We start from the raw sequence: 72,089 nt of genomic DNA, 5'->3' as shown, positions 1-72,089 counted from the left end.
AAAAAAACGAATAAACCACGTATGCAAATGGCGGCGGCTATGGCCGCTGCCATTTGCGTTCCTTATTTTTCGCTGTCTTAGTCTACGTAAATATTTACGTAGACTAAGACGAAGAAAAGAAAGGGGAACACAAATAGCGTACTGGGTGCTATTTGTGTTCCTCTTTCTTGTCTTTGTCTTAGTCTATGTAAATATTTACGTAGACTAAGATGGCGAAAAATAAGGAACGCAAAGGGCAGCGGCTGTAGCCGCCGCCTTTTGCGTACGCATTTTTTTTTTTACCCAGACGTGATAGGCTACGTAAGTCTTTATGTAGCCTATCATGTCTATGGGGGAAAAAAAAAACACAGACTGCAAATGGTGGCGGTGGCAGCCGGTCGGAAGACCAGCCGCCGCCGCTGCTGGCACCGCCGCCGTCTGAAACATCCGCCCCAGGTAAGTCTCATCCTGGGGGGGGGGGGAATCTGCGGGGGTGGCGGGGGGGTGGCAGGCCGTTCCACGATGGATTTCGGGGGGTCGAATGCACTGGCATTCAGCCTCACCGAGATCCGTCGCGGAATTCTCTGCCATCCCTAACAGATTGAGGACAAGGTGCTTGGATGGGTTCGAGCACCTACTTCCACATTGCCCTTCTTGGCTTATAAAAACTGGCAGGAAAGGAACAGCTAGTTGGGCCAGTGAGCTGATCAATACCTCCTTGCGAGAGGGAGTAGTCTTGACCCTCCTGAAAGAGGCAGCAGTGAGACCACTCCTGAAGAGATCCTCCCTCGACCCGGAAGACCTTGACAACTTTAGGCTAGTGGCAAATGTTCCTTTCCTCATCAAGGTCCTTGAGTGTGTGGTGGCCAGCCAGCTCCAGACACTCTTGGATGAGACTCATTATCTGGATCCATTTCAGTCAGAGTTCAGGCTGGGCTTTGGCATGGAAACAGCCTTGGTTGCCTGTATGATGACCTATGTCAGGTGAGAGACAGGGTGTGTGTGACCCTGTTGATACTCCTGGATCTCAGCAGATTTCACTTCTATCGACCATGTTATCCTTCTGGGGTGACTGTCTGAGCTTGGAGTGAAGGGCACTGCATTGTAGTGGTTCCACTCCTACTTGGATGGATGCCTCCAGAAGGTGGTGCTTGGGGAATATTGCCTGGCACCATGGATTCTCCAGCATGGGCTTCCTCAGAGGTTGGTTTTTGTCCCCCATGCTTAGCATCTCTATGAAATCACTGAATGGGATCATCCGGAGTTTTGGAGTGTGTTGCCATCAGTACGCTGATGACATATAACTCAACTTCTCCTTTTCATCTTCATCAGGTGAGGCTGTAGATGTGCTGAATCAGTGCCTGGCTGCGATGATGGACTAGATGAGGGCTAATAAACTGAAGCTCAATCCAGACAAGTTGAGATGCTTTTAGTGGGTGGTTCTTCTGACCAGATAGATGGTGTTCATCCTGTTTGGGATGGGGTTGCACTCCCCCTGAAGGAGCAGGTCCATAGCTTGGAGGTTCTGCTGGGCCCATCTCTGTCACTTGAGGCTCAGGTGGCCAGGTGCCTTGGCCGCCTGTATGTTTCTGAGCCTGATTCATGGTGATGGTTTTAAAATATAAAGCCTCACAGGGCTTGGGACTGCAATACTGCCTGTCCTGACATGAACCTACCCAGGTACTATGATTAATATCTGAGGCCTTCCTCCAAGTGCCGTCTCTGAGAGAGGCTTGGAAGGTGGCAACAAGGGAGACGTCCTTCTTGGCGGTAGCCCCATGATTATGGAATGCTCTCCCCACTGAGGTCTGCCTGGCACCAACACTGTCATCTTTTTGGTGCTAGGTTAAGACTGTTTTCTACTCCCAGGTATTTGATGGCATATGCTGGGGCATTTATGTCAGGGTTTTTTTTATGAGGTTGAGTATCTTATTGTAACTGTTTTAGCTATATAAGGGCACAATCCTATGGAGATAGTAAACAGCAATGGAGGCTAATGGCTATCCAATGCAGGGTGGCTGGAGCATGGAGGCAATCCTCACCTCTGTGCTCTGGCAGCCCTGCATCTTTGGCTAGACAGGTGATTTTGTCTATCTAGCTGAGGAACTTCAGAGCAGGAGGGGGTGGAGTCTATGTGGTGCATAGGAACCTGTGTAATGGAGTTTCCCCAGTCTCCTCCCACCCCTGGGATTGCCCCCTTTTCCCCATCTCCATGATCTGTTTCCAAGTGCGTAAACATATCCACCGTGGAGAGAACTGCACCATATACGAGGGGGTGGAGGTAGACAGTGCATTTTCTGGGATCCAAAGTCAGAATCCTGGTTCTGACCTCAGAACCCAGAAACTGAAAAATCCTATGTCCCCCAGACACTGTTTAGCAGACATAGGATTGCTCCCTCCATTGTTTTAAATTTGTATGTTACAGATTTTATATTATGTTTTTATTATATTGTATTTGTGGTTTGAAATTTTTGTGAACTCCCCGGGGAGCTTTGGCTATTTGGAGATATAGAAATGAAAATAATAACAATAACAATTACAATTACAATAATAATAATAATCGCCACCACCACCACCACCACCACAATCACCACCATCACAAGAACACATTTTCTTAAATATATTTTTAAGAGTTTAATCTCTAACATTCCCAGGGATCTCCATTTGAAACTTCCCCTCTTGTTAATAAAATCACTTTCACCACCCTCATAACGAGAAATGGGACTGCCCATCACATATACAGTTTACAACCCTGAGTTTGTTCAGCGAGTCTGTTGTTGCAGTTACTTTATGAAATAATAATTGGTCAGACACTTCCTAAGTAAGGTAAGCACAAGAAACCCAAGCCATGAGAATTTATCCAAATTTTTCTTCACCATTTTATGCAGCTTTTCAAACAAGGGTTATAGAATCAAAGAATCATAGAATAGTAGGGTTGGAAGGGGCCTAGAAGACCATCGAGTCCAACCCCCGCTCAATGCAGGAATCTAAATCAAAGCATCCCTGACAGATGGCTGTCCAGTTTCATCTTGGGAGCCTCCAGTGTGGGAAAGCCCACTACCTCCCTAGGTCATTGGTTCCATTGTTCCATGGTCTCCACTACCCATTCCACCCAAGCACCACACACACACACACACACACACACACTCACTATATCAGGCGGCAGAATCTCTTTCAGCCCAAGGGCTGAATTCCATTTCAGAGAAGCTCTCAGGGGCCACATTCCAGGGGTAGGCAGGGAAAAGGTGAAAGGGCGGAGCCACAGGCAAAAACATCAGGGCCAAAGATACCCACACATTGTAGCTTAAAGCTCCTATTGCCAGTAACTCAGCCTTAGGGGAGGCATTTCAATCTTTCAGAATGTGGACAAAACTGCACAAAAGCTGGGAAATCACATAATAATTGGTGGTTAGGGGGAAAGGGGGTGGGCCAGATTTGGCTTGCAGGCCAAGGTTCTGTATCCCTGCACTACAGTCAGGGCCAGAAATATTGGAACAAGGATAACTGTTTGGGCAGTTGGCCTCTGTACACCACCACATTGAAGTTGAGAGGAAACACACCCAGATGGGAGCGAAGTCAGGACTTTCAGCTGTAATTCAAGGGGTTTGACAAAAGTGGGGCACGAACCATTCAGGAAGTACAGTCAGTGGCATACACCCCCCCCCCATTGTTGGTGGCTCATAAGTAATGGAACAAACCAACATCATTTCAAACTGAAGGATCGCCTTTAACACCTGGATGAAAATCCTTTGCAGTCAATGACTGCCTGAAGTCTGGAACCCATGGACATGACCCAATGCTGAGTTTCCTCCCTTGAGATGCTTTGCCAGGCCTTTACTGCAGCTGTCTTCAGCTGCTGCCTGTTTGTGGGTCTTTCTGCCTTCAGTCTTGTCTTCAGTAAGTGAAAAGCATGCTCTATTGGGTTGAGATCAGGTGACTGACATGGCCATTGAAGAACATCCCACTTCTTTGCCTGGAGAAACTCTTGGGTAGCTTTTGATGAATGTTTTGGGTCACTATCCATCTGCAGTAGGAAGCAGCATCCTATCAGTTTGGCAGCATTCAGCTGAATCTGAGCAGAAAGTATAGCCCAATACACTTCAAAATTCATCCTGCTGCTTTTATCAGCAGTCAGGTCATCAATAAACACCAGTGACCCGGTTCCATTGGCAACCATACATGCTCATGCCATAACACTGCCTCCACCATGTTTGACAGATGATGTGGCATGCTTTGGATCATGAGCTGTTCCTTTCCTTCTCCATACTTTTCTCTTTCCATCATTCTGGCACAAATTAATCTTGGTTTCATCAGTCCAAAGAATCTTATTCCAGAACTGGGCAGGCTTTTTTAGGTGTTTGCTGGCAAAGGCTAATCTGGCCTGTCTGTTCTTGAGCATTACCAGTGGTTTGCACCTTGTTGTGAAGCCTCTGTATTTACATTCATAAAGCCGTCTCTTGACTGTAGATGTTGACAATGACATGCCTACCTCTGCAAGAGTGTTCTTGACCTGGCTAGATGTTGTGAAAGGGTTCCTCTTCATGAGCAGAATTCTGCAGTCATCCACTTTAGTTGTCTTCTGTGGTCTTCCAGGCCTTTTGCTGATGCTGAGCTTGCCAGTTAATTCTTTCTTTTTCAGGATGTTCCAAACTGTTGTGTTGGCCACTCCCACTGTTTTTGCGATCTCTCTGATGGGTTTATTTTGTTTCCTCAGCCTAATGATGGCCTCCTTCACTTGCATGGACACCTCTTTGGACCTCATGTTGGGGGTTCCAGTGAACAGCTACCAAATGCAAATGTAACGCCCAGAACCACATCCAGGCCTTTCATCTGCTTGATTGGTCATGGGGTACCCAGGAAACAGGCCACACCTGGCCATGCAGCTGCTTATCAGCCATTCCTTCCATTACTTATGAGCCACCAATGATGGGTGTGTGTGTATGCCACTGGCAGTCCTTCCTGAATGGTTCGTGCCCCACTTTTGTCAAACCCCTTGAATTACAGCTGAAAGTCCTGCCTTCGCTCTCATCTGGGTGTGTTTCCTTTCAACTTCAATGTGGTGGTGTACAGAGGCCAATTGCCAAAACAGTTACCCTTGTTCCAATATTTCTGGCCCTGACTGTAATGCAATGACATAATAATGCATTCCATGCCTTCCTAGCATAAATACCTAGGAAATAAATGGGAGTTGAGCAGAAACAGTACTTAGTGGAGTGGGTAATCCCATATTCTTAGGCACATACCAGACTGATCCTAATGATATGCTTATTAACAAATTTTATATCATTTCTCTATAGCAAAGTCTCAGTTAAGTACAGTGCAGAATGCTTCATTGACCAAGCACAGCTTGCTTTTTACAGTGTGTGTTCATTAATTCTTTCACATACTTCTGAAAGGATCCATTGTCTGGAGTAGTAAAACACACACACACTCATCACCAATATGTAAGTATTTGTGAAGATCTTTACTAGCATATCCTGAGGTCTGAGATTCCCATTATGCTGCTCCTGAGATATTACTTCAACAATTATCTCCACAACATATTTAGAGGGAAATTTTACAATGGCTGTTATTTCATCTGTGCTGTTCAAAGACAAGTGCTGTTCATCTGAGTCTTTCTCTTTAATTTGTATCATAGCAGGCATTCCAGCCAAGCAAAACCTGCCAATTGGTTAGGATGGCTAGCTGTCCAACTTTACAGAGGCTAGTCCTCTCTTTGAAGGGCTGTCAGAGAACAGTTCTGTGTTGAAGCCAGGCATCCTCTCCTTGAAAGGCTGTTGGAGAACAGTTCTCTATCTGAAGGCATCCTCTCTTTGAAGGGCTGACAGAGAACATTTCTCTGTCTGAAGGCATCTTCTCTTTGAAGGGCTGTTGGAGAACAGTCCTCTGTCTGAAAGCATTGTCTCTTTGAGGGGCTGTTGGAAAACAGTCCTCTGTCTGAAAGCATCCTCTCTTTGAAGGTCTGTCATATAACAGTTCTCTGTCTGAAGGCATCCTTTCTTTGAAGGGCCATGTAGTCCAAGTCCAGTTGAAAGATAAAGAACTAGTGCTGTGCTGAAAATGTCAAGTCTTCCATTTTCGGCATTTCATGGGGGTGGGTGGGGAGGAGATGAAAACTCTGGAGAAAGAGGCTGGGCGGGATGAGAATGTTGGAGACTTTTCTCTTGGGGAGGGGGACAGGGTTTCCACATACATTTTTAAATGCAGGCAATTCTTGAGGGGCCTTCTTTCTATGTTTTCATTTAAAAAACACACACCCTGCACTTGCAGGAGCCCAGGCCTCTTCTCCAGCCTGCCAGCTCTTTCTGAACTCCCAGGAGAACTTGTGACCTCACCCTCTCCAATAGGCATTCAGGAAGAACTCCTGGCTGGAGAAAAGGCCTCAGCTCCTGGAAGTGCAGGGGTGTTTTAAAAAATAAATAGAAAGAAAGAAGGCCCCTCAAGAATTGCCTTTAAAAAAGGTATGAAACCCTCTCCCCAACCCCAAGGAGAAAAGTCTCCAAAATGCTCTCCCTTCTTGTGAAAGAGGCAGAAAAAGCAATGCCTCTTTCCCAGGGAGAGAAAAAAGTTCCCCAAAATAGGGGGCTGGGTTCAGCACAGCATATAAAGAACCGTAAGGAGGGAGAGCAAACAGGTGCCTTGAAGTTGCCTGTCAACAGTGAGCACCTGGATGACAGACTGAGGGAGGCACACAGGTCACCTCATCACAAGCTTCCCCCCAACCAACACATGGTAGGTGTATTGTGTTTCTATTTAAATTATAGTAATTACATCTAAATTTGCATCTATACATATAAATTAGCACAGGCACATTTTATGCAAATTGGTGTCTTCTTTTGTCAATTTTTTTTGGCTACCTTACAATTGGTGGTGATGGTGGGTGTTTTTTAGTCTTCCTGAAACACCAGAGGTTATATGGCCACCACCCTTAAACTTTGTTTTTCTTCTCTTCCATTTCTATCTAAAAGCATTGGGCATGATCCAGTCCACTGTGGGGGTAGCAGCCATATGAGTAGTGATCTAGTGGCCAATTCTGAAGTACAGGAGCTTGTCATGGGAGCTCCTAGAGCCATGGTCACAACCAAGGACAGTCCAAAACTGTGGGCAGCTGTTTTGATCCAATATAGATATATGAACAAAGGGCAGTGATACATAAGACAATAACACATTTATTGGATCAGCTATAAACAGTGCCAGAGTTTCACTCCCTTGCATTCCTTCTCTAATATACCACAGCACATGAGAGAATCCCAACAGGGCTCAAGACCCTACCTGCCCAGCAGCCTACCCACATGAATGAGTGCACATCAAGGGAGAGGAAGGGGGCATTAGGAAGCCTGGAAACTCTCTTCTCCTTTCTCCTTGATAAAAGTTACTCATATGTCAGAACCCAACTATTTTGTGCTTAAAAGAGAGGGAGATCTTGATGGGAAATTAGAGGCATACTTGAATTTGCCCTACCCACCCCTTGTGCTGCCTGCCAATATGCTCGAAGGAAGGGTAGGGATGGGTTTAGGAGCACTGCTAGGGCTGGACCATGGGGTACAGATCTGTGGTCATATGGTCCCCAAGATAACCCCGTGATATACATCAAAGGCTGTATCCCCACAGTGTGGCATTTAAAACTAGGGTAGTATTTTCCTTTCCTAAGACTGAGTAGCAGCAATCTGAACCACTCCGATACTGCCTTTGGCGGAACATAACCAATGAGGGCACTGGAGCAGTGAGAAGAATCCCCCCACCCCCACTCCAGTTCCCTCTTGGCAGCAGCGTCTGATTGATTCAGGTTGCTGCTACTCAAACCAAGCGAGGGTGGGGGTCCCTTTCTTTCTTTCTTTCTTTCTTTCTTTCTTTCTTTCTTTCAAGGTGATTTTTGTTGTTGAAATTTCACAATAAAAATGATTTTTAAAAAAAAAGAAAAAGAAAAGAAAAATACTCTAATTTAAAGCGGTGTGTGGTGGGCCTGCAGCCTTTGACCAGCTGGCCACTGCCATGCTGTCTTTCTTCCAGCAGTGGGAGAAGGAGATGGAGGCAGAGCTGCCACTGCCAGAGCTTCTGCCACTGCTACTAGATTAACAAACAACATAAAAAGCAGTGTGGCATGGAGAGAGGGGAGGTGCAGGGAGAAAGCCCACGGAGGCTGGTGGTTCTGATTTTGGTCAGGCTGTGAATCCATTCTGTATCTCAGCACCATCCAGAACTCTAAAGGAGCTATCCTAGGTGCTGAACCCTAACCCCCAAATAGATTCAGCACCTTGGATAGTTCTTTTAGAGTTCTGACAGGTTCTGACTGAAACCCAGAAGAGATTTACAGCCCCACCACAATTGGAGCCACCAGTCTCCACTGAGTGGCATACAGGATTCTGCTGACCTCTGCATAGATCCTCTGCGCATGACATTATACCCACAATGCATTGGACCATGTCCATTCTATGCCCCCTCTCATGTAGGCTTATGGAAGAAACATTAGGCTAGAGCTAAAGTTAAGTATTTTAAAGTTCCATTCACTTGAATGGTCCATTTAAGCACACACTTAAATATTTTCTCTTGAAATAAATTGGGCTCAAAAGTGCTTAAGATTGGCAGCACTGCACGCATTATGCTTATGATATGCACTAGAGGTGATGGGAAACTAGAGCAGGCATCGCTGAGAGATTTAGCGGAGAGAAGAAAAGAAAAGCCTTCTGTGCCATGAATATTGATTTTTCGTTTTTAAATAGAGAACCAAGATGAGGCGAGATTAGAAAGTGCACTTTTAATAATGAGGAAGTGACTCAGTCAGTACACCAGCAGATGCGCAAACTTCATAAATTTCATGTGGGGTTAAACAGAAGGTGTTCTGTGAAGCCGCTGAGTTATTGGGAGTCATCATTCCGGGGATGGCAGTAATCAGTTTCATCTGACCCACCACTTCAGAGGGCTGGGAATTGAGATCCTCAGTAAACAGAGCCTGTCAGTACATTTCTTGGAGGTAATTCACAAGAGAATGGCAATTCACAAACTTTTCCCCCATGGTGGAAACAACAGCCTCATAAAAGATGTTGAATCAAGAGACATCTGTCAGATACACCTGATTGCAGCCATTTGACCTCCACCCACACATGCCGATCCTCCAGTTCTACGTTCACCACCACCACTACCACCACCACCACCATCACTACCACAGTTGCCCCAGTAATACAGAAAGTACTACATCCCTTTCTGGTCCTCCACCTGTGATTGTTTCAGCCTGCTGCTTCTTCTCTTACGCTGCTGTCAGGGCTTTCGGAAACCTAAGTACCAGTAGCATTTCTGGCGTGATTTACAGCAACGATAGGACATCTTTTGGACATTTTTCATAGCAGTCACGTCACTGATATGATATGGCTTCCTCCTGCTGCTAAAGGCACAAACGATATTTCTCCAGTGGTGGTGCACATAGATCTGCTCCAGTATTGCAATGCGCAGACATGCTCTGCTGGGATGGGGATGTGTAAATAAAAAATAAATAATTCTTGTCTTGCCCCTGGATGTCATCTTCATTTCACCAAGGCCTATGGTTTGAAGAGTCTTTTTAAGAGTGCTGATGTAATTGTGGGAGAGAATGATTCTTCTCTTCTGTAAAAAAAAGGAACTGTAGAGCTGTTTTTTTCTCAGCTCTCTAAATTCTGCCACACACACAGAAATCTAAGGCAGTTGGTGTGGAATATGTCAATACATCAGAATCTGATCCCTTTCTCTTCTCACTATAAAGAAATACTTATTTCAGAAGGGAGGGGAACATCTCACATATGTCAGTGGTATAATCTTCAATACCAACACATATGACATATTTCAGTGTAAAACATATTGTTATGTCTCACTTAAATGACAGTATTTGAAACTTAAGAACTAAGATGTAAGCCATGCTAAAAAAAAGTACCCTACACGTCTTCATGGGAAAATAATATACAAAGCCTTCATATAATGGGCAAATATTGAGTCAGTTTGCAAGTCACACTAAGCCACCATGAGCTAATTAACCTGAGGGGCTTTGAGGTGTGCGCCAGCCACCATTCTGAATATGCAAGCCACAGTGGGCGTGCACCGTGGCTTGTGTCATGTGAACCTGGGCAGCATGGGTTATGTGAGGGTTAAACAACCCTCGCATAACACTAGAACAACCCATGCATAAACTGGCCCATTGTAACAGTGCAATCCTATGCATCTCTACTCAGAAGCAGTAAATCCCACTGAAGTAACTGAATTCAATGGGACTTATTCCCAGAAAAGTGGGTATAGAGTTGCACAGTTTAAAGAACATCAGGAATTTTCTGTTGAGTAGTCTCTGCTTTTATTCCCTTCGAACAAATTAGTCCATGAATACTATTCAAGAACTCTGATCTGGGGCCAACTGTAGCACAAGATAATCAATGCTTATTAAGAGACACATTGCTTGCTATACGCTGCAACTTCAACATAGCTTTTTTTTTTTTAAGTGTTTAACTAGGGCTGCAAGCTTTAATCAGTTTAATTAGCAGATTAATCAACCCATTTGAATTGGTGAGGGCAGATTCTAATTTTAGATTTGTTTATTGTAGGCTTGAACACCCAGTGGCCCATCAAACTGGACACAGTCTGTGAGTCATGCATGTTGGCTTTCTGGGATTCTGTGAAGCTCCTGTTTTAGTTGCCTACTTTGGATTTCAAAAACTAAGGGATTGTCAAGCTCTTAGTATGGATTGCTATATATGTTTGTTGGATCGCTTTTTACAGGCCTAGTTTATTCAGTGACCTAACACTTCTTTCTGTATCTCCAAAAGCACCTCTACTGAGTTTTAGTAAATATAGCGCAACTTAATCAATTCTTAATTGATTTACTTGTTAATAGAAAGAACAATTTAAGAACGGAACATTCTTAAATTAGTTGGCAGCTCAACTCTTGAATGTTTCTCCTAAACTGGTTCTTGAAGAAATCAGATCAGCACAGAAAATAACTACATTGCTCCTCTTCTGCCTGATGTGAGACTCCCCCTGCGCCCTACTTTGGAGAGAGGGTTTGTTTGCCAAATTTACAGTCTGTTCTGTTGACTGAAAAATGTGCATCCATTTTTATTATCACTAAATTAAGAAGCTATTTTGAAAGTCAGCCTATGTTGTTTTTCTGTATTAAGTAATTAACAGTGCAATCCTATAAGGTCTACAGAGAAGTAAGCACCACTGAACACAATGGGACTTACTTCTGAGTAGACCTGTATAATATTGCAGTCCCCCAGATATTGCATAGTGCAGGGATGGGGAATGTTGTTATTGGACTGCAATTCCCATTATCCCTCAGTATTGGCCATCCTGGCTAGGGCTGATGGGACTTGCAGTCCAACAACATCTGGAGTGCCACACATTCCCCCCCTGCCACTGACACAGTGCTAAGTATGAGCAAATGTGTGCATGTCAATAGTCATGGTGTTGTTTTTTTCTGCAAATTTTTCTAAGAGTTTTATTAATTGCCATTCCATATAAGTTTACTACTACCCTGTGTTAAAGATCAGCTGTGGTTTTCCAGATCAATGGAAAAACAGACTGCCACTCTCAACGTTAGGTTAGGCAGTTAGTAATTTAAGGCTTCATTAGATTGGGTGTCAAATAACTTGGGTAGTGTTACTTTGCTAGCTGGCATGCTATCTGATCTGAACTGCATGGAAGCTTTACAGCAAAGCGAGGCAGCAAAAAGTTTCCCTTATAGAACTTGGCAGATGATGATATAAAAGCTGCTGAAGAAAGACAGGGAAGAATGACTTCACTGATGCAAATTTTTATTCATTTCAGAAAATTGCGACCCCACCTTTCAGCCTCCTGAATAAGCCCTCAAGGCGGATTCTAGATTAAAAAATACAAATTTAAAATTTAATACAATATAAAAACTGAAATGAATCCTCATCTAGTATAAATGCCTTCAGTTTCCCCATCCCTGTCTACGGAGAGGTACAATATTGATGACCATCCTATAAAATGCCAGTCTTTTGCTCTTCTGTGAAATTAGAAAACAAGACACATCTAATTTAATTTAATTTCTAGCTTAAAGAAAATTGCATTGAAATGGAATTCAAACAATTATCTACTTGCACTACTGAATTCATCACCCTCTAATCTACTACAGGTTGAAGCTAGATTTAAATCAAGCTGGGTTGGATATTCACCCACACACATTTTCATGGCATCATTCATCCCCTGCAAAAGTATGTGTGGAAATACTGGCAACTTTCATGGGTGGGCAAAAGTGAAGAACTATTGGGTGGATTGGGCTTACCCTTAAATAATTGTTCAAAGTGTTTGTTGTTGTTGTTGTTGTTGTTGTTCTTCTTCTTCTTCTTCTTCTTCTTCTTCTTCTTCTTCTTCTTCTTCTTCCAGAAAAGAACATCACTTCAAATGGCAGCTTGGCTGCCTTTAGCAACCTGATGAAGTTCTCTTTGTACGTAGGGACAGAATGGGAGTGCTACTATGTCAAAATGTACATCAATGGCAGGGTAGGGATGTCCATTGCTGGGAAATCTTTTCCATTCAAACTGACTGATTTCTGCAGTGTGTCCAATCTGGTAAGTGCTGGAGGACCAAATTGGATTTTTTTTCAGACTCTGGGAAAATTTTGCACACTCCTCTCCCCCTCAGTTCTGCCATTTGTGCATTTTTTGTGTGTGCGTCTTGAAATGTCCACAAATATTGTTGTTGATGTGTGTTTTTTAATACCACTTTTGCGCTACTGCACAGCATTACAAGTTCACCAATGCCTGCTATTTAGCCAGGTAGGCATGTTCCCCTTCTCTCAATATTCTTGTCAGTTTCATCCTCTCCACATTACTTTGTTGAGCCAAGCAGAGCCATATTCCATTCTTGTCAAACAACTTGTCAATTTCCCCACATATCCCACCCCTTGCTCAGGATGTGATTTGACAGCATTCAGTGTGGAGAGTGCACAAATTACCAACAGCTCAGGGAAGGGGGAGCATATCACCCCCTTAACAAACTGAGCCTCAGGGTTTGAAGTGTTGAACTGACACTTAGGGGTGCCCTGTTTCCATTGCACACTTGATTGTCACAAGTCACAAGCACGTGCTTTTAACATAGATCTAGGGTCCACCCCCTTTTTGCGGCTCCCATTTGCAGTAACAAATGAAAGTGGAATAAAAATAAAATCCAGGGGGGCGAATCAGAAAAAATCCTTGAGCTTCACCCCCCAAATGGAATCCTCCAACATCCCTATGCCAGGGGTATTCTTCAGGGCAAAATATGGCTGCCCCCGTAGCCCCACCTACTCCCCAAATGCCTAAGTAGAATATTTCAGTCCAGCACTCATTCTGAGCATATATAGCTGAACTTTCAAAGAAACTCCCATTTGGATTGTTCACAAAAGGTGAATCCCTCCCTCCTATGTGTGAATAGCCCTCCATGCACTCAGCTTTTTGCATGTGGAGGAGATCCCAATAAGCATAACACTGAGTTCTCTCTGCTGCCACTGATATCCCCTAGTTGGGTGTGCTGCCAGCATCCTGAGTTCACCTCAATGCACTCAGCCAATGCCAGTATCATTGGGCCTTCAAGCACCTGGCACATGCAGTTATCCATCAGGAAGTGACATAGGAAGGAGCCATACTGCAATGCTACTATGCTGCAAATATGATGTAAGAAAGGTGATCATACTGAAAAAGTAATGTATGAATCAGTCCTTCATCAGACTTCCCCAGCCTAGGGTCCCCCAAAAGTTGTGTGGCTACATTTCCCATCATCCCAAGCCAACATGGCCAGTGCTCAAGGATGATGGGAGTTGAGTCTGGGGACCCCATATTAGGTAAGGCTGCACAACAGATTAAGCAAGACATGCAATTTTGTGTACATTTGTGTCCCTGACTGTTTTATCAATGGAACCGTTTGTGTACATACTTTTATGAGTTCACTTTTAATATAATGCAGACTAAGATCCTGTCAGCATTAGGGATGTCCATGATGTGGGAATCTGGCCCTTTTAGGGATTCCAGTGATGTCCCTGACTTGCCTTGTCCTTGCAAGCTGAGCCGGGGGTCCACCCCTGAAATCCAGGAAATTGCCTGAGTTTTCTCCCCCGCGCAACCAGTAATGGGCACACATGGGCATAACCCACATTTTGAGTTATGGGGAACCTCCTGAAGTTCCCACTGCTGCGGCCACCATTGCAGGACAATGTTCCCTCTGTCCCTGCCAGTGGCAGGGGATGGAGGGAACATTGCACCGCAGCAGCAACAGCAGCATGGCAGCAGAAGAGTGGGAGGGAAATGCTCTGCTCCTACTTTTCTGCAGTGGCAGTAGTGCACAACCATCATCCCTCTCTCTCTGCTGGGGCCAACACTGGCAGAGAGAGAGGGACAACAGTTGTGCAGTGGCGGTGGCAAAAGTCAGGCATGCCAAAGTTCTCCAACTTCCATCTTGAGCCTCATTCCAACTCGAGTCCATATCAGATTGCGAGCTTTGTTTTTTTCTTTTCACATGAAAATCCATCCGTATTTTCGTGCATATTTCCCCAAATGGACTTATCAATTGTGGTCATCATGGAAATGTGCACATTCTTCTCCCATTGATTAATGTGTATTTGTGCACATTTTTCAAACATGTGCATACTGTTGAACACATTTCTTTTGGTCCACGAATCACACTGCAAGCTTGGAAATGTATGGACTTTAACCGCAGGCTGTGTTCAGACTCAAAGGAGTGAACTGGGTAGATCCTGATCAATAACAAACTGAAACTAAGTTCTCATACATCCCTAGGTGTCAGCGGGATGCCCTGAGGGCTGCACACACGTCCGTACACTTCCAAGCTGGCAGTGTGATTCACGGACCAAAAGAAATGTGTTCAGCAGCATGTGCACATTTGGAAAATGTGCACAAATACATGTTCATCGATAGAAGAATGCTCACAGTTCTAAGATGAGCACAACTGATGCATTCCTTTGGAAATACACATGAAAATCTGAAAAGAAAAAAAGAAAAAAAACAAAGCTTGCAATCTGATATGGACTCAAGTTGGAATGAAGTTCAAAATGGAATCTGGAGAACTTTGGCGTGCTTGAGTTTTGCTGATTTGCGCATCCTTGCCGACACCAGGTGTGGCCTTCCGAGCTGAGAAGGGTGTGTACTACTGCTCTAAAAAGTTGACCTTTATTTTTAGAAACCCTGCTTACACCTTTCCTATTCCTATGCCCTCCATTTTTCTTAGCCTTTCACCATATTCCTAGATACTTCCTTCTCATAATGAGCCAGAGAATCCTTTTATGAGTAATTTTGCTGTCATCAAGGAGACTGCTTGTGGAGTAAGGGGTCGTTTTATTTCTAGCTTGGCTCAGCAATGAGCTTTAAGCATATGACTGTCTCTGAACACCAGAGGAGTCCAGCTGATTTCACATCTGTCTTGTATTTACACCGTGTACAACTGAGGCCTTATCCTTATACAAGGATAAGGACGCTGCCCTCAAAGTACTGCACAAAAAAGAAGAAATCTTTGTGGGGGCATGACTGGTCACTTTATATTCACTGCTACAGCTGCACTACATAGTTATTTTCCTATGTTGCCCTTTGGCACACACAGCTGTGTCTGTGGCATTATCATAACAGCTATTATTCTTTGTCCAAGGTGATTCATATATATATAAAGTGATGATGTACTCCCTCACTAAATAGCAGCTAGATCTTAATAAAAATGATCTTAAAGGGTGATTGGAGTGGGATTTTCTTTTAAAGTTCAGCTCTACATGCTGAAAACCTAACATCAACCTTAGGCAGAGTAGAGGCTGATAAATTTCAGTTGTTAAAATCCACTTGAAATAGAAGAGGTAGGTTTAGATAGCTTTGGTTATAAATGATTGGCAGAAGTTTCTCAGTCTTAGGGTGCAACCTTATGCATGTTTTGACAGAAAAGTCCTACATCTCCCAGTATCCCCCAGCTAGCCAGCCATTTTTCTGGGTGGCTGGGGGAATGCAGGGAGTTGTAGGTCTTTTATCAGTTTAAACATGCATAGGATTGCACCCTAAGTACAGGCATAGGATTGCACCCTGAGTGTGCTGGGAATGCAGACATCTTCTATCATAGTAGAATCATCAGGGACTGGCATTGTGGGGCACTTGTAAAGTCTACATTCCTGCAAGGGAGTCATTGTGGACTCCCAGAGCCTACAGATCATGACACTCTTCCTCTTTGCTGTCACTGCCTGTTCACTTGCCCTCTGTGACCTTTCAAGCAGTGATGAAAGTGAGGGGATCAATAGGGATGAGGGAAAAATTCATTTAGTTCATATTTTAATATGAACATACCTAATTTTGCATATTTGAACCAACACAAGAACCAAATTGGTTTATGTTTTGAAATGTGCACTTCTCCAAATTTTCCAGTGTGTGTAATAGCAAAAATAGCATTCAAAAAGGCCTTATATTAGGAAAACAACTTGCAAAAAATATGTATATAAAGCAAAATTGCATAGAAAAATTCATGTATTAGAAGAAATGCAAAAATGCATATGAATTTTCATGCAAACTTAAAAAAAAAACTTTCAAAAAATGGGTGGAACCAAACTTAAGATTGGAAAAATTCCGAAGATTGGATAAATTGACCTTAAGATTGGAAAAATGAGAAACCGAGTGAAACTTAAATCAACAGATCTGTCCATCCATAGTGACAGACTGGCATCCTTCTTGACTTGCCTTCTGGCCAATGGTACAGTATGGGCCCAGAGAGAGAGGGCAAGAGAATGTGCAATGGGATCAGCAATGAGGAGGAGCTGGGTCCCATCATGGAGGGGGACCAATGCAGGCATCTTGTGCAAGTGACTTATTTTTTGTTGTTGTTCAGTCGTTCAGTCGTGTCCAACTCTTTGTGACCCCATAGACCATAGCATGCCAGGCCTTCCTGTCCTCCGCTCTCTCCCAGAGCATGCTCAAGTCCATATTCATTGCATCAGTGATGCTATCTACTAGCCATCTCATCCTCTGCCATCCCCTTCTCCTTTTGCCTTTCCCAGCATCAGGGTCTTTTCCAGAGAGTTTTCTCTTCGCGTTAGGTGGCCAAAATATTTGAGCTTCAGCTTCAGTATCTGTCCTTCCAATGAGCACTCAGGGTTGATTTCCTTTAGGGTTGATTGATTGCAGTCCAGGGGACTCGAGTCGTAAGAGTCTTCTCCAGTGACTTATTTACCTTGGCTATTAACATCAATTCAACTTAGGCCAAGTTGTATTAATAACAATGGAACCAGGGTGGTAGTGGGCTCTCCCACACTGGAGGCATTCAAGACGAGGCTGGACAGCCATCTGTCAAGGATGCTCTGACTTGGATTCCTGCGTTTAGCAGGGGGTTGGACTCAGTGGCCTTGTAGGCCCCTTCCAACCCTACTATTCTATGATTCTATGAATAAGCCATTACTGGGGATGCTAGAGAAATTTGAGATGGACTAAAATGACCTCAGATTTCTAAAAAATCTGACCTGCAGAATTGGCTGTGGAACGACACCCTCAGTCCGTGTGAAGTCTGTGGACTTTTGGATCTTTTTTTTTTTTTTAACTTTCCCCAAATGTACACATATTTATTTGTAGGAAAATAAACAAGTTCTGCTGAGACTGGTAAATATACATGGGGGAAAAGTATAATGAAATGGGGGAAAATACACTACATGTTATGTACGAAGGTAAATTTTATAAATTCTTGCGAACCCTCTTACAGGACTATTTGCATATTTTTCTGCACAATGAAAAAATCAAATCTGTCTGTGAACAGATAACCAAACAAAAGGCGCTAGACAATCCACGAAACACAGTCAGGACAGAATTTATACAATCTGTACATCTCTAGCCATTACCTTCGAAAATAAGTCACTGGAGGAGGTGCTTCCTAGTAATTTAAAGGAAGATTTTTTTAAAAAACACCTTTCATTAGACAGACTGACTTGAATAATAAAGGACCATTTCACATTTGCTTTTTGGAAGCAAAGTAACTGAGGAACCCATGGTGGGACAACTCCAGTTGTTGGATGGAGATGGAAGTTCTGGGCACAGTCAGGGTTTAGGGCAGGGTTTGAAACAGAGACCATCTTGATTTTAACTCTGCTCATTCTTCTGGACCTTTTGGTGACATTTAACACCATAAATCACAGAAATCTGCTTCTGTACTCTATGAGAGATGGCCTGTGGGGCACTGAAAGATTCTGTCTTGTTCCCAATGCATTTCAGTTCTATTATGGAATTGCTTGGAGAGATCATTTGGCAGTTTGGAGTGCAGTACCATCATTATGTGAATGACACCCGGTTTTAATTTTTCACTTGCACCAAATCCAGGAGTGGGTTGACTGGATAGGGCCCAACAAGTGAAATTTGATCCAGATAAGGCAGATGTTGTGATGGTAGGATGACTTAACACTGAGTGGAACATTTTACCCCTAGAAGGGGTTATGCTTCCTTTGAATAACAAGGATCAGGGCCGGCCCTCCCAATAGGCAGAGTGAAGCAATGGCCTGAGGCAGCAGATCCCAGGGTGGCAGCAGCCTTTCACCACTCCCACAGAATCCTTTAAATTAGCCTGCTGTGCACACTGTAATCTACTCTGCTGTCCTAAAGTGCAGTAGAGGATGTTGTCCCATCACCAGTCTTGAAGTAAGATTCAACTGCTAATCCATTCAGATAGTGTATGGGGAAAGTGCTGTGTTTCTGTGTGTGTGTGTGTGTGTGCACGCGTGCGCGCATGTGCAAGGGGGGGCACCTTATCCTTTGCTTCAGGCAGCAACATGTCTTGGGCCAACCCTGACAAGGATTACACCTTGGGGTTAATTCGAGATCCTGCATTGGCCTGCTCCAGGAGGTGTAGTTTATTCAAGTGCTCCTGCCCCTGTCTACGACTTCCCTGGCAAAGGTGAAGTACAGGCTGAAGGGGCAGGATTGCAGCTTGAGATCGATAAGCATATGGTCAAGGAACACCTAATTAATTTGAATGAGTTCAGATCTCCAGGGCCAGATGAACTGCTTCCTAGAGTAATAAAGGAACTGGCAGAAGAACTCTCAGAACCGCTGTCTATTCTCTTTGAGAAATCATGGAGGATGGGGGAAGTGCCAGATGACTAGAGGAGGGCCAATGTTGTCCCTATCTTCAAAAAGGGTAAAAAGGAGGAACCTGGGAACTACAGACCAGTCAGTCTGACATTAATCCCTGGGAAAATTCTGGAGCAGATGATAAAGTAATCCATCTGGAAGCACCTTGAAAACGATGCAGTGATTACTTGAAGCCAACATGGATTTGTCAAAAACAAGTCCTGCCAGATGAATCTGATCTCATTTTTTGATCAAGTCACCTCCCTTGTGGACCGTGGGAATGCTGTGGACATCATATACCTCGACTTCAGCTTTCGACAAAGTGCCCCATGATATCCTGATGAGCAAACTAGCTCAAAGTGGGCTAGATGAAACAATGATCTGGTGGATCCACAGTTGGCTACAGAATTGGACTCAAAGAGTGCTTATCAATGGGACCTTCTCAAACTGGGGAGAGGTAACGAGTGGAGTACTGCAGGGCTCAGTCCTGGGCCCAGTGCTCTTCAACATTTTTTATGAATGACTTGGAGGAGGAGGTGCAGGGAATGCTGATCAAATTTGCAGATGACACAAAATTGGGCGGGATAGCTAATACTTTGGAAGACAGAAACAAAATTCAAAGTGATCTGGATAGACTGGAGCGCTGGGCAGAAAACAACAGAATAGGGATAAATGCCAAGTTCTGCACCTAGGAAAAAGAAACCAAATGCACAGTTACAAGATGGGGGATACGTGGTTCAACAACACTACAAGCGAGAAAGATCTTGGAATTGTTGTCGATCACAAGCTGAATATGAGCTTGGAATTGTTGTTGATCACAAGCTTGGAATTGTTGTCGATCACAAGCTGAATATGATCACAAGCTGAATATGAGACAACAATGTGATGTGGCTGCAAAAAAGACAAATGCTATTTTGGGCTGTATTAATAGAAGCATAGCTTCCAAATCCTGGGAAGTACTAGTTCCCCTCTACTCAGCACTGGTTAGGCCTCATCTGGAGTACTGTGTCCAGTTCTGGGCACCACACTTTAAGAAGGATGCTTAAGAAGGATGCAGACAAACTGGAGAGGGTTCAGAGGAGGGCAACAAAGATGATCAGCGGACTGGAAACAAAGCCCTATGAGGAGAGACTGAAAGAACTGGGTGTGTTTAGCCTTGAGAAGAGAAGACTGAGGGGAGATATGATAGCACTCTACAAAGTACTTGAAAGGTTGTCACAGAGAGGAAGGCCAGGATCTCTTCTTCATCATCCCAGAGTGCAGGACACAGAATAATGGGCTCAAGTTACAGGAAGCCAGATTCCGGCTGAACATCAGGAAAAACTTCCTGACTGTTAGAGCAATACGACAATGGAACCAATTACCTAGGGAGGTGGTGGGCTCTCCCACACTGGAGGCTTTCAAGACAAGGCTGGACAGCCATCTGTCAGGGATGCTCTGACTTGGATTCCTGCATTGAGCAGGGGGTTGGACTCGATGGGTTTAAAGGCCCCTTCCAACCCTACTATTCTATGATTCTAGGAGAGGGGGAACTGAGACTGGGCGAGGGAATTCCTTTTGTTTCTCTTATCTTATAACCACTGCTCTGCCAAGAAGGTAAAGTGGGTGGGAGGGAAGGTAGGAGTGTGCTTGGGAGTTGGGGATAACAGGGATGGCTTTATGGCTGCATGATGGGGGACCAGGCTGGCACAACAGTGCTAAGTTAGTTTGGCAGGTTTCCCCCAATATTTTGGGTGGTGGTGGTGGTGGTAAAATTCAGGAAAAAATCCAAATCAAACAACAGAAAGGCTCAAAGCTTTTGCCCAGCTCTACCTGCTTCTCATGATGAGGGGTGTGTGTGGCACAAACAACCCTACACACACAAAACTAGAATACTGGGGATAAGAGAAGCCTGGAAAGATTTTCTCCAGCATGGAGTTCTGCATGTACAAGAAGTTTCTTGTTTCTATGGAAGAACATTCTGTAATGTGATCCCCACACTTGCAGGCTGAAATTGTACAATGCAGAAACAGTTTTACCACCTCACCTGCTGTTTATGTGCATTAGGCCATGGACTTTCTTTTGTTCTGGCATTCACTGCAGGCATAATAAAGTGCATTTATATTCTCTCTCTCTCTCTCTCTCATCAAGAAAGGCCTTTAATCTTCTACTGCTTTACAGCTGATCACAATTTCCTCCTGTGCTGATGTCTTCGTGACTTCTTTCTTGATCACATTTTGGGGTTCAGCTTTTATTTAATAGGAACAAGTGTTAATCAGGCCACTTGGGTGGCCATAAGAGGGAATTTTAGCAGGTGTACCTTGCATGATAAACTTACACCTGCTCAAATCCCTCTTCTGCGCAACAATTAAATGTGCAGGAGCCCTGTCTTCTTTTGCGTCTGGTCACCTTACTTTAGGCTGGGTAAAAAAATAAGTTTGGGGCAAGTGAGTTACCGAGTAGCCTCTGTGTTCAAGAATATATGAACTGCCAGAGTTCTGGGCAGGAAGAGCATCTCCAAGGCTTGGTGCAAACAAAAGCTACATCAGTGAAACTACCTGCATGTGATTTTTAGACAAAAAACCAACTTCCAGAAAGGGAGCTTTTTGAGTCTGCTGCTGCAAAATAACAATAATAACAACAAAGCCCCCTAGCACCTTAGCGACTAACAAATTTATTGTGGCACAAGCTTCTGTGAACTAGATCCCACTACAATTACATAGCTTATATTACAATGGCTGAAAGCAAATACCTGACTGATTTTGTAACTAAGGGAAAAACGCGTTCTGACCAGAAAATATCTGAAAAGGAATGCACTAATATGAGTTATTAGTGAATGAGGGGGTGGCATCCGGGGGCGGGGGTCACTGAGTTCCCTGGCATTGAACTGATTAGAAGGCCAGTTTCATTCACCTTTCCTGTCTTGTTCCTTTTATTCATTTTTCTGTGAGAAATACAGAAGGTATTTCTTTCTACACAGAAAAGTGGCACTCAAGGCAGCTTGCAATCATAAATAAAACTTGATTAAAACAATAATAAAACAAATATATTAAAACACAATTACAAATGCAACAGTAACAGAATAAAAACAGCATCCGATCCGACAGACCCACTTACACACCAGAGGCCTGCTTGAATAAAAAGGTTCTTGCCTGCCATCAGGACAGCAGAGAGGGAGTGTACCTAGCCTCCCTTGGCAGGGAGTTACACAGTCTGGGAATGGCCACCGAGAAGGCTGTCTTTCGCGTCACCTCACCACCAAAGATGCCTCTGAAGGTGGCATTTCAAAAGAAGGGCCTCTCTCAAACATCTTAAGACCCGGACAGCTCGTATGGGAGAAGGCGGTCTTTCAGGTAGCCTGATCCCAAGCCAGGTAAGGCTTTATAGGTCATAAACAGCACTTTGAATTCTTCACAGAAACTGAATGGTAACCAGTTAAGCTGCTGTAACAAGGGAGTCACATGCTCCCTGTAACTGGCCCTGGTCAACAGCCTGGCCACAGCATTCTGGACCAGTTGACGTTTCTGAAGAGTTTTTGAAGGCAGCCCTATGTAGAATTCATTACAGAGATCCAAACAGGATGTACCTAAGGTATACATTATCATGGCCAGATCAGCCATCTCTAGTAATGGGTGCAGTTGGTGTACTAGCATCAGCTGTGCAAACACACTCCTGGCCACCACCGAAACTTGGGCATCAGGTTCAAGGCTGAGTCCAGGAGCACGCCAAAACTGCGAACTTGAGTCTTCAGGCTGAGTGTAAGCCCATCCAGCACAGGTTGAATCCCTATTCTCTGATCTGCCCTTTGAGTAGGGATGTGCAAATCAGCAAAACTCAAGCTTGCCAGAGTTCTCCGAATTCAGTCCCAAAGCTTGTTCCAACTCAAGTCCGTATCAGATTGCAAGCTTTGTTTTTTTTTTCTTTTTGCATGAAAATCTGTACATATTTTTGTGCATGTTTTTCCAAATGTACACATTAATTGTGCACATCTTTGAAATGTATGCATTCTTCTCCCATTTATTAAAGCATATTTGTGTTCATTTTTCAGAAGTACACATTTTTTCATGCACATTTCCCAAATGTAAACATGTGATTGAATGCTTTGGGGGCAGTGGGTTTCCTGAATCACATTCCAAGCTCAGAAATGTATGTAGTTCAACTGCAGATTGCATCTGAGTCCGTGTTCATTCCAGAAGGTACAAACTGGATACATCCTGATCAAAAATGAACTGAATTTCTCATATATCCCTCCTTTTATTAACTAGAATACCTCTGTCTTATATGGATTAAGCTTCAATTTGTTTTCTCTCATCTAGTCCATTACTGATATCTGACACCAGTTTAGAACTAGAACAATGTCCTTGGATTTGGATGGAATCATGGAAAGGAGAGATAGAGTTGTGTGTCATCAGCATACTGGTGGCATCAAACCCCCAAATTCTGGACAATCTCTCCCACCAGTTTCATGTGTATGTGATATAGCATAGAGGATAAGATGGAACTCTGAGGGACACCACAGGCTAATGGCCACAGTGTTGAACAGGAATTCCCCAGCACTGCTTTCTGCGATTACCCCCCCCCCCCAGAAAGACTGGAGCCACCATATAACAGTACCTCCTAGTCGCATTTCAGAGAGATGCCCCCAAAAGATACCATGGTCAATAGTATCAAAAGCTGTTGATAGGTCCAGCAGAGGTCCACACCACTTCCATCCAGTTCCCAGTGTAGATCATCTACCAAGGTGACCAAAGCAGTCTCTGTCCCATAACCAAGGCTGAAGCCAGGTTGAAATGAATCTAGATAATCCCCATCATACTGAAATCCAGAAAAGCCACCACACTCTCCATGACCTTGGCCAAGAATGGAATTTTAGAGAAATTATCCAATTCAGAGGGGTTGACAGAGGGTTTCTTTTCTTTTTTTTTTAACAAAGGCCTTACCACCACCTTTTTTAATAGGGCTGTGCACCGCTTCGGCCTGAGGCCCGAACCCCGAGTCAAAGCGGGGTGCTTCGGGTCACTTTGAGCCCCTTCCAAGGTGATGCAGACGGGGCACGAAATGACCCGGAGTGGGTCAGGGGCTCCCCGAAGCACTCAGTGTGCTTCAGAGCTTCGGCACCCCTGGCCCAGCTGTGCCAGGTCCTTACCTGAGCCACTGCTGCTGCCACCTCTGTTGTTGCCACCACTGCCCTCACCGCCATCCTCGCTGCCTTCTGGGCCACCATCCTTGCTGCTACCAACTCCTGAGCCCTGGACACATGCATCGACTCTTACTGCAGGGAGTTGCCATTTTCAAAATGGTGACTACCTGCAGTAAGAGTCAGTGTGTATGTCCAGGCCTCAGGAGTTGGCGGCAGCGAGGATGGTGGCCCAGAAAGTGGGGAGGAAGGTGGCAATAGAGGCAGCAGTGGCGTTAGAAGCAGTGGTGGAGGCGGCGGTGGGGAGGGCGGTGGGGAGGGCAGTGGCAAGGATGGCGGCAGTGGTGGTGAGGATGGCAGTGGAGGTGGTGGTGGAGGTGGTGGCACGGCAAAGGGGTTTGCGTGGGGGCATCAGGGGTGGACCTGAAGCAGGGTTCGACATCCAAATCCCGCTTCGGGTTCGGGGCCGAGTTGGGTTGGAGGCCCCCTGAATCTGCCTGAGCCGAATCGGGCCCTCCTCCAAAGCCACGAAGCAGCTTCTGAGTCGGATCGGGGGCTCCAACACACAGCCTATTTTTTAATACAAGACAGAAACACACCTTGCCATAAAGAGGTGTTCACCACTACCCTTACCGACTCAGTCAGTCCCCGTCCTCCCCAGCTGCTTTTATAAGCCAGGAAGGGCAAGGGTCCAGCACAAAAATGGTAGGCCTCATGTCTCCAAGGATCCTGTCCACATCCTTGGGCTGTACAAATTGAAAAGTGTCCAGTGTAAGCGGACAAGCAGGAGCCAACGTTACATCCACCAGACCTTTATCAACTATGGCATCCACATCGGCATGGATAAAATCAATTTTATCAGCAAAGTGTTGAGCAAATTGGTAAGTACAGCATACGTATGATATTGTGAATGCTAATACCTCTACTCATAGATGTTTGCACCACATCTCTGTCCCTAACGTTGGCATGACATCCCAACCCCCTCTGCACAGCAGATTGATGTCTCTGACATTCTTACAAAAGAGCTAGAATGAGGCCCATAACCAATAAGCACTTATTTGCAGGCAGAGGTCTCAGGAATTAATTCGTATCTTGTAAACTCTGATTCTGTATTTCCTGGATCCTTTGAGATCCAGGAAATACAAGTGTTGGGAATGCAAACAATAATGCAAAGTGCTGGCTAATGAAGGCCCTTCACATTATTTGCAAAGTGTTCCTGCTCAGTTTAACATTCCGTTCAAAGACCTTTAATCTCTGGTCATTAAATTCATTGATATGAGGCTCAGCATTCCTCACAGGCACTGCGTCACTCATAAAAAGAACTGATGCTGTAGTCAGTTCCTTACAAGACAGAACTTAAAAATGACACTCATCAGAACTGCTGCCACTGATCCAGTGCTATGGGGGGAACATTGATCTGGCAACTTATGGTCATTCTGCCAAACAATAAACATTTTCCAGCTCCTTGTGCTGACTCACACACAATACTGTTTTTCGATATTAAATTTAGCTTTGGGGCATTATTACTTTGAAAGCAATCCAAATATTGTGTTTATATTGGAAGATCTAAGTGAGGCACAGTCGGCTGTGAACAGAATTCAGAACAATAACGCTGAAAAAAACCCCCAATCTTTATTTATTATTTATTAATTTTTTCAAACGCTTCATAGACAAAGTCTCTCTAGGCACTGTACTGATTAAAACACAATAGAGCAGAGTAGCATCTGCAAAGAACTAAAAACTAGCACAGAGAAAAAGTGCAAAGGACACATACCAACACTGCAAAGGCAACTGGTGAGAACAGTAGTTAAAACCAAACCACTGGGACTAAAATGCAGATTTTAAAAAGCCTGGGAGAACAGAAAGGTCTTGGCTTGGCACTGAAAAGACAGTAATACAGGAAGCAGGCAGACTTCCCTAGGGATGGCATTCCAAAGTTGGGGAGGGGGGGCACCACCAAGAAAGTCTTATCTTTCATGGCCACGCTCTGAACTTCTGACTGAAGAGGTGTCAGGATTCCTTTAGCCCCCACTTTATTTCAACGCCGAATCAAACACAGACAAGAGGCTTCAGTCTGCAGCTTTTAATCCATACTTCAAAGGGAATACAGATGCAAATTCTCAGAAACTCTCAGCGTACAAGGAAATGCCTCCAGGGGGTTCAAAAGGTAGCTAAGAAAGTTGCCCGCTGTTTGAAAGGAAGGTGGTCTCACTAGCTTAACTTAAGGGGTGGGGGGAGGTCTCTGTCTCTCTTGTCAGGTTCCTAACCACAGCTGTTCATGCAAGGCCAGTCGGTTAGACCGTCTAAGTTCCGCCCCAGCCTTCTCCCTCTTTGCTCTGCATCTGCACCTGGCATCTATTAATTCAGACTCCCCAAACCCCGCCTCTCCCTGTTGGCTATCCCTCCCCAGGGGGGGGGGGGCAGTGAAGCAGAACCCTCCTCCTCCAGCTGGACCTTTGAAACCTGAGGACCCTGCCTAGCCATGTCTGGACTAGCCTGGGAAAACACCTCCCCCATGTCTGGCGGTTCTCCTTCAGAATCTGGACTGCTATCCCACTCCCTGCGCTCAGAAACACCCCTGACAAGAGGCAATCAAAAGAAAATGACCTAAGGGCACAGGTAGGTACATATGGAAGGAGGGCTTTATAGTCAGCTGCCTATGTTCCTCTATTTAGCAAATTAATACAAGACTGCTGCACATTCTGTAATTGCTTTTGTTCTTGGTTGTTAAGGCCATTCTAATTAATTAAGACATCTGTGTCTCTTTCTGGCACTTACCAATGTGCACCAAAGGGGATTTCTCTGCCAGGGTTTATAGCAACTTTGTGGACAGGAGAGAGAATTTTTGTCAGGATCATGGCAGGGGGAAACTGCCCTTCCCCGTGGAACCAATCCTGCTCTCGCACACAGCCCCCTGATGGCTATTCACACAATTCACATCACTTCTGGTTTAGTTATTGTGATCTCTCTGACAATAGACTGGAGAAGCAGCCTTCCCCTAGCTGCTGCCCTCCAAATGTTTTGGACTACAACACCCCTCAACCCCACACAAAATGGATGATGGTCAGGGATGATGGGAGGTGTACTGCAAAGCATCTGGCAAGTCTGCTCTGAAGTACATTGTACTTAATAGCACATGCCTGCTCTGCGCATCTTTTCTGTAGTTCTCTCAGAAGATTAGTGAAGGCATCGGTCTAAAAGCCACATTTTGCATGAAGGCTTTGAAGAGAAACCACAATACATCTCAGGGAAAGTATAATGTAATTTATATATTTTTACACACACACACACACACAGATACTCCAGGTATTAAAATCTTTGAGAAATAAGAAGGTAACAAACACAGACACTAGACCCCATTTCTTGCCACTGAGGGCCTTAGCCGCCTTTCCTGGCATATGTGAATGTAAAGGAGATGGCTGCACTTTTAACTTTGAACACTTCACCAATTGATTCCCCCTGGCTGCGTGCCCAGAGTTTACAAGTATCATAGTCGCCTAATGAAAGCTATGGAGCATTTCTTTGAATAGACTCCTGCCAATATCAAAGTGGTGAAGCAAAAACAAAAATGCTGCTGTGATGATATATATATATATATATATATATATATATATATATATGATTGATATGATTGCAATTGTTAACTTTGAAAAGAAACCTTGGTATGCAGGTTAGAACAACATCCATGGAATTCAAGGAGGTGCCGGATAAAACTGTGGCAAACCCCAGTAACAAATGCAGTGGCCATTGGGGATTCAAAGCTTTTTATGCTTCAGGCCCTATTTAGACAGCAGAGAATGGTTCTAAATGCAAGAATGTTGCATTCGTTATTTAATAACATCTACTCCATGCAGAGAGCAGGATGTAAAAACAGCCATGTAAAGATAAGAGTTTTAAATACATACTTGGTGAGATGGGTTATTTCACCAAATGAGTAGTGCTGCAGCTGAGATCATGCTGTGCCAAAATTTAAAAGGAGAGAGAGTTGTTGTTGGTGGTGGTGGTAGGAAAGGAAACTGATTTCTTTTTTCACCATGGGCTGGATTAACTGGTCAGTTCCATAGTGAAGCCAGTGTGGTGTAGTGGTGAGAGTGCTGGACTGGGAGCTGGGAGATCTGGGTTCTAGTCCCCACTTGGCCATGGAAGCTCACTGGGTGACTTTGGGCCAGTCACAGACTCTCAGCCCAACCCACCTCACAGGATTGTTGTGGTGAGGATAAAATGGAGGAGGAGAAGGATTCTGTATGCCACCTTGGGTTCCTTAAGGAGGAAAAAAGGCGGGATATAAATGTAATGAATAAAAACAACAACACTGTTTATGCTTACAAGATTTCACTTATATTTGGAAATGGTTTTAAAATGGAAGGGATAAAACAAAGGCCAGGGGAGGGGGCACCATCCACTATAGCATGGTGGATCACCCATATATCCTAGTTTCACAGCGTTATTTTGCGTTTAAGTCTATGCGCCAGCGCTGCCGATCACCACATTTTTAAAAAACATGGCAATCGGAACAGAGACGAACAGGCCTGGGTAAGTTGTGGGCCACTTACCAAGCGTGGAGGGGGGGGGGGTTCGACTGAAGCCCAGAGGGCCAGCAAGCAGCGGGGAGCTTGGTGGGCACTGCTTGGGGTGTGTAGGTGCCAGCGGTCCGACAAATTTGCGGACCGAAATAGGCGCCTGCACTGTCCCTAAGCACAAGTATAACAGTGAAGGGAGAAAGGGGGTTGCCCAAACTTTCAGCAGTGTTGGCAGGTTGCTCAGGCTAAACAACTCAGCATGGTACACCCCCATCACCTCTTATGTCCAACTCAGCCTGAGCCTGGGGATTCTCAGACCTTACAGGACACTTAAGGCTTATGAAACAGGGGGTCAAACTAGCACCCTGTATTTCTAAGGCTTAGGCCTGAAACCTTAAACAGTAGCATTAACCAAGACGACGACTCTGGATTTAGTAATGAGGCAATTTAGAATGAAGCACACAGACAAGCAGCTATAAGAGGTAGTAAGTTTATTGAGAGAGGGGAAAGCGAAATAAAAGGCACACAAGAACCAGAGTTAACCAATACTTAATACCTTGAAGTATTATTTGCCTGGAAATAATACTTCAAGGCAAAAATAACAAAGCTACCTAAACCTGCCTATACATACCTAAGCACAGGTCTTCCAGTAGGACAGGGCCCAAATGGAGATACTTGGACTCCAAAGGAAAGGCAGGACAAAGACAAAGACAAAGGGAAGCTTTAACCCCCCCTGGTTATATACTCAAGCCCCTAGCAACTCTAAGGTGATCCTGGTTAGCCAATCACAGGATGGCTAGAATAGTTCCTCAGGCCCGAAAAGGGGGGTGAGCGTTCCCACAGGAACACAGCTGAGATCACTCAGTTTAATTAACCAGGCCTCCTTGGGGCTAGAGACATCACAAGATAATGCATGCACAGGTGGTGTACCCACTATGTACAGCTGCAGCCTTGTGAATAGGGATGGATGGACCTGTCTCTGTCCAGGGCACAGGGGAGTGCGATGAACTGCCCCCCTGCTCACATGGCCCAGATCTGCTTGGCAAGCCTCCCTGCTCTCCCCACACACCAAGTCGTGTAATCCGCCCCCCCTCCTCTCCACACCAAGGACTCCAGCAGTCATGCCCTTGTACTCTATGTACACAAAGGCTTGACTGACTGAGTCCTTGGCATGGTAAACCCCCCAGGGTGAGAGCGCTGGGGTGCTGCCGAGGCCCTTCCTCCATGCACGGCTGACAAGGGCTTCCTTGATGGCTAGCAGAGACAGGAGGGGTCCTGGAATGGCCAGCCCCCAACAGCCCCCAAGGAGGCTAAGGTGAGAGCACTGGGGTGCCACAGCTCTCCCAGCTGTTCACCGAGCTCTGGGGCGCTCAGTGGCCAGGCCCATCACCGCCCCAGGGCTTGGTGAGTGGGGTCCCAGAGGCTGGATGGGGAGAGTCTATTGGACTCCACCCCTTCTTCAGACTCCCACACCATCCCTACTTGCAAAATGGAAGGTTCCAGCTGCTAAGCCATAAAAAAGGTGTTCTTGACAATAACACTACGCAAAAACACTTTTTTTCTCCTCACATCTGGAAATGTCCTGACAGTTAAGAAGCCTTGCACACATAACTTCAGAACTTCAGGCTCCAGTCCAGCAATTTGGATTATGTTGGCTCTCTCCAATTTAACTTAAAGTACTCTGGTTTTACTTTAAAAGTTTGGACACATCCTTTTCTACACCCTCATTCTAGAAACATTCATTTCTGGCATCTTGCTTTAGGCTCCACTCAAGTTGTTTTATAGCAGCCCTGCCCAACCTGGCTGTAGGGATGTCAGAGAAATCCACCACAGATTCAAATGAGGCTGGATTCTTTGGAATCCAGCCTCAGGAATCCACGGTGGATCAGCACCACTTACCTCCACTCCAGGAGGATTGGAGGCAGAATGGCACTCGGCTGCTTCTTCCACCAGAGCCATTCGCCTCCTCCACGCCGATCACCATTTCTTTAAAAAATGGCGATCGGCAGGATGTGCCCATAGATTTATACACAAAATAGAGCCATGAATCTTAGGTATAAGCCTATGGACACATAGACTTATATGCAAGATTCATGGCTGTATTTGCGTATAAGTCTATGGGCACATCCTGCCGGTCGCCATTTTTTTTTAAAGAAATGGTGATGGGTGTGGAGGAGGCGAACAGCTCTGGCTGGCAAGGTAAGCAGCCCTATAGCTGGTGCGGCTCTGTGGAATCCTCGCAAAGCGGAGCCACTCAGGAGGATTCTGTGGGGGGGACGAACGGATTGCCTCCCCCCCCCACGGATTCCCCACTGGAACGGACATTGGGGACTCCCTACCTGGCACCCACCAGATGTGTTGGACTACAACTCCCAGCATCTCCCAGCTAGCTATGCTGGTGGGGGATGCTTGGAGCTGTAGTCCAACACATCTGGAGGGTGCCAGGTTGGGGAAGGCTGTTTTATAGTCTAAAATGGTTTGGTCCCTTGAAGTTCTGCAGTATTCCTGATTATTCTAATCTGCTGAATGGCACTTAATTTAAGGAAAGTTGCTTTGGACATGCAATTTTAAGAGGAAAGCAACAGAACAGAACAGTCTTTCTTTCTGCAGTGCTGAGGAAAGCAGCTAAATTACTTGAGGACCTTCCATCGGGTAAATGTAAATGTAAATCCTATGGGCAAAGCTAAACAAGCACCATTTGGATGCTTATTCACTTCAGTCTTTTGGCATTCAGTCTGCTCAGTTTGTGCTATGAAATGGCTCCTGTGGCTTTGATGTGGAAAATGAGAATGTTCTTTAACAGCTGATGTGGGAATATAGAAGTAAATACAAGGAAACTCTTACCAGCTCCTTGTATTAACTGCACTAAGTAAGTGTAACTAACTGCACTAAATTATTGATTTATCGGGATTTGACCAAGAGTATTTTCTTTTGTCCTTTCCACCTGCTCCCACTCCCAAGAAAGGAAGGATGCACAAAAGAAAGCACAAGAAAGGGAAATGAGCCAGCCATTAACTGGGTTACTGATAAATGATACTGATTACACTTCCAGCTGTCTCCACGAAATATCCAAAGAGCTCTTAATAGTGACCTGTAATTGACTAGGGCTCATTGACCCTTGTGATTTAATTATTAGATATGGAATAAAATTTACTTTCCCGGAAGACTCTATAATTTTACATGGGTCTGTCTACTTGAACATTCAAGATCATAAATATAATGAGAACCCAAAATGAGGTGGGCCAAATGGCTGAAATAATGGAAATCTATGCAATTGATTATGAGAAAATTAGGAAATTACAGTTGAATTTTTTTCCATATCTCATGAAGAACAAGGAAACAATAGAAAAAGACCTTTAGGGATTAAGATTACAGCTCATAAAGCCATTTATTTCAGGGTAATCACACTGCCTTTAGTGGGAATAGCCCAGAACAGCCTTCCTCAACCTGGTGTCCTCCAGATGTTTTGGACTAGAACTCCCAGCAATCTGGCCATTGGCATGTTAGCTGGGGATGATGGGAGTTGAAGTCCAAAACATCTGAAGGGCACCATGAAGGCTGCCCCAGAGTAAAAGTGTCTTGGCTTTACATCTTCATTCAGGGTAGTATGCTTATGACTGACAGTCCAAAATGAAGATTTGTTGTAAGACTCCTGTACAGACTCTGGGCAATGTAGTGCTTCTTTCTTGCTGGTATTACTTCCCATAGATCCTCTAAATTTCCCAGCTAGTAATCTGCCATCTGACTCCAACCTTAGGCAAGTAGCTCTTCTGAATGGTTCATACAGTCTGACGTGTAAACGTGAGAATTCGGCTGATGTCAGAACTAATACATAAGTGGCTGATGATGGGAGTAAATGATGGAGCCTGATGGGTCACCAGATACATCTCTGAAGAAAGAAAAGACTGGGCAGCAGGTTCATTCCTAGAGATTTCTCTTCATATCATAAGTGACTGTCTCATTCCTCTGAGTAAGCACAGGAAAGATAGAACTGCTAGAGCATTTACAGTAAATACTTCCTAAGTCTGCAGTTCATCAATTTTTTTAGGCTTGACCTTATCTCAACTTACTGTGTTGAAAATACTGGTATGATTAAGCTCTTGCAGCAGCTCAATGCATAAGTGGAGTGGGGGAGTCACCCAATGATAGCAAGTCAAGTCCTTCTGCACTGGTCTCCCCGCCTTAAAAAAAAGTCTCCAATGATAAATTATTCAGAGAGAGGCACTATGCTAAGCCACAATAGGAAAAGAGAGAGATGCTAGAATAAAATTGCAACCTTTACTAAATTAAGACAGTAGAGTAACTAAAATAAAATCATATGTTTGTAAAAGATGCAAGTTTCCAAGGAACAAAATGAAGTACAAGGCTGAATAAGTCTGAGTGAGACTGAAGAAGTTCTCCAACAAAACAAAACACAAGCCTACCTCCCCCAGAAAGAGCAAAGGAAGAAGAAGAGAATAATTGACCTCTCCTCTACTATACCTAGGAACACAGAACTGGACTCACAACATATGGCTGAGGTCAGCGGCAGTTGGTAAACCAATGACCTTTTTCAGTACTGAATGCATAATAATCTGCAGACACATAAAGAACTGAAGTGAAAATATCAAGAAACAAGTCACCTGACATTTGAGATTCCATCCCAATGACTGTGGATGAATAACAGTGATGAGAGATCTAAAATATGTCTTCCTTAAATATGCAAATAAAGAAAAGTTCTAAGGTCATCCGTTAAAATCCACTTTCATAAGAAGATCATGCAAGGTTTTGTGAAGATACTGAGACTGGTTCTTAGCCTCTTAGGTAGGTTCCAAGGGGAATACTTAAATGGAGTATAGGCATCAAGAACTCTCTACCAGAACAATATAAATACATTTTAAAGTGATGGTTTGTGGTCGAATACTGAATGCCTGTTCTCACAGCCATCAGCTGCAAAATGACTGCTTAGAATTGCTGGTGTTTCCCATCCATGTGCAGTTGGCAATGTGTTAACGATTGACTAAGTTTTTTGCATGCACACGCAGAGCAGTTTGTGCGGGGGGGGGGGAGTGGGCGCTGTGCCCTGGATGTAGGAATGGGGTGAAATTTGTTCTGTTTGCATTTTAATGCAAATGTATCTAATTCACACTTTGAACCAATACATGTTCCAAAGCTCAGTTATCCTTTGGAATTCACACTTCTCTGAATTTTGCAATGGAGTTCTCCAGACAAAAAAATTGTATATTAGGGGAAATTGCACACAAAAATGTGTATATTCATGAAAAGAATGGTAAAAAGCATTTGATTAGGATGATTGTTTGCACACACAAAAATATTAGACAAAATATTAGTCTATATTAGGGAAAGATTGTGCACAAAATGCATTTATTAGCAGAAATGCACACAAAAATGCATACACATTTTCATGAGACCTTAAATATATATACACACACACACACACACACCTCAAAATGTAGGATGAACCACAGTTAAGACTGGATGAATGAACAACTGGGAGAGACTGAAACTGACAAATCTGTGGATCCCGATGGTCCTGAGACTGTATCTCTTTTAGACTCCTCCCATATGTGCCTGCCTGGACCTTAAGATCATCATCAGCGGCCCTTCTCCGTGAGCCCCTGCCAAAGGAAGTGAGGTGTGTGGCTACTAGGAGGAGGGCTTTTTCTGCTGTGGAATGAGCTCCCTAACGAGGTTCGCCTGGCACCTACATTGTATTCCTTTTGGCGCCAGGTGAAGACCTTTTTATTTTCCCAGGCATTTTAGCATTTTAGCTTTCTAGACTTTTAGCTTTGCTGTTTTAAATCTGTATTTTAAACTCCTGCACTGCTGCTAGGTTTTATTGAGATTGTATTGTTATACTGTGGTTTAAATGTTCTATATCTTTTCTATTGTTTTATTGTGTGCCGTTTGGTTTTAATTTTCGTGAACCGCCCAGAGAGCTTCGGCTATTGGGCAGTATAGAAATGAAATGAATGAATGAATGAATGAATAAATAAGCCCCATTTTGGGGATGGAAGGATTCACTGCTGTCCTGTTTTGCCAGGTGCTTGCTGAGCCACCCCACTGCTCACTGCACCTGGACCTACTCGCCAAGTCTCTTCACTCACCCAGTCTCGCTCACTGAGCAGCCATCTTCCAGGTGAGCAGGTCCGGCAGCCTCCCATCCTCTTAGCAAGCCACCATTTTGCATAAACATGGTGGCTTGGGGATTTCTGGGAATCTAATGTTGCAAAAATGGTAGCCATAAGAGGGCCATTTACACAACATTACAGGTGTGAATGGACCATTCATGTCTGTAATGTTGCATGAATGATCCTTTACGGCTTCCATTTACATAACATTAGATTTATGGAAATCCCTGAGCTGCCATTTTTATGCAAAATGGCAGCTCGCTAAGAGGATGAGTGGTGGCTGGATCCGCTTGCTGAGTGTGTGGCTGCTCGGCGAGTGGGTCCGGGTGAATGTGGGGGCTTGGTGAGTGGTCCAGGGGGAGCGTGTGTGTGGGGGAGTCTGCCAGACTCTCACGTGATCCCTCACCCATTGGGGAACTCTGATCAGGTAACCACCTCTGAAATATGGAACTATAGCCTATTTCAAACCTTCAGAATAGCACTGTTACGATGTTTTCTGAATGCATGTTGAGGGGAAAGTGGGCTGTCCCCACCCCTTTCCCTTTATCCACTCAGCATAATGTCTGAAAGACCTGATGCATATACAAATGGTATGCATGATGATTGGGAACCCTTCCTATTCCATGTTCCACTCTGTGGACAGAACTACACATGGACATCAGCTCTTTCAGACATCACACTTGACATGTGTAGGGGTGGTTGCAGCATCTGCAATCCTGCTTTTCCCTATATTTACATTAAGAAAACTTTTGAACTGTGCTAGTACATCACAGGCGTGAGACTGTGGTAGCAGGCTGCATCCTGACCTATGCATTTTCATTCATAAGCCTGCATAGAGCCTACTCCCATAAACTATATGTGCACTTGTACACATGAGTTATATGCAGACCTTCAAGTAAGCATGTGCAGGTTAGGAACTGGGTCAGCATGCACAATCCTTCTCCCCTGACACCCATCCTCTCAAATCTTCCACTGAAGTCCTACATGGGCCAGTGGATTATCTTTTGCAGTAAGGGGATATCTGGTAACTCTTAACAATGCTTACAGAAGTATATTATTACAGTATAATAATCAGTGCAGTGTGGAAAATTTCTCCCACATTTTTTTTCAACCATTCCCATTCAATTTTAAAGAAGAGAAATTGCTTTTGAAAAGAAATTCAATGGTTTAGAAATTTCAGAGAAATTCTCATGGGCTGGGTTTCAGTTTCTTGGGCTTACCTTACTTAGGAGGTGGCCGAGGAATGAGCACAAGTGTCCTGTCTTTCATTGTATGATAAACTCTCTGACAGCCTGAAGCCTCCTCAGCTTCCAACACTTCAATTAAAGCTCAGTTTAAGTAGGGATGTACGAAAGTCACTTACCTTTTGACGAAATTGATTCGCGGTGGGGGGGAGGCGCTCTGTCCCTCCCCCCGAAATTCTGCCCAGGGGGGGAGGTGCTCCGTCCCTCCCCCTTGAAATTCTGGCTGGGGGGGAGGTGCTCTGTCCCTCCCCCCTCGAATCCTGGCCGGCCGGGCCCGCAAATGGCGGTGGCCATAGCCACCGCTGTTTGCTTCCCTGCAGTCAGCCGTGATAGGCTACGTAAATGTTTACGTAGCCTGTCATGGCTGAGTAAAAAAAAAAAAAAAGCACGTATGCAAATGGCGGCGCCCATGGGCGCCGCCATTTGCGTTCCTTATTTTGGCACGTTTAGTCTACGTAAACATTTACGTAGACTACAGCGAAAATAAGGGGAACGCAAATAGCGTAGTGTCTATGCTATTTGCGTTCCCCTTATTTTCGCCATAGTCTATGTAAATGTTTACGTAGACTAAGACGTGCCAAAATAAGGAATGCAAATGGCGGCGCCTATGGGCGCCGCCATTTGCGTACGCACTTTTTTTTTTTTACTCAGCTGTGATAGGCTACGTAAAGATTTACGTAGCCTATCATGGTGTTTTTTAAAATTTAGCCGTGATAGGCTACGTAAATCTTTACATAGCCTATCAGGGTTTTTTGTTTTTTTTAAACTTGGAAAGGCGGCAGTGGCAGCCGGTTGGAAGACCGGCCGCCGCCGCTGCCCCGCCGCCAGAGCCGCCACCACCAGGAAGATTCGCCGAAGGTTAAGTCCCGTCCCGGGGGGGGCGGGGGGGTGGCAGACCATTTCGCCACCGATTTCGGGGGGCCGAATGCGCTGGCATTTGGCCTCCCTGAGATTCGTGGCGAAATTCTCTGACATCCCTAAGTTTAAGGTGCCATGAGGTAATTCCTCCCATAGGGTTTCTGCAGATCAGGATGTGCAGGCAGACTGGGAGGCTAGCTGTGATTAGGTAAGCTCAAAAACACCACAAAAATAAATTATAAAACAAACATCCTGAATGAGGCAGAACAATGGAAGAGTTTTTCATGGTGGGGAAAAACTTCCAGGAAATTGGAAGACACATTTTGGCTGAGCACTAACTCCACCTCATCCCTGGAGCGGGACACAACACTGCCCCCACCTGCATTGTGAATTAGGGATGTACGAAAGTCACTTACCTGTGACGAAATTTGATTCGCGGTGGGGGGGAGGTGCCCCGTCCCTCCTCCCTGAAATTCTGGCCAGGGGGGAGGTGCCCTGTCCCTCCCACCGTGAATCCTGGCCGGCCGTTTGCGTCCCTGAAGTCAGCCGTGATAGGCTACGTAAATGTTTATGTAGCCTATCATGGCTGAGTTAAAAACAAACAAACAAACCCGCGTGTACGCAAATGGCGGTGCCCATGGGTGCCGCCATTTGTGTTCCTTCTTTTGGCACATCTAGTCTACGTAAACATTTACGTAGACTACGGCAAAAATAAGGGGAACGCAAATAGCGTAGCATCTATGCTATTTGCATTCCCCTTATTTTCACCGTAGTCTACGTAAATGTTTACGTAGACTAGATGTGCCAAAATAAGGAATGCAAGTGGTGGAGCCCATGGGCGCTGCCATTTGCGTATGCACAGTTTTTTGTTTTTTTTTTTAACTCAGACATGATAGGCTACGTAAATCTTTATGTAGCCTATCACTTTTTTTTTTTTAACTTGGAAATGGCGGTGGCAGCAGCCGGTCGGAAGACTGTCCGCCGCCGCCACCGCCCTGCCGCTGCACCGCCGCTGCACCGCCACTGGAGCTGCCACCGCCAGGGAGATTCGCCCAAGGTAAGTCCCGTCCCGGGGGAGGGCGGGGGGGGCAGACCGTTTTGCAACCGATTTTGGGGGGCCGAATGCGCTGGCATTCGGCCTCCCTGAGATTCGTGGTGAAATTCTCTAACATCCCTAATTGTGATGGATGCAAACTGGGGGCCAGCCTGCCAAGAGAGTTGATGCTGTTTCAGAACGAAACCCCCCAAAACCTTTAGGAAAAAAGAAATAAGCTGTGCAACGCCAACAAGACCTGCCAATGGGGAGCCCCACCTGGGAGAGCCAGTCGAGAATTTCTCTTTCCCCTGGAGAAATTCAGTAAAATTGTCTCCCAAATTTCTCTGCCCACAAGTGAGGTGGAGAATTTCCAAAGGTCATTTGAGCACAGCTCTAATTATACTATCAATCCTATACTGAGGGCATTCTCATTGCCCCCCACCCCATTTGTGGAATTCCCTCCCAGGGGAGGTGCAATTAGTTCCTAAAAGTAATTTAGGAACTACAAAAGTAGTTGGGACTACTTTTTAGTTGTAAGTTAGGGCACAATCCTATGCATGCTTAGACAAAAAGAAAGAAATAAAAGTTCTACAGGCCCCAACATTCCCCAGCCAGCCATGCTAGCTGGGGAATGCTTGGAGTTACAGGACTTTTTTCTGTTTAAACGTGCATAAGATTGCACCTTTAATGACCATTTTATTTACACAACCATTTGGCTCCTGACTTGTAGTTTTGTGGTGTTTTCAGGTCAGATTATCACTGTTGTTATTTTAATTGTTTTAGTGTGGACATACGATTTTATGGTTGTTTAATAGTATTTGTTTTGTTAATATTGTAAGCTGCTCTGTGCTGTTTGTGGAGGAAGAAGGATGGGGTATAAGAACTAAAAATAAAATAAAAATAAATAAATATTGACATACATCAAAATAGCCTCTCCTATAAAATCTCAGACAGACCTCTCAAAATACAGAAGACAGCAGTGTTTCTCTCTCTGTCCCTTTCTCTTCCCCCTTATAAATCACAGTTTTAGATCCTCCCATGTTTGGGAGCTTTTTGAGGCATTTATCGTACATTCATTATTCCCTGCCCCTGGTTGTTTGTTGATTCTTTAGATGATGTCATTACCCTGCAGTTACACTTCTGTGTCTAACGAGCACTTTTGGTAAGTGTTTTTTACAGCAGGGAAAATGTGGCATTTAATTGTGAAAGCAAAATAAACCTTTTTTTCACTTGTGTATTTGCACTATCCCGCTATACCACAGTGCCACCTATAGGTTATGTAGTGGAAAAGCAGGAAGGGAAACACTCTTTGTGCAGTGCTTGGATCTCAATTCTGTGATGAAACCAAAAGTAGATATGGCGGATTAACAGCCAATTAACAGTTTTGTGTAGGAAACCTCTTTCTTTGGCTGGCTGTACACCCAGCAATATGAAGAGGCAGGAAGAAATAAACAATAACAAATATTGTATTGGACCCCAGCTGAGAAAGTCTCCAGCCCTACTCTTTGAATGTTCTTTCTAGTGGCTCATCCAGTCGACCAATTTTTTAGATGTTCTGCTCTGTTTCTCTTAAAAATTGAATCATACATTAAGGGAAATAAACCTAGTCCTAGTTTTTTTTTAATTGATAAAAATGTGACTATACTCCAGACTAATAGGATCATTAATAAATAGTCAAGATATGAACCTGTGTAATAATTAGCTTGGGGTTGCTGTGGAGTTGGACAAGAAAAATGATTGTTTTGTATCCATTTCTTTTAGTAGTTGCAGTAATCAGTAGTCAACAGACTGTCAGGGTGGACACTGAGCCCATAGAATCCCAGAGTAGTTCTGGTTCGGAGGAAGAGCAGTCGCTCCTGGGAGAGAAACGCGCCCCTTTTTCCCAGGGCCTGCAGCTGACAGAGATTCCTCCCACCAACATTCCTAGATTAGAAAGCAGTCCAGGGAGTGACCAGCACCGATAGCAGACTGGTTGGATGCGCGGCGCAGACGCAGAGAGCGGCGCCAAATGGAGAGCGTGGAAAGGAGGCGTAGTGCCCGGTTGGCGCTCAAAGAACGGTTGCGCCCAGAAGATCCAAGGGAAAAGGGGAGGGATTCTCCCTAGTCCTTATATTCAGGGGTCTGCCAGTAACTGCCTTTCAAACGGGGACCAACTGTTCCAACTTAGGGCATAGGGATGCTGCTGCTCTAGTTGCTACCTGTAGAGTTGTTAAGTTATAAAAGAAGAATAAAGCTTTGAAAAGAGTCCCTTTGTCTGTGTCTGGACTTGGCTACTAGATTAGACTGAAAGAGCCCTCCAAGGAGCCCTTGACAGAGACTTCTGTGCTGTGCAAGGTAATTGTATGAAACCAGCTCTCCTGTAGTGCACCCCACCTCAGCATGTTGCCTGAACTCAGGAGCTGAGATAGAGGGATGTGGAATTATTTCTCTCAGCTGAGTTGGGAGAAAGGTGCTTGGAGCAATGGATTGTGGGAGATAGGGCAGGAGAGAGAATGTTCACCTTCCCTCACCCAAGTGCCCCTTTGCTGTTAAAACTTAAAGTAGACTCCCCAGCACTTGACATGAGCAAGAACCTCTGTAAAGTGCTGCAGATTCTGATTAATCCCCCATTTCACCAAAAACAGGGCCAAACTAGACATGTGAGCAGTTTTAATGAAACATGTGCTTGTCTGTTTGTCTATAAAGCAAGAGTGGAGAGTTGTGTGCCCTTTATTTTACATCAAAATGAACACATGGAGGAGAGGAGAGAAACCCACCCCTCTCCCACCTGACCTTTTGAGGTCATCCTCTTTAAGCCATTTTTCCTCCACCCTCCTCTGATACCAGAAATGAATCAGCTGAGGAAAAATGGCTTCAATGGCTTCATGGTAGCCAGGTGTGTTGGGCTAGGTGAAGGAGAGTGTGGATCCCTCTCCTCTCCCTTGTGTGATCATTTTGATATAAACAGTAGACTGTAGGAATTCAATGCATAGCTTCACTAATTATATACAGCTGTGGACACCTTAAAATATCCAGACCCCGCTTGAGGCAGGTAGTACAACCCCACCCCACAGGAGAAAACTAGGTTCTTGATTACCAGCTGCTGTTGGGCTTGAATAGCACAGTTGCTGAAAAACCAAAAGCACATGATGATGCATTTTATAGGTTTTACTGGCAAAAGGCAAATCAATTCAAGACCATTATAGCAAGAAGATGGTACCACAGTACTTGTTAATGAAGCTTAGAGCAGGACATGAAACACAACTTACAAGCTTACAAGAAAACACCTCATACATGACCAGTTTCAGCTTTCTGCAAGCAGAGGTTACTCTCTGCCAGGAAAGACTGCACCCAGTATCTTACCTTTACTTTTATCATTTTGCATTTGGACATGATGTTTGTGATGTAACTGGTTACTGTACCCTTTTGCTTCCACTTCTTCATGTCTATCCATACCTCCCCTTTATGTCACTTGTCACCCCTCGCTCCCCGTGGCCTTTGTCCCCAAATTTCCACACCAAAAGGATTGTACCCTTGCTATGTTCATGTACTCCTGTATTACCTGCTAGATGACACATCTCTTTGTCTGGCAAAACCTGACTCCAAACAGTCCATCTTTCCTAATCCCTTTGGATTACTAACTTTATGAACGTTTGTGGGCCAAACTACACATTCTGATAATTGCATTGGTATTGCTGAGGCTGTTGGTTTGTTTTCCTCCAATGTGACTGCCCGCGGACCCAATTCAGATTGGGACCAGCATGCTCGGGGAGAGAAGGGTAAAACCTTCTCCCCATCTGTTTTTCCCTGAAATTCCACTCACCCATGGGAGGGAGCATTAAAAAGAAGAAGTATCCATTGTCTCTTGCCCTAGAGTCACCATTTCCTCCTTTTAGGTGCCTGCTTTTATTTTGCATAGGACTGCCACTTCTCTGGTCTAAAGATATCAAACTTTGGTTGAGTTAAACCCATGCAAGCTTCTTTTAGCATGTGTCCTAATTTTATTTTATGGATGTTAATTTCCTAAAAGGCCCACCATCGCTGCTTTACAGGCAAATGGGCAAGCATGAGTTTAATAAACACGCATAATTCTAGCCCATAGCCTCTAAATCCATCCAGAATCTGGTTTGGGGCATAATTCAGTAACGCTTCTCTTTTTGGTTTTTACAGGCACATACATTCAAATATGAAATAAGTGCTGGATTAGTAAAAAAAAAAAAATCTGAGGAGGTTGCACATGGTTCTGAGAAACCAAGAAAGGTGTGTTAAAAATATAAGCAATGATACAACTTCAGTGTTGTTGTTGCTTTATTTATTTATTTACAGCTTTGCTGTCTTCCTGGTATAATAATCCATAATAACCTTTACTTCCTAACTTTGCTTTTTCTTCATCACCTCTACCGCATTCTGCGACTTACTCTCACAGATATGTGTTGAGGTTCCCCCTGCCCCATTATTACTATTATTGTTGTTGAAATGAGATAGGGCACATAGGTGCTACATCCTACTGCAGAAGGTTTAGTAATGGCTGGTGGTCTCCACCGTTCAAGACCCCTTCCCCCCTTTTTAAGGCTGTTAAGGGGAAAGGAAAGGTTTCCAGCTGAGTTTCAGTAATAAAACTGTTATCTTGGGCTAGCAAAAAGCCCTGACACTTTGCTGTTTATCAGGCGGTTTTCTTTTGATGGATGACACCACAATTGCATTGGATAGCAGTATGGCTCATCAAGCCAAGGTGTGGCTGCTGTACATAGACCTGTAGAGCATGCAAGACTAGCCCCAGAGGAGCACCTATGGTCAACTTCCCCTCTTCTGATTTTTCCTTTTTCATTATGTTTGACATTTCTGAGTATGAGCTTTGTTCCAGGCTATTAGCCTATGGCAGTGGGCTGGTGAGGTGAGACATTCACTGACAGAACTAAAAGAGAGGTGAACTTTCTTTCTTTATTTCACCCCCTCCTCATTCTTAAAGAAAGATATGAAATTGGAAGAGTGATTTCTAACCTGCAGTGCTGAGAAATGAATTCCATTTTGGTCTTTCCTAGATAATAGCAACTTTAAAAAACAGAGGGTTCTGTTCTCATTTGGAATATATATATATATATATATATATATATATAGAGAGAGAGAGAGAGAGAGAGAGAACGAACACATTGATTTGCTCTCAGGATTGCACAAAACAGAATAAGTATCATATCCCAGGACCTTGATTTATATATTTACATATATCTTCAAAAAGGGAGACATGAAAACAAACAAATATGAGATTCAAGCTTGCGCCAATCACTCGTAGTTATAAAAACCAAAATAAAGTAGCTTAAATATTTCCTTTGTCAAATGCTGTGATTTAGCCTGTGTCACAGGCCTGAGGAATTATGTATCAACAGCACTCATGCTTGCCTCTCCTCAGCTACCTCCATCTCTCTTTCTCTCCCTTGTTATGCAAACATTTTCTTTGGGGTATGAACTTGGAGCAAATAATGTAAATCTATAAAGAGGCACTTAAAATACTCTTCAAGGCATAATATTTTTAAAATATGTGCAATTTTACGACCAAAAAAAGGCTACACTCTGCCTTTCAACTGTGAAATCTGTATTAAATGTGCAATCCACACTGAAATGCTTTTAAAAAACCAAACAACATTGAGCTGGTTGAGTGGTGCTTATAATGACATGATGACACGTAGCAATCCTGAATGTTGCCGGATCATTTACTACCTCATGTTTGTAGCAGTTCCAGAATTCAGGTGGCTGGGAGTCATTCTTTAGGAACAGACAGGAAGGATTTTTGCCCCACTCTTAAATGGTAAGTCTGATCCAAACCATAACCCCTTATAGATATGAGCCTGGATTTGTTTAGGTGAACAAAACAGACCCTTGTTCAGCTCACTGTGTATCTAAGGTTCTGCAACTCTAACATTTACATATCATTTAGTAATACCGTCTGCTTTGGGTAACTTATTGACTGAAGGCAGAAACACATGGTGCAAGGTAATGAAAGACACATAATTAACTCTGAAAGAAGGCAAAGATAATTTTTGTGGATCAGTAATGAAAGGGTTTTCCCAAATCAAGTTTAGTTTTGTCCTGTCTGAAGCAAAATGCAGCCAATCTACAATGGGACTATGCATTTTGGAAAGTTTGTATATATGTCTAGCATCTAATGTAGGGTGTGTGTGTGTGTGTGTGTGTGTGTGTATTTGTGTGTGTTTAAGAATGGAAAACACCTTTATTGAAGTGGGAAAGTATAAATGCCCATTTATTTAACGCCATCCAAATGTGCTTTAAATGGCAATTTCATCAATGAAAGTTTAGGAAGTTTTTTTTAAGAACCCATGAAATACAGGCATTAAATATAGAAGAAATGCTATATGTTTAGATTTGAGTCATGTCTTGCAGAAAAATATAGGACTTGAGTTTTGTTAGTTAAGGAGTGTGTTTTAAATGTGTCAAAACATATAGACAAGTTAATGCAAAATTTTACCTCAATTAAGACCAATTGCAATTTGGAAATCACCTCCACTTATTTTGGCATGGACCTGTTGAAATGTAATGAGAGTCAGCATTTTTGGGACAACACTGCACTCTAGAAAAATATAGGTGTGCCCTGAAAAGCAATCAGATTTGAGCACATAATAAAGAGCTTAAGGCTACAGTTTTAACAACACTCTTCTTGGGTGCAAATTGCAAGTCAATGGAGCTTATGTCCATGTAAAATTTTTACTAGAGTTGGCTCAAAATGACTGCTCATTTTGAAGTCACTTCACTAACATGAAAATGGTTGTTTTGATCTGTAGATTTTCAGCAAAAGGATGACACAAATAAGAATGCCTTGCAAACCCCTGAAGATGCTTTATTTAAATGCAGTCCCCAGTGTTTAAAAGGCTGGTCAAAAACCTTACATTAACACAATTACATTGGACTGTAATAATCCTGAAGGCAGGGACTGTCTTATTTTTATTGCCTTTGGGAGCCGTTCTTGTGGAAGAGTGAGGTGTAAGTGCTTTGAATACATAATACATAATGACCTTATGAGGATAAAAGACCACTTCTTACCACCTTATCAAGAAATGAAGGTGATGGTTCCCTTCTATGAAGACTTGGATATAGACTGTTTGCCCACCAAATGATCTATTGGGTAACCTTGAGGAAGGAAAGCAGTCTGTTTGTTTTATCTGAGCCTTTTTTTTTTTAATGCTCTACAGTTTTAATTAATTGTAGCACAATGTTGACTGCTGTAAAGCACTTTGGGGCTGCTCTTTAGGGCTGAGAGGCAGTGATATAAATGATTCGCACCACCTATAAGGCAGTGGGGGTGGGGAGTAGGGGTGGACGAAAGTCCCTTACCTGTCGTCGAAGGACGTTCGCGGTGGGGGGGAGGCGCTTCGCTGCTCCCCCCGCGAAGTTCAGGCCAGGGGGGGAGGCTTCCCGCCTCGCCCCGGCCGAAATTCAGGCCAGGGGGAGGCTTCCCGCCTCGCCCTGGCTGAAATTCAGGCCGGGGAGGAGGCTTCCCGCCTCGCCCGGCCGCGAACGCGAAAGGTTTTTTTTTTTTAAAAAAAAAAACGCCCCCTGATAGGCTACGTGACGATTCACGTAGCCTATCACGGCTAGATCTGCAAAGTCAGCCGTGATAGGCTACGTCAATCGTCACGTAGCCTATCACGGGTGACTTAAAAAAAAAAAAAAGCGCGTACGCTAATGGCGGCCCCCATAGGGAGCCGCCATTCACGTTCCTTATTTAGTCACTGTAGTCTACGTAAATGTTTACGTAGACTACGGCGAAAATAAGGGCAACGCAAATAGCTTATTTTCGCTGTAGTCTACGTAAACATTTACGTAGACTACAGCGACCAAATAAGGAACGGGAATGGCGGCTCCCTATGGGGGCCGCCATTATCCATACGCGCTTTTTTTTTTTTTAAGTCACCCGTGATAGGCTATGTGACGATTGACGTGGCCTATCCTGGCTGACTTTGCAAATCTAGCCGTGATAGGCTACGTGAATCGTCACGTAGCCTATCAGGGGGCGTTTTTTTTTTTCTTTGATTGCAATGGCGGTGGCGGCGGCAGCCAGTCGAAAGACCGGCTGCTGCTCCCGCCCTGCTTGAACACCCGCCGAACCGCCGGCTGGACCCGCCACCGGGAGGGACATTCGGTGAAGGTAAGTCCCATCCCGGGGGGGGGGTGCGGGGGGTGGGGGGGGTTCGGAGGATTTCTCCCCGAAACTTGTTCGGGGGGCTGAACACGTTGGCGCTCGGCCCCCCGAAGTTTCGGGGAGAAATTCTCCGCCATCCCTAGTGGGGAGGCAGTTTTCTGAGAACTGACCTCGGAGTGCAGGCTCTGAGGTTGGTTCCTGAAAACAAAAAATCCTATGGCTGTCTAGCGGCCAAGGGATTGCATCCTGAAACAGAAAGTGAAGAGCACTGACCAGAGATACCCAAATTTACCACTTTCTCCCACCCCCCATTGAGTGGAATATTGGAGAAGGGCTTCCCTAGACTCGGGCAGAGAAAGCTGGAAGGGACTGCAGAGGCTGTGTGGCTGCATTTCTTCTTCCATTGCTGCTTATGTGTAATCTATCTTTCCTTAGCAGCTAATTGCCCCCGTTCCTCCTCCTCCCAAACTCCAGGGAAAATTTGCTGCTCAAGGAAAAACAAGCATGGATAAACAATGGATGGAAACAGGTGGCCCGATCCAAACTCCTCTCTATTTTTCTTTTACTGTGCTTCTCCAGGCAGCATTCAGAATCTTAAATAATCATAGCCTGACTTAGCCATGGCCAATTTTCACATGAAGAGTGTAACACGTAGCCAAGATCTCACTGTCTTCTTTTATCTCAGCCAACTCAGAATCACTAAAATGTCCCTTTAAACTGCTAGTTAAAAAAGATTTTGTTGCCTAGGTTACAGGCTGCTCACCACCTACTGTCACTTTCTGTATATTGCAACATTACATACTATTATTTCTTCTGCAGCTACTATGAAACAAATAATACTTTTATTTGCACTTAAGCGATGGGGAAAAAACCCACTGACAAAAAAATAACAAAAACTGAAGTGTCATGTTCTTCCCACACACAACAAACATTTTTGTATTTTGAGACTTCTGCATTTAGCTTAAGTTTTTTTAAAAACATCCTGGAACAAAAATAAGTTTTATGGCTAAGCTTGTAGGAAGCTATCTTAGAACCAAATGCAAAATCACCTCAGACTTTAGCAAGGTACAGACCTATGGAAATATAAAAGAAATATAAAATAAGAGGAAACTAATCCAGGTTTGATTGGCTATTTGTACACAAACATAATATTAGCTATATAATATCAGTGGCTACTAGTCCCATTGGCTATAAGCTACCCCCAGTATCAGAGGCAGTACGCCTATGTATGTCAGTTGCAGGGGCACATGGGTGGGAGGGTGCTGTTGCACTCATGTCCTGCTTGTTGATTTCCCATGGGCAGCTGGTTGGCCACTGTGTGGACAGAATGCTGGGCTAGATGGAGCCTTGCTCTGATCCAGCAGGGCTCTTCTCATTTTCTTAGCTGGATGGAAAAAAATACAGACACTTTATAACAGGATCGGCAACTTCAGGGGGTCTGGGAGTCAATTTCTGCCCCCTGGAGCCCACTGAGAACTACATACATATGCCTAGGGATGGCAGAGATTTCCACCACGGATCTCAGTGAGATCCCACCCGAACTCCATGGCGGAACGGCCTGCCACCCCCCCGCCCCCCTGCAGATCCCCCCCGGGATGAGACTTACCTGAGGCAGATCTTCCGGGTGGCAGCGGCTGTGGTGGCTGGTCTTCTGACTGGCTGCCGCCGCCATTTCCAGTCTTGTTAAAAAAAAAGAAAAAAAAGACGTGATAGGCTACGTAAAGATTTACATAGCCTATCATGGCTTGGTTTTTTAAAAAACCAAACACGACGTGATAAGCTACGTAAATCTTTACGTAGCCTATCATGGCTGGGTGGGTTAGAAAACAACAACCGCGTACGCAAATGGCAGCAGCTACAGCTGCTTCCATTTGCGTTCCTTATTTTTGGTGTCTTAGTCTATGTAAATATTTATGTAGACTATGACAGTGAAAATAAAGGGGAACACAAATAGCATAGCGGGCGCTATTTGCGTCCCTTTTTGATTCACCGTTTTAGCCTACGTAAAGATTTACGTAGGCTAAAACGGTGAATCAAAAAGGGACGCAAATAGCACCCACTACCTATTTGTGTTCCCCTTTATTTTCGCTGTCATAGTCTACGTAAATATTTACGTAGATTCAGATGGCCAAAAATAAGGAACGCAAATGGCGGCGGCCATAGCCGCCGCCATTTGCTTACGCAGTTTTTTTTTTCCCCCAGAGCCCTTTGCGGCTGGGATTCTGGCTGCGGACGGCTCTGGGCTGGGCTGGGCCTGGCCAGCTGCTCCGCGGAACTGCCGCGGAGCACAGCCGGCCATCGAGGATTCCGGGGGGGAGGAACGGCACGCCTCCCCCCCCCGTTGAGGATTCTGGGGGGGAGGGACAGAATGCCTCCCCCCATCAACATAATCTGCGAAAGGTAAGTCATTTTCATACATCCCTACATACGCCTGTAATCTTGAGTATATGGGTGATTCATGGCGCCATTTTACACATAACTCTGTGCGCATATTCATGATCACCATGTCTTTTTGCAAAACAGTGATTGTGACGCTGGAGGTGGGGCCTGGCTGAGTGCAGGTGGCTCTGCAAGTGTGGGGGTGGGGGTTGAGCGCAGGCAGGTGCTTGGCAGAAACAGCTTAGGGGCATGGGTGGGGTGGGGTGGGGGGAGACCGCCAGACTCCTGGACTGAATCGGGCACCCACACCATCCCTAGCTGCTTAGGAATTGGGGAAATTTTTAGCACAAAGATCAATGTGAATACTGTAACTGTGGGATCAGCCGCCCACATAATAATAAATAGCTCGCCTGCATATCAACAAGATTCAGTGTACGACATTGATGTGAGTGGGAACCAAGGAAGGGTATTTGTACAGCCTCAATCTTTGGCACTCTCAGTAATCCACCTCTGGAATATCATTTCATTGGGGATCATTTCAGGCAGTTATACAATGCTGTATCTGGTTCTGCAAAATCTCAGGTTCAGATTTTACTTTCTTTTATTAGCACTCCAACTGGCGTCAGGGTCAATTTGTCCTTCTGAGATTTTCAGATTTCCGAGACCCAATTGTGTGGTTCACTTTGCCTACATAATTTTTGTGAACCACTAAGAGAGAGCTTTGACTATTAGGTGGTATAGAATACACAGATAGATAGATAGATAGATAGATAGATAGATAGATAGATAGAACGAACATAATAACATGTTTCTCAATATCATAGCAGCACTTCCTCTGTTCCAGAGGCTCTAGAGCCTAGAACTATTTTCCATACAGTCATGAACCTTCTTCTCCTTTATGAAGGGACGATGCCTCCCTTATACAGGGACACTGCTTCACCCCCTGTGATGGGAAGGGCAAATAGTTTCTCTTCCAGGCAGAATGAATTCTGCAATCCTACATAGGGATGGCGTGGGGGTCCAAGAAGGGGGTGGAGTCTGATGGACTCCCCCTCATCGCTTGCTGAGCTGTGGGGCGCTGATGGACCCAACTGCCGAGTGCCCCGGCGCTTAGCGAGCAGCTGGGAGTGGAGCCAAGGACTGGTCCTGCCCCTGCCAGCTATCAAGGAAGGCCTTGATAGCTGTGGGGGCGGGGGCAGGTGCCCAAACACTCTAGCACAGAGGGGAGTGGTGGCTCAGCGGGCGGGTGAGGCGAGCAGGGAGGCTCGCCGAGTAGGTCCGGGCTGTGGGAGTGGGAGTGGCAATTTATTGAGCTCCCCAGAACCCTGGGCAGAGATGAATCCATCCATCCCTAATCCTACATCAAGTGCAGAAGAAGCACAACATTGGGTCTGGTTGCAGAATTCAGCATCCTGTAATTCTCAGCTTTTGGTTTTCTGATTCATCTGTCTGAGCAGAGTCAGAAGAGTGGCTTAAAATTCAGTGGTAGAGTACCGGCTTGGCATGCAGAAGGTCCCAGATTCAATTCCTGATATATCCAGATAGGGCTATGAAGGAATCTTGCCTGAAACCCTGGAAAGCTGCTGCTAGTCAGTGTTGAGAATACTGGGCTAGATGGACCCGTGATCTGACTCAATATAGCTTCCTATGTTCCTATGTGTTTAGGCAAACACAGCCCTCTAAGGCAGGGACAGCCAATCTTTTTCTGTTACGGGCCAGATTTCCTTACGGGTAATCTGTCTGGGGCCACGTGCCAGTGGTGAGCAGGGCAGAAGCTAGCAGCAGGCAGGGCCAAAGCCAAATGTGGGTGGGTCACCCCTTATCTTCTTTTTCTGCCACCCTCTTTTCTCTCTCTTACTCTTCCTTCCTACACAGTAGGTCACCAGGGAAGAGAGAGATCTTGGGACTCTCGCCAGAGGTCTGAACTGACTTCATGCAGAGGGCTTCTTAAATTAGGCTGACGGCAGCTTGAATTTAAGCTGAGAGCCACATGCGGCCTTAGGGCCACAGGTTGCTCCATATGGACAGCTCCTCAGTGGTAATAGGAAGCTGGAGGAGGGAAGATGATCAGATATGTTTATAGCAATGGATTCTTCATTTTCTTTCTTTGTGTACTAAGAACATTCCCATATGGTTTTCAAGGTTTCGACACATCTTTTGGAGGTCCATGAATTATCCTGTAAGCTCAGAAATGTACCGACTTCGACCGCAGATTTTGTCTGAGTCCACATTCAATCCAGGAGGCACAAACTGGGCAAATCCTGATAAAAAATAAACTGAAACAAATTTCTCATAATCTTTAATTATTGTTCCATATTTAGGGAGCAATCCTATGGCCGCTAGACAGTGGCCAGATGGCCATAGCATATGTTGTTTTCTGGGAACCGACCTCAGAGCCCGCACTCCGAGGTCAGTTCCCGGAGAACCGACCTCCCCCCACTTCCCCATCCTCCGCGCTCGCAAGAGGAACGTGGAGCGGCCAGAAAGGGGTGTGGCTGGGGACATTCCAGAGTGGGGAGATCATAACTGCTTGTATGACACATTCTATGTGTCGTACAGCAGCCTCTTTCCCTGCACCATCCTCCCATGGCTAGACAGCTGCAATTGGCTGTCTAGCCAAAAATGCAGGGCAGGAGGAGCGTGGAGGGGACGATCCCCTCTGTGCTTCTCCTGCTTGCTTTGGATAGGCAGTCAGGACCAAGTTCGGAGGCGGCCGCCTATCTCTATAGGATTGCGCCCTCAATGGATGTGGAGCTTCTAGATGTTTCAGCATTTGTGGATTTGGGCCATTCCAGATTACTGCAGAACTCAGTGAGGGGGGACTTGTCAGAAATTGCCCCAGGCTATTGGTCAATTTTCACAATGATATTAATAAATTATAATTAATTAATTATGAAAACATTAGTTATAAACCATAATACTCTAATTTTACACATGATTATTTACTCACAATCTGTCCGCAACATCATCAACCATGTTGTAAAGTTTCATTTTGAAATAATTATATGGCAGATTTTGAAATCTGGCCATACAACTCTGTAGGTCTAATAGTTGCAGGTAACATCCTTCTTTAAAATCCTCATCATGTTGTGCTGTAAATGGAGACTCATAATATCCTCATATCCTAATAGATCAATTGGTGGAAGAAAACCAATGCCAATTAAGAGTTCTATTTGAAATTCAATACTGATGTCTGTAAATGTTGCTGTTGTTGACGCTGTTACAGAAAATTGACATTTTGATTATTTCAAATTGTTTACTTTCCTTGACAGACATATGAAGGTCAGCTGATGACTTTCTTTTCTTCTCTTTTTAAATGTGTTTGGGTTTGTAAGATGACAAAGTGCTGGTAAAAAACACACACATATTAACCAGATATTATAAATCAACCACATTTCAGTCTATTCTATTAGTAAAGCTGGTGCCTTTTCTTACCCTTTTAATTCTCCATTCCCAGTCAGTAATAATGAGAAGGTAAGAGCTGACTCATATGAACAGCTTTGGCTGCATATGAGTCAAACCACATGATTATGTGGATCATATGAGGGCCAACCACACCATCATAATGTTATTTTGAAATCTCCAGTCAAGAATTGGCTGTCAGAGTTCCAAGGAGGCTTCACATTTGGAAGTTTAGTCTGCACCTAAATAAATCCTATGCCAAGTTATGACCCAATGATGCTGAATTGTCTTCTATGATGCAAGAATTTCCAACAACCAGGTCAGTAATCTGTGCAATTTTGCAGATATTTGAATTGTCGTGTAAATTGTTTTACCCAGGGATTATATAGAATACCATTCTAATTTTAGTTTCTGTGTTCCAAAACAGTCACCTTTCAAGATATTCCTACATGGGTGCATTTGTTTTAGGCAACGTTTGCAATTAGAGGGCACGTGGTGCTATGGAACCATCATCACACTCCCACAAAGTTAATGTACCAATGTTGTTATTTTGTACTGCACAGTGCATTTGAGACAAACTCCATCATTAACTTTATAAGCAGTTCATAGTCCATTTGCTGGGTTGCTTTGCCCTTCAAGTTGGTTGCTTTAATATTTTACCACCAGGATACCTAACGTTGCATTAATTTGTAGCACACGAAGTTTCCGCATTATACTGCTCTGATCTTCACGGATAGCAGCAACATCTCCATCCACAATTTCTTCTACCAATTACAAATAAGTTCCCTAGAAGCTTGAGCACTTATTTTATACATACTGAAGGCCCCACTGTGATTTCAGAGTTCTTTTTTATGTTCTGTAGACAGGAATCAAAGTAAATAAAGCAGAATAAGCTGGCATAAGCATTAATAAATAACAGATTTATGGTTTTACATGACAGATAACATTAGATCACACTGCACAGGCCCATTAAGAATAATAGCACTGTAAGTCTTAACTGCACATTCACACTAATGTGAAACCCATCCCCACCTTCACTGAGTTCTACTATTCCAACATTTTCTACCTCCAAGTCCTCTAAAATCTGTGTGATTATATTCTTTCTTTCACTGTTCCCTTAATGATTATATGAAACCCGCTGCCAAAATTTAGAGCACTGCAAAGTACTTATCTTGTAACAAGTCCATTAAAAAAAGATCTGATTGCACTAAAGACATCATAGATCCATTGGGCAGCTGATAGATAAATGAGCACATATAATAATAAGTAAGTCCTAGGGATATATATTCCTCATGATGCCATATGGTCCGGACTATATTTTTAATATAGTCTAGAAAGAACTTGATTTTTGAAAGTATGTATGCAACTACCTGCAGGCAAAGAAGCCATACACCCAGTATTTCTCTCCTGTATCAGCCTTCCCCCAAACCGGTGCCCTCCAGATATTTTGGACTATACCTCCCAGGATTCCTAAACATGGGACATGCTGACTGGGGCTGATGGGAGTTGAAGTCCAAAACTTCTGGAGGGCACCAGGTTTGGGAAGGCTGCTCCTGCTCCTGTATGTTTCCTAGATAGTTGCATTTCAGTGCAAGTCTGTCTAAATGCCACCTTCACTTAATGAAATCTTCAGTAGCAAAATCGCATTGACATCCCCTCTGCTACTTGAATAATTGAGGTTATTGGGATGCACATATATTTTGCATATAAAAATCCATTTTCAGTGAAACCAAAGAAATAAGAAGAGCACCTATCCAAGACCAAGCTTCCCCAAAACACTTTGCATTACAACAGGGAACAATATATTGTTGCTGGCAAATCCATTCCTCTCCCATGCCCCCCGGGCACTGTGAGGACTGCATCTAAGCTCAGAGGGAACAGGGAATTTGGAGGGATGTGGCAGATGACATCAGCATCCCTGCTAATTAAAAAATGCCAGCTCTGCATCGGGATGTTGGAGAATTCCACCACTGACTCCAGGGAGGACGGATTCTTTAGAATCTGGCCCCTTGGAGTCGATGGTGGAATGGAGCAATCCCCCCTGCCACCCCATGAAACTTCCCCAGGATGGATCTTACCTTGTGTCGGCTGTCTGGTCCATCTGCTGCCCCTGGTCTGCGGCCGCGAATAGCTGCTCTGGTCTGTGGCCGCCATTTCCCTCCCAATTTTAGGCATGATAGGCTATGCAAGTATTTATGTAGCCTATCATGGCAAACAGCAGGGACGCAAATGGCATCTGCTACACCATTTGCGTCCCTGCTCTTTTCATGCTAGGCTATGTAAATATATACGTAGCCTATCACGGCTAATGCAGGGATGCAAATGGTGGCCGCTACGGCAGCTGCCATTTGCAGCTGCAGCCTGGCAGCGGACGGAGGTCCAGTTGTGGGTGGCCCCGGCCAGTGGCTCCATGGACTTGCTGCGGAGCGGAGCTGGCCTGGGAGGATTCCGGGGGGAGGGACGGATCGCCTCCTCTCCACTGCAGACGCCTCGGACCGGAACAAGGTAAGGGATTCATACATCCCTAGTTCTGCGTTCCTGCAAGCCCTGACTCTGCTACACCGTTGCTCTCCTCCCAGCCACTCCTTGCTCAGCTCTGAAGAACTGAACTTATCAGCTCAAGAAATCATCAACAAAATATCTTCATTATTCTTGTCCTCCTCTTGATCTCTCTTACACAGGAACAGATCTGGGAAGGAATGACTTCATACCTCCAAGGCCATGTGATTTTACTGAGGTTTATTTTGAGATGTCTTGTTAAAATATAGTAGCTTATCTATAATCTGACCAGCCTTCCCCAGTGTGGGTCCCTCCAGATGCTTTACCTATGGCTTTTATCAACCCCAGCCAGGATGGCCAATGGTCAGGGATGATGAGAGCTATGGCAAAATATCTGGAGGGACCCAGGTTGGAAAATGATGATTTAAACAAATGCATTGCTTCATTGTGGTTCCCTTTGTCCCCATAGCCATATTTGCTATAATCCTCTGGGTTACTCTGGCTTTCTTGACATCATCTTGTAAATGCTGTGTCTTGTTAATCAAGCAAATGGTAGAAGAGCTGAGCCACACAAAAAATGGATGCCATGGGCCAATGGAATGTTTCACTCATCATCTATACAGACCTGAATTTGCTTGCCTTTAGGAGGGTGAAATCATATTCATATTCCCCATTTACAGAAGTGCACAAAGTGCTCAGCACTCACTGCACAGTGGAGGAACTTTTATTTTGCAATCAGCAGGATCAACTGGTCAAGCTTTTCCAGGACTGTAACACTTCTGGTTTGGATCAGTTATTCAAACATCTCCCCCTTCTAAAAAAAACACAAAACTGAATGGACAAAATGGGCTTCTAACAGAGAAGAGATCAGCCCAGGGCCAGCCCTCCCATGAAACAGATTGAGACACCTGCATCAGGTGGTGGAATGGAAGGAGAGGACAACTGTTCCGCCCCCTCCCCCACCAGGATGGCCCACTGCTGCTGCTCCGCCACCTCCACCGGGTGCTCTGGAGAGCCCTGCTAGCTGCTCTCCAGCCATGGAATTTGCTTCAGTGAGAGAGCAGCTGGCTGGGCTCTTTGGAGCAGCCACCCACACCTGTTTTTCTCATCGTGCACTTTTGCTGCTGCCTCGGCTCGATGGAAAGCTGCATGGCTAGAAGAAGTGGCTGCAGGGCTCTCATGAGAATCCCAGGCTTGCTCTCCATAAAGTCAATGTGGCAGCAAAGATAAGGGGGTGAGCAATGGAGAAAGGGGAACCATGATATGGTGGTGGCAGCTCGTGTTCTCTCCTGCCTCAGGTGGCAAAACAGCTTGTGCTGGGAGTCTGGATCAACCTAATCTTCACTCCAACATGGTTGTACAAAAAATGGGTAGAAAGGAGAGGTCCCCCACCTGCTCATGCAATCACTAAAATGTCCTTTTAAACTGCTAGTTAAAAAAGAAGACTTTGTTGCCTAGGTTTAGGCTGCTCACCATCTACTGTCACTTTCTGTATATTGCAACATTACATACTATTATTTCTTCTGCAGCTACTATGAAACAAATACTACTTTTATTTGCAGTTAAGCGATGGGGAAAAAACCCACTGACAAAAAATAACAAAAACTGAAGTGTCATGTTCTTCCTATCTTCTAGGTAAAGCGTTAGCCTTATTCAGCCATTCAGAAAGGGGTTGTAATTAGTGCTGTGCCAAATCCTGCCCCCTATTTTGGGGATTTTTCTCTCTCTCCCTGATAAACAGCCTCTTTGCTTCTTTGCCTCTTTCACAGGGAGGGGGAGAATTTCGAATAAATTTCTGCCTAGGGAAGGGGATTTACACATACCTTTTGAAGTTTAGGAGGTGGCTGAAAGATCTTTTTTTACTTTAAAAATGCCCCATTCACTTGCAGTAGCACAGGACTCTTTCCAGACAGGCTTCTCCAACCTGACAGCACTTCTTGAACTCCCACAAGACCATGGGACGTTGCCCTCTCTCATAGGCATTCAGGAAGAGTTCCTGGATTGCAGAAACTTCTCCGCAAAGAGTCCAGGGCTGCTGCAAGCAAGAACGAAGGGGACCTTTAGAGCTTTAGAAAACTCTGATCTTCCTTGCAGCAACACAGAGCTCTTTGCAGAGAGGCGCCCAGCAGGAGTTCCTGGATGCCTCTCTGTAGAAAGCCTCTCTGCAAAGAGCTCTGTAATGCTGCAAGGAAGATCAGAGTTTTTCTAACGCTATAAAAGCCCCATTTGTTGTTGCTTTGCAGAGCTTCTGCAGCCCAGGGGCCCTCCCTGAATGCCTAGTAGAGATAGTGAGGTCACTTGGTCTCATGGGAGTTCAGAAAGAGCTGCCATGCTAGAGAAGTTTTTCTATAGAGCCCTGGGCCACTCAAAGTGAAGGGGGTGTTTTAAAAGTAAAAAACAAATAGAACAATAGAAAGAAGACTCCTCAGCCACCGCCTGCACTTCAAATGGGACGTGTAAATTCTTCCCGCCCCGAATTCGAAATTCTAACCTTCCCAGGCAGAGTTTTCATTTCACCTCCAGCCCCCCACAAAATGCCAAAAATGGAAGAATCAAAATACTCAATGCAGCGGTAGTTATAATAAACCCACGAGAAAAGGGAGTGCTCTAGGCCTGCCGACTCTTCAATGCATTTGCCACCCTCATGGATGGTGACTTTGTGATGAGGCAGCCTCCATGGACACAGGACGCTCTTCCCCCAATTGAGAATGCTGATTTTCCAGGTTCTCAGTCATGTCTATGGCCTCCATGGATAGAGGAGTCTCTCCTCTTCACAAAGTCACTGTCCAGGAGTAGAGGGTGACAAACATGATGGAGAGGGATGGGGTTAGAGTGCTCCCTCTCCTCGTGCATTTCTTTTAACCCCTTTCTGAATGCCTGAATAGAAATTTTATGTTCCAGGTAAAGCTTAGTGGTGCAATCCTTTGCATGTCTAAGGCTGCGGTCTTGTATATACATTTAGCTGGGAGAAAGTAGGGCTTATTGCTGAGTAAGTAGGACTCATGCCATTCATTGGATCGTCCTATAAATCTGCTGAACATATAAAATGTTGATAAGTCAGGGCCAAAACAGGTATTACTTTAAAGGTGTATCTAGCAGATATATCTTTTCATTTTTACTTTAAAGTAGGCACAGGGCCCCTGACCCAAATCTTAAAAGGCCCCTTAGCCCGCCCCCATGCTGAGGTCCCAACCTGGATCAGGGCCTCTGCACCAACTCTAGAGGAAAAATGAATGAAAGAAAGTGGCTGCTAGACACAGATGTAGAGTAATGTCTGTTTTGTAGGGATGTACGAAAGTCACTTACCTTTTTGAAGGGTGACATTCGCAGTGGGGGGGAGGCGTGCCGTACCTCCCCCTGAAATCCTATCCCAGCCGGCTCTGCTCCGCAGTGACTCTGAGGAGCCGCCGGCTGGGTGCATCTGCACAGCAGGTCTGTGGACGCAAATGGAGGCTGGTGTAGTGGCTGCCATTTGCGTCCCTTCGCTGAGCCATGATAGGCTATGTAAATACTTACGTAGCCTATCACAGCAAAAGCAGGGATGCAAATGGCGGCTGCTACGTCATTTGCGTCCCCACTTTTGCCATGATAGGCTATGTAAATATTTACATAGCCTATCACGGCTATAAAAGGGAACGCAAATGGTGGCTGCCGTAGCCACCGCCATTTGCGTTCCCTTTTTTTTTTTTTGCCATGATAGGCTACGTAAATATTTATGTAGCCTTAGCCTATCACCGCCTCCGCAGGGACGCAAATTGCATCCCTGCATTAGCCATAATAGGCTACCTAAGTATGTACGTAGCCTATCATGGCAAAAATGGTGAAGTGGACGGCGGCCACAGACGCGGCCACCATTCTCAGAGCAGCGCGAATAGCAGCAGGTGAGTGCTCCATTTCTCACGCCTTTTGTGGGGGCGGGGGGGCAGGGGGCTTCATTTCGCCATGGGTTTCGGGGGGCCGAATGCACTGGCATTCAGTCTCACCGAGTACCGTGGCAGAATTCTCCACCATCCCTACTGTTTTCACTTTGTGATCATTGAACAACACAAATTGCTTTCAGTTCCCCACCTAAGCCATCTATTCTCCAAACTCTCCTATTCATGTAGAACACGTATGATTTCTCACAGCCACTTGTTTTTTCCCCTTAGATAAGTTTTATTATTAATATTTGAAATTGAACTTGAAGGCAATGGTAGATTTAAGTACATTATGCACCCACCTGTAATACTTAGATGGCTACTTTGCACTCTTAAGACTCTTTCCTACTTAAAGTTCTTTTCAAATCCATGCTATATAAGCATCCTCCACAAGTCAAAGGGAATTTTTCTTTTCTTTTAAAACTTTCTTTATTAAAGTCATTCTGAAAAGGCAAGGCTTTCAGTAATAAACCTGGCAACAAGGTTTCATATAGTGCTGATAGAGTGGAGGTTTATTTTTATATTTATATATGAAAAGGCTTAATGGATTAAAAACAGCCTCCAAACAAGAACTGCAGTCTTATGCAAGACCCTGGAAACCAGATGAAGTCATGGTTTTGCAGCTGGCTGAGCTATTCATCTGGAAGTTGAGACCAGCTGCAGTTGGTGAGTTTTCAGTTGCATGTGATTGGCCTTGGAACACAACAAAAGAGTCTTGATAGTGGGGGAAAAATACATGGAATTTTCTGTATCATAAGTTTGAATTACTTCTGTCCCCCTCCATAGGTTGTGTGTGCACATATGTGTATAGATACACTGTACTGGGACAACGTTGCATCTGTCATTTGAAGTCACAGAAAGGCAAAAGGTAACTTTCCAACAGCGTTATTAACTTGGCTCCAATTCATATACTATATATTTTATGGCTCAGACATTAAGTCATGAAGAGGGGAATGGAAAACCAATTTATTTCTGAATTATTCAAAAAAAATTGACAGAAGTTGCTTTTTCTATAGAATTATGAACTAGCTTGAAAGGCAGCCTGCCTTGGAAGAGGGGTGGAGAGAAAGGTTTGTTTGTTCAGTGTTTGTGCTGTATGCTGCTATTTGTTGATTGCTACGAGGTATATGACACTTGAAATACAAATTTCTGAAACATTTCTGAATGTTTTATTGAGTGCTGTGTTGGTATCTAGCCAAACACTGTCTCTGCCCTGACTAGTACCAGCTCTCTCAGACCCTGTGGTGGGGAGGTCTTCATTAGGGATGGCACGGGCACCCAATTCCATCCAGGAATCCGGCGGAATCCCCTTGCCCATACCCCTGAGCTCTGCTTGCCGAGCCCCTGCCCCACTCACCCCCTGCCTGCAGTTGGTGAATGGCCTACACTCACTCTGGTGATCTCATCAAGCTCCATGGTCACAATTTTTTAAAAAATAAAATGGCGATAGTGAAAATGCGCATATTTGCATATGCGTGACAATGCACATTTTGCAAATGTGCGTATTTGCATATGTGAAAATGCATATTTTGCAAATGCACAGATTTGCATATGTGCAAAATGCACATTTTTTGCAAAAATGTGGATTTTCACATGTGCACAAATATGGGCATTTGCAAAATGCACATTTTTTTTTGCACACACGTAAATATGCGCATTTTTGCTAGTGCCATTTTCTTTTTCAAAAAATGGCGACGGTGGAGCTTGATGAGGCCACCAGGGTGAGTGTGGGCTGCTCCCCTAGCACAAGAGGGGCTCGAGCACGATCCAGGGATGAGCAAGTGGGGCGGGGGCTGGGCGGGCACCTGGAGAACCCGAACAGAGATAGGTTCACACATCCTTAGTCTTCATGGCCCTGTTACCAATGCCTGAGGTAATTTAACCTTGCACCTTGTACATGCTTTGCACGATGTCTCTTTTAAATTTTCTACTAATTTATTTGGAGGGGCTGTGAATGGGTGTTGGGGGAAAGAGAAGTGACTCAATCTACATTTTTTGCTGGTGGGCTTCCTCCTTTTCATAATTGCTGCCATTTTTCACAGTGGCAGAAGTCCCCTTGGGGGCCATTAGATATCAACTACCACTTTTTAATTCTAGACTGCCCCCTGTGAATGACATTACATCATCATGTAGCATTGGTCATAAGGCAAAGGAAAAGAAAGCTCAACTGCCAACCAGCAACTGCTGAAATGACCATTGCCACAGTTGCCACAAACCTTTTTTAAGCCATTAACAGTGTCATCCAATACATGTCTACTCAGAAGTAAGTTTCATTGCATCAATGAGGCTTAGTCAGAAGTAAATGGTTATAGGATTGCAGCCTTCTCCTTTTATTATATAAATGTAACCCCCCCACCCCCAACCCGCCTACTAGAGATGCTGCTGGAGAAATTTGAGATGGGTTAAAATGAGCTTGGATTTCTAAGACTCCACCCTGCAGAATCCACTGCAGAATGAGCCCCTCAGGCTATGCCATGTCCATAGACTTTTGGATGTCCCCCCCCCCTGGAATTTACACATATTTATTCACAGGAAAATATGCAGGTTTCTGCTGAGGAAAAGTGGAATGGAATGGGAGACAATACACCAAATGTTACACACTAAGGTAAATTATGTAAATTCTTATGAAACCTCTTATGTAATTATTTGTGTATTTTTATGCACAACAAAAATATCGCATCTGCCTGTGAGTGGACGATGGAACAAAACAAAAGGCGTCTGACAATTCAAAAAACACAGAAGGAGTGGATTTTACAGAGTCCGTGCATCCCTAACACCTACTACCATTCCTGCTATTTCCAATGGTTAGACATGAGTGTTGTTGCTTATGTAGCCAAAATGGCACTACCCCCCACCCCCACAGGAATAAGGCATTAGCAGACTTGGAGGGAATCCTGAAGTTTGCAGAAATACAAACAATCCTTACGAAAAAGCCTAAGGAGAGGAACCCCAAATAACCCAAAGAGGACTGTATGTGTTCAGTGGCTGACTGTCTCGTGAAAAAACATGAAAACTGGGTGGCAGGGTTAATGTAATGGAGTATTGTGGAGAAGGGCATGGCCAGCTAACTGAAACACTAAGCAAGAGTACTCCACACTGCAACCCTTTGCTGCCGGTTGCACTTGTATCAGCATTATATGAAATCTTGTTGCTAGGTTTATTACTCATCGTGTTTGCTTTTCAGAATTACTTTAATAAAAAAAGAAAAGAAAATCCCCTTTGACATGTGTAGGATGCTTATATAGCACAGACCTGAAGAAGAAAATACTTCAAGTTAATAAATATAAGTAATATATACTTCTGGCTAGGGATGTCAGAGAATTTCTCCACGAAACTCCAGGGGGCCGAATGCCAATGCATTTGGCCCGCCGAAATTGGTGGAGAAACGGTCCACCCCCCCGCCCCCCCCACGGGATGGGACTTACCTTCGGCGAATGTCCCTCCCAGCGGTGGCTCCCGGCGGTGGTTTGGCGGTGTTTCGGTGACGGCGGCAGCCAGTCTTCCGACTGGCTGCTGCCACTGCCATTTCAAAGTGAAAAAACAAACAAACCAACAAACATGATAGGCTACGTAAAGATTTACGTAGCCTATCATGGCTAGATTTTCAAAAAACACTGTGATAGGCTACGTAAAAGTTTACGTAGCCTATCACGTCTGACTTTGAGAAAAAAAAAACACGCGCGTACGCAAATGGTGGCGCCCTTACTTTCGCCGTAGTCTACGTAAATATTTACGTAGACTAGATGTGCCCAAATAAGGAACGCAAATGGCGGCGCCCATGGGCGCTGCCATTTGTGTACGCGCTTTTTCCGCTCCTCCAAAGTCAGCCATGATAGGCTATGTAAGGATTTACGTAGCCTATCATGGCTGACTGCAGGGACGCAAACAGCGGCGGCTACGGCTGCCGCCATTTGCATCCCGGCACTGGCTAGGGATGTCAGAGAATTCCACCACGGATCTCAGTGAGGCTGAATGCCAGTGTATTCGGCCCCCCAAACTCCGTGGCGGAACAACCTGTCCCCCGCCCCCCGCGGATCCCCCCCAGGATGAGACTTACCTAGGGTGGATCTTCCGGGTGGTGGCGGCCGCGGCAGCTGGTCTTCCGACTGGCTGCCACCGCCGCCGCCATTTTCAGTCTTGTGTAAAAAAAAAACAACAACACACGACATGATAGGCTATGTAACGATTTACGTAGCCTATCATGGCTGGGTTTAAAAAACCCCCCACACACGATGTGATAGGCTACGTAAAGATTTACGTAGCCTATCATGGCTGGGTTTAAAAAACAAAAAATAGAAACCAGCGTACGCAAATGGCGGTGGCTATGGCTGCCGCCATTTGCGTTCCTTATTTTTGGCTGTCTTAGTCTATGTAAATATTTACATAGACTATGATGGCAAAAATAAAGGGGAACGCAAATAGCATAGCGGGCGCTATTTGCGTCCCTTTTAGATTCGCCGTTTTAGCCTATGCAAATATTTACGTAGGCTAAAACGGTGAATCAAAAAGGGATGCAAATAGCGCCCGCTACGCTATTTGCATTCCCCTTTATTTTCACCATCATAGTCTACGTAAATATTTACATAGATTAAGATGGCCAAAAATAAGGAACGCAAACGGCGGTGGCTGTAGCCGCCGCCATTTGCATACACGGGTTGTGTGTTTTTTTCCCCAGAGCCCTCCGCTGCCGGAAATCCGGCTGCGGACAGCTCTGGCCTGGCTGGGCCGGCCGGCTGCTCTGCGGAGCTGTCGAGGAGCACAGCTGGCCGTTCGAGGATTCCAGGGGGAAGGAACAGATCGCCTCCCCCCCCCCGTCGAGCATTCCGGGGGGAGGGACGGAACGCCTCCCTCCCCACCATCAACATAATCTGTGAAAGGTAAGTCACTTTCGTACATCCCTACTTCTGGCAAGTCAAAAAGGAACGTAACAGAGATAAGGGTTCTAGCCTAATTCCCCCTGTGTTCCAGCTTTCCAATTGTAAAGAGTTTTTAGGGGACCATTCTCTCACCTACAGTCTTAAGCTGTACAGTCCACTTTGTCTGAAGCTGGACCAAAATGCCCCACTTCCAGTTTTGCAAAAGGGGTGTTCTGACAATCTTTGTGGTGTGCAAACCATGGGAAAAAGGTTTCTTGGGGAGGCTTCATCTGGGAAACAGCAACTGCTCTCCCCTGTTTAGTGAAACCTGAGAAGTTTGACTGGCAACCTGATATTTTAAAAAGACTCTCTTTCAAGACAAGATCTAGACAAGATCTCAAGAAGTGTGAGAGTCAGTTCACCCCTCATGACTTGCATCTGAATGTATGAACTGACTCTATTGAAGAGCAATGTGTTTGAGGTGACTGATCTGTAACAGTGCATTCACACACATTTATCTGTTACATGTTTTATTTTATTTTTATGCATTATTACACTTATATTTCACTTTTTTTTCCTCTTGCAAGGAACCCAAGGTAGCTTACGCGGTCCTCCTCCTCCTCATTTTATCATCACAACAACCCTGTGAGGTAGAGTGGGCTGAGAGTCATTGACTAGACCAAAGTCATGCAGTGAGCTTCATGGCTGAGTGGGGACTCGAACCTGGATCTCCTGAGTCCCAGTGCAATGCTCTAACCACTGCACCACACTGACTCTCCTGCCCTTCTATCAGGGGCAGCATACATGGTTCCAACGCTCCACATTTTATCCTCACAACAATCCTGTGAGGTGGGCTAGGCTTAAAGGTAGTGACTAACCCCAGGTAATGCAGGAAGCTTCCTGGCTGAGTGCAATTAGCAGCTGGATCTCAGCCATCTAACGACTACACTCGGCTCTTAGGTTACCTGTAGATGGTATTGTAATCAGTTGAGGTGTGAAGCAGAACGCAGTGAAATCCTCTTCCTGATTTCAGCTCATCTGTAAAGCCAGCATTCCCTTTCTATTCTTGCAATAGCCATTAGGCTGGGATTAACTCAGCTCCAGGGTATTTAGTCATTCACTTTACCAGCATAGGCACTGGGCACATTAAACTGGTGTTCGGTTCATCAGATAGCACCTCTGCTGCTTACCAAAAGAAGCCTGTTAGGTGGGTTGATTCCCTGCTGGTTCCACATGAAGTGATTTGAGCTTCTTCTTACCTGTTTAAAATGTGAGGTTATGAAGGATATTTTTAGTGTTCTTCTCCAGAGTGCATGCAGTAAAGATTTTAAACAGTGGCACAAAGGAAAATGCACAGCAGAATTACTGCCAATCCTTTGCAATAGCATTAATATAAACCAAATGCACTTGATGAACACACTTTATTTTATTTATTATTTATTGCATTTATATCCCGCCTTTTTTCTTCTTGCAAGGAACCCAAGGTGGCTTACATTATCCTCCTCCTCTCCATTTTATCCTCACAACAACAGCCCTGTGAGGTGGGTTGGGCTGAGAGTCTGTGACAGGCCCAAAGTCACCCAGTGAGCTTTCAGGGCCGAGTGGGGACTAGACCCTGGATCTCCCAGCTCCCAGTCCAGCACTCCCACCACTACACCATGCTGGCTCTCAGTTTGAGGCCCAGTTTCAGGTGTCCATGTGTTCTAGTTTACAGAGGGCAGTCCTCTATTTGGTAGTCTGTCCAGTCCAAGTCTGGTTTGAAGCCAAAGAACCTTAAGGAGGGACAGCAGGGGGCCCTTGAAGTTGCCCATCACCAGTCAGCACCTGGACAGCACACTGAGCGGCAGGCACACAGGTCACCTGGTCAGTCTTCCCCACTATGGTGAGATGTTTTGTATTTCTCTTTACACTATAGCATTTTTTCCCTAAATGCGCATCTATTCATATAAATTAGCAAATACACATTTTATGCAGCTATATATATTTGTCCTCTTTTCTGGTGACGCATTTCCTCCGCTTTGGCAACATGCAAGTCGTCACCCTGGCCCGTTTGCAAAGCGTGGTTCTATGTGGATGTGGAAGATCTGCCCTTCTTATACCCTCTCCGTGATCACTCAGAAGCGACTGGGAAGTGTCAAAATGCTTTTTGTAAGTGTGACTGTAAAGTGATCTGTCTGCTTCTCTGGCCCCTCATTACTAGCTCAGTGAGATTTTCCTTTTGCTTTTTAAACTTTGATGGTCTTAGTTTCCCTTTACAAGCTGCTGGCAAATGGTACTTGGCAATTAGTGAGAAAATTCTAACTATAGCATTCTGTCCCTATTAGACAAGCAGCATGTTTCTTCCCCAAGAGCCTGTTCAGACAATAAGAAGCATGCTCTTTAGACATATGGCTATCCCTCCACCATGAGGTTATGCCTTATTCCCACTATTGACAATGGATCTGTGCTAGCGAACGCAACGCTGGGGCAGATGCATAGCCTGTAGTATAATAATATAGGAACGGGTAGCCTCATTGGGGAAGGATAGCCACCCGGCTGCTTATTTTCTATGCCATCAATGCATACAATGCTATCATCATCATCATTTCTTAGACACCTTTCTCAGAAAAGACTCAAGACATCTTACAACAACAAAACATATGCAAAGCATCAAAATCAAAAGACAGATCTATTCCCTTAGGAATTTCAGCCATGAGCAGGAGGGAAGAATGGAAGGAAGGAAGAGGCAAGAGTAGCAGGGAGGGAGGTCCTGCCCCTCGCGTGCTGCTTTCTTGTATAGCTTCTCACACATCGCTAACCACATCAACTGTCTGAGCTCTGCCCCTGACGTTTCTCTCTTAGCTTTGTGCTGCTGCCTCGCATCTCTTAGGTCACAGTCCTCAAGCCCCTCCTCCTCCTGCTCGCTTGCTGCTTCTCACGGGGGGGGGGCAAGGAGGAAGCTTCAGGCCCTGCCACCTGGGAGCTGGTAACCTGAGAAGCACGCCTACCCATATCTGAAGTGGCTTGTGAAAATGCCTCCCCCAGTTCTGGCGGCTCCTCTTCTTAATCTTCTGCTAACTATCTCCCTGTGCCCAGAATCAATCCTGACACTCTGGATGTTTTGGCCTACAACTCCCATCAACCTTAGCCAGTATAGTCAATGATGAGGGATGATGGGAGTTGCAGCCGAAAACGTCTGGAGGGCCATAAGCTGCCCACCCCTGGCTTAAAGAATAGGATGAGAATTCTTGTGATAGACTGGTGTTAATAATAACATTTGCCATTCCTTAGCACTGTTCATAATATTTTATGAGCATCATCTGTAGTTGCAATCTTTGCAACAACCCTGCAAAAGGTGAATCAGTAGAATAATTTCCCATATTACAGATGATGGGGCTGAAGCCGAGAAAGTGTGGCTTGCCTAAGGCCACCAAGTGAGCTCACAGTAGTGGGAAGACACAAACTAAAGACTTCTTGATTTGTAGCTCAGTCTCTTAGCCAATATGCTAAACCAGGTCTTGGTGGAACAGGAGAACATTCACCCTTTACAGAAATTTTTGAAGTAGAACTGTAAAAGTTCACAAAATGGCAATGGCACCAAGAAGAATTGTACTGTTTGTCACTGGACTAATAGCTGGATCCTCCCCGGGAATAACTGGATCCCCCCCGGGATGAGACTTACCTGGGGTGGATGTTCCGGGCGGTGGCGGCTGTGGTGGCGGCTTCGGAGGCAGCGGCTGTGGTGGCTGGTCTTCCGACCGGCTGCCACCACCGCTGCCATTTGCAGTTTTTTTTTTCCCCACAGAGATGTGATAGGAATAGGATAAGTAAGTTTTTACATAGCCTAAAATGTCTGGGTAAAAAAAAAACCACAGAGGCGTATGCAAATGGCAGCGGCTTCGGCCGCCACCATTTGCGTACGACTTTTTTTTTTACCCAGACGTTTTAGGCTGCGTAAAAAGTTACATAGCCTAAAACGACTGGGTAAAAAAAAAAAGGCGTACGCAAATGGCGGCGGCTACGGCTGCCACCATTTGCATTCCTTATTTTGGGCTGTCTTAGTCTACGTAAATAATTACGTAGATTAAGTTGGCAAAAATAAGGTACGCAAATGGCGGCGGCCATAGCCGCTGCCATTTGCGTACACGGTTTCCCCCCCCCCCCGAGCCCTCCATGGCCGGAAATCCAGCTGCGGATGGCTCTGGCCTGGCTGGGCCTGGCCGGCTGCTCCGCGGAGCTGCCGCGGAGCACAGCTGGCTGCGGAGGATTCCAGGGGGGAGGAACGGATCGCCTCCCCCCCTGTCCAGGATTACGGGGGGGAGGGATGGAACGCCTTTTTTTTTTAAACTGGAAATGGTGGCAGCGGCAGCCGGTCAGAAGACCGGCCGCTGCAGCCGCCACCGCCGAACCGCCGCCAGAGTCGCCGCCGCCAGGAAGATCCGCCCCAGGTAAGTCTCATCCTGGGGGGTAGCGGGGGGGTGGCAGACTGTTCCACCACTGCTTTTGGGTGGCCGAATGCACTGGCATTCGGCCTCCCTGAGATCCGTGGCAGAATTCTCTGACATCCCTAGCTTGGACTCGATGGTCTTGTAGGCCCCTCCCAAACCCTACTAGTCTATGATTCTATCTATGATTCTATGTTATAAATGTGAAGCCAGGGTTGTCGTCAAGGATAGGCATGGTTAGGCAACTGCCAAGGGTCCACAACCCAGCAGGGGCCCTGGAGTTGCTCCTCCTCTCCACCATTGCAACCTGCTTGTTCACCTGGCCCAGACAATGGTGGCAGTGCGAAGGAGAAGCAGTAGATGCCACGGCCTGCTTGTTCCCCGGCTCTCTGCCTGTCAAGCAAGCCAGTGGTAGCAATGATGAGAAAGGGGAGGAAGAGCTATATCAGCTGGTGTCAATGGTAGTGAGAAGGCAGACTCACTGAGGGAGGGGGCCCAATGAGGGTGTCTTGCCCAAGAGCCCTAAAAAACCTGGAACCGGCACTGTGTAAAATCATGCAAACCTAGACTGAAGCTTCAATGGTGGAGGAGCAGTTGAGATGCTTCTAGAGCCCAAAACATATTATTATGAAAATAAAGTATGGCAATTATTCCCCAATAAAGAACACAAGTTATTCATTCCCAAGAGCAGCCTTAGGCAAAGATGTGGAAATTTTAGGAAGGGCAATATTTCTGCCAAAAACTAGTCTGGGGAAATTTGACAAATTCCCTCCAGTTCTTGGCTCAGTGATAGACAGGGTTAAAAAATTATTTTATATATATATATATATATATATATATATATATATATATATATATATATAATTTTGATCAGTCTTTGCAAGCTCCTAAAATAATGTTTTGCCCCTTTAAAAATGGAGGCCAGCATGATCAAGCTGGCCAAACCCTAGAAATCATGGCCAGCATGGGCCATATTTGATCACAGGCCTAACAGGTGCACAGGCCTCTGCAAACAAAATCAAAGCTGCGATGTAGATGAAGCCTTTACATTCAATCAACAAAGCAAAGCATTTCAAAGCTGAAAGATGGCTTCAGCTCTCTTTGTAAAATGTGAACAGGAACATTTTATACAACTACTTGAGGAGACAAAGAATGAAAAATGTCAAAGCACAAACAGTTAACCCTTTTATATTCAACTGAAAAGAGTAGTCCATAAAATCCACATTCACTGGCATACTATTGTCTACCTGACTTGTAGAGATGAAGGGAGCCTTACTTCTTTGCTTTTGCCTATCACTCCAGGTATCTTTGACTGTCATCTGACACTTTAGAAAACTCACTACCAATAGCACCAGCAGGAGATTCAGATTTAGAAAAAAGAAGAAGAAAGAAATGGCTTCAGATTCATTTTTATAAGCATATGAATCATTTAACTTTCTTTATATTCCATCTTTTTAAAGATGTAGCCATAAAAATCAATAGCACCATTGTATGGCTGTTCTGAATGCATCCTTGTTAAGGGACAGCTGAGGCACTTAATGGTGTGAGTCTGGAAGCTAGGTCACTAGTCCAGTAATCGCTTGATCTTCCTTCAGTCCCCTGTTCCTTACAACAGAGCCAGGAGGTCACCATTTTTTTTTTTTTCTGTACAGGAATCAGAAAAACAATACAGTTATTGCAGATAACACATAGTTCCTTCTCAGAGTAGTGGTATATTTTTATTTTATGCCATCTCAGCACACAGGAAGGCTAGATTAATTAATTAATGCTTCATACATACTCACAAAACAAAAGAACTGTTAAATTGAGTTTGCTTATTGTTAGAACACTACTACTATACCAACCTGATCTGAATTTTGGGGTTTAGGGACTGATATTTTTAACTATACAGAATGCAAAAGAAAACACATATTGTGATAGTTTGGACAGAACTGCTACTTGCTAAAAAAAAAAAAAGAGAGAGGAAAAATACAAAACTGAAAGGAGGTAATCTAGTGTGGGTATGTGTTTCTTTTACAGCCTCAAGGAACTCCTTTTTTGGCCAACTTTCAGATAACTCTGTGAAAGAAATGAAAAGGTTCACCTCTTCAGTAAGTGCAGAATAAGTTTCATTTGTTTTCTAATTAATTAGTTAAGATTAGTAATCACTGTTGTGGCCATTCCAGGAAGTATTGCCCTCACTTTAAATCAGCACTGTTTTCCTTCAGTCATGTCAGCAAATCTGATTTGTTACATAGCCTTGTGATGTTAATCATAATGTTAATCGTAATCATATGTGATCCCTGGTTGGCTGGGGCCACCCTATGAAGGAAAAAGAAATGTTTGCTATGGACAAAATATGACTTCAGATGCTGCAGCAGCAGCTTAGGGAAACAATCGCAGAGAACAGGAGGGAGAAAGATCAATGTTCAACTTTAGGGTGCTGTGACAACCCCTATATTCTGATGTAGCTCAACAGTGCCCCCTAGAGCATCTGTGTTTTAACACCCTGCCAGGAAACCAGGAATAGGTGAAATCTCACCTTTCATTCCCCAATATACATCCAAAATTTAAACTCATTCAAAACAATGGTTTGTCCAGTTGGAACTGGACAGCTCTTTTATAATTCAACTGTAGAGTCATTAAGAAGGTGGGTCCAGCCACGGGGACTAGTCAGCGGCTAGACAGCCATAAGATATGTGGGTTTCCAGGAACTGACCTCGGAGCCTGCAATCCAAGGTCGGTTCCTGGAGAAACAACCTTCCCTCCCTTCTGCGCTGCCTTGCAGGCAGTGTGGAACAGCCCTGTGCTCCGTGCTCAGAAGAGGAGCGCGGAGTGTCCAAAATGGGGCATTCCGGCGTGTGTGTGTATTCTGGGGCGGGGAAGGCAGAAATGCCAGTATGTCCAGCAGCCTCCTCCCCCTCTCTGCCTTCCCGTGGCTAGACAGCTGAAATCAGCTGTCTAGCCACAAATGCAGGGCAGAAGAAGAGCGGAGGGAATTATCTCCTCTGTGCTTCTCCTGCCCTGCATTGGATAGGCGGTTGCCTCTGAGTTCGGAGGCAGCCGCCTATCGCCACAGGATTGCGCCCTAAGTAACTTTTCCAATTTGCTGGCTATACCACTGATATCAGACATGGAGGATATCACTCCACTGGACAAAAAATAGTCAGTCTCAACTAAGGAGGTGACTTTTACTGAACTCAGATCTGCATAAAAGTGAGTTTTCTCTCACTCTCCATACTCTTATCAGCATTTAATCAGGAGGCCAAAGATACTCCTGGAGAAATGTCTTAGTGTGTAGTGCTTAAGGGCTTATCTTCCTGTAATGAGGTGGCCAAGTGTGCGTATATTCTTTCTTTTTCAACTTAGGTCCCATTCTCCTGAGCTTTGCAGCCTCCCTCGCTGCTTGCACTTTCTGAAAAGTGTGCATGCACACACGCATGCGCGCGCACACACACAAAGACATATAGAACAGTGTATCACCATGCTGAGTGAATCGAAAACAGGTTAACTGAGCTCTCGACTTAATTGCAACAGAAAAAAAAAACCCTTAGCAACTTTTCCAGTAACTAGGAATGGTGTTGCCTAAACAGTATGAAACAATAAAACAGATTGTCTCTGCCAGGAAACTTAGATAAAAAAAGGCACAATCAGTTCTGTCCTAATATCCTGATAGAAATTGCAGCATCATAAAACATGCATTACAGTATTTAAATCCCCTGAACTGCAGGGACAACAAGGTTGCAATGAAGAATCCTGATTGAATCTCCTGTCTAACATGGCAGATGGTAAAACATTCATATGGGCCAATGGAAATGCAACCTGAGGCTTATACACGTGAACTGCTTTTAGATAGTTAGCCCCTTTACCCCCAGTTGGGAACTTCCACAGGCTCTGAAACATGGATCATGCAGGGTTCCAGGTCATGTGGAACCCTTCATGTGTGCAGCTGAACATGCAAAGCCGTTGTCCCTGCAAATATATGTATTGTGCACAGAGATGCCAGGGGAAAGGACAAAGTGTGAGTAAAATGCTTTCCTCAAAGAAACTTACCTGGGCTGGTGCTGATGCTGACACCTTTTCGGCACCAGGCAGAGATGTGCTTCTTTCCCCAGGCATTTGGAGATTAGTTAATAGTTGTGGGCAGCTTTGTGGTGTTCATTCTAGGCTGTGGGATGGGGTGAGGGAGATTTGCATGTAGTGGATGAACGCTTTTCATCCTGTATTGTTTTTAGATTATGTTTTTATGGTGTCTATTTTTATTTGTATTATTACACTGATTATGATTTATATTGATTTTGGTTTTTTTCTGTTATGTTAATTATGGATTTCTGTATTGGTGTGCGCAAGTCACTTCAAGATGGCTTTTTGCAGTGGGAAGCATTGCATATTTAAACAACAGCAACAGTATACCTGTTATCAGTCTATGTGATAAGGCAATCATTGTTTGGGTTAGCCAACAATATCTCGAAATTTGGCAGACCCCTGCCTGATTTGGGGCAATTCCCCCTACCCCAGCAGTATCTGTGCCCCACCTCACATTGTTCAGGAAGGACCCCAACCATCCAG

General features: G+C 44.7%; 1 long non-coding RNA gene across 1 annotated transcript; it reads left to right on the top strand.

Annotated features, from left to right (window-relative positions):
• The first annotated feature begins 26,673 nt into the window (after positions 1-26,673).
• Positions 26,674-61,454, top strand: LOC146348003 (uncharacterized). The gene is made up of 4 exons (XR_014790491.1): positions 26,674-26,763; positions 52,030-52,164; positions 59,048-59,129; positions 60,794-61,454. It is a non-coding gene; the product is annotated as an uncharacterized LOC146348003 (long non-coding RNA).
• Positions 61,455-72,089: the final 10,635 nt, after the last annotated feature.

This window comes from Heloderma suspectum, chromosome 4 (assembly GCF_057233095.1).
Source record: "Heloderma suspectum isolate Gila_16-S chromosome 4, 16-S_ref, whole genome shotgun sequence".
Lineage (NCBI taxonomy): Eukaryota > Metazoa > Chordata > Lepidosauria > Squamata > Helodermatidae > Heloderma > Heloderma suspectum.
This window is presented reverse-complemented; position numbering and strand designations above follow the sequence as displayed.